The 71,503-nt window shown below is 40.6% G+C and overlaps 7 protein-coding genes across 8 annotated transcripts in view; 4 read left to right on the forward strand and 3 right to left on the reverse strand.

Moving 5' to 3' along the window:
* thbs3a (thrombospondin 3a) overlaps positions 1-6,076 on the forward strand; it is a 15,006-nt gene extending 8,930 nt beyond the window's left edge. The window contains exons 14-23 of the mRNA XM_080858205.1: positions 1-107; positions 205-323; positions 1,194-1,246; positions 2,076-2,269; positions 2,459-2,637; positions 2,889-2,937; positions 3,037-3,233; positions 3,566-3,738; positions 5,034-5,173; positions 5,322-6,076. The exon at positions 1-107 is cut by the window's left edge and continues 53 nt beyond it. Coding sequence (XP_080714331.1) covers positions 1-107; positions 205-323; positions 1,194-1,246; positions 2,076-2,269; positions 2,459-2,637; positions 2,889-2,937; positions 3,037-3,233; positions 3,566-3,738; positions 5,034-5,173; positions 5,322-5,383 — 1,273 coding nt within the window. The 3' untranslated portion in view covers positions 5,384-6,076. The remainder of the gene's footprint in view (positions 108-204; positions 324-1,193; positions 1,247-2,075; positions 2,270-2,458; positions 2,638-2,888; positions 2,938-3,036; positions 3,234-3,565; positions 3,739-5,033; positions 5,174-5,321) is intronic.
* Positions 6,077-8,730: 2,654 nt separating this feature from the next.
* Positions 8,731-14,486, forward strand: hjv (hemojuvelin BMP co-receptor). Of its 2 annotated transcripts, none has more exons than XM_080857615.1 (4): positions 8,731-8,861; positions 11,661-11,815; positions 12,018-12,517; positions 12,896-14,486. In XM_080857615.1, the coding sequence occupies exons 2-4, from the start codon at positions 11,722-11,724 to the stop codon at positions 13,514-13,516; spliced, it is 1,215 nt and encodes a 404-aa protein (XP_080713741.1). In that variant the 5' UTR covers positions 8,731-8,861; positions 11,661-11,721; the 3' UTR covers positions 13,517-14,486. The 2 variants fall into 2 exon arrangements, with proteins under 2 accessions (XP_080713741.1, XP_080713742.1); XM_080857616.1 differs by lacking the exon at positions 8,731-8,861 and adding an exon at positions 8,919-9,797.
* Positions 14,487-17,116: 2,630 nt separating this feature from the next.
* On the forward strand, positions 17,117-19,659 carry txnipb (thioredoxin interacting protein b). Its single transcript, XM_080857671.1, has 6 exons — positions 17,117-17,580; positions 17,684-17,759; positions 17,864-18,011; positions 18,164-18,523; positions 18,641-18,925; positions 19,048-19,659. The coding sequence occupies exons 1-6, from the start codon at positions 17,325-17,327 to the stop codon at positions 19,093-19,095; spliced, it is 1,173 nt and encodes a 390-aa protein (XP_080713797.1). The 5' UTR covers positions 17,117-17,324; the 3' UTR covers positions 19,096-19,659.
* Positions 19,660-29,814: 10,155 nt separating this feature from the next.
* On the reverse strand, positions 29,815-36,036 carry polr3glb (RNA polymerase III subunit GL b). Its single transcript, XM_080857707.1, has 8 exons — positions 35,902-36,036; positions 35,166-35,350; positions 34,657-34,786; positions 32,874-32,942; positions 32,358-32,414; positions 31,594-31,664; positions 30,643-30,759; positions 29,815-30,541 (listed from the first exon to the last, which is right to left on the reverse strand). The coding sequence occupies exons 2-8, from the start codon at positions 35,283-35,285 to the stop codon at positions 30,455-30,457; spliced, it is 651 nt and encodes a 216-aa protein (XP_080713833.1). The 5' UTR covers positions 35,286-35,350; positions 35,902-36,036; the 3' UTR covers positions 29,815-30,454.
* Positions 36,037-50,002: 13,966 nt separating this feature from the next.
* ankrd34a (ankyrin repeat domain 34A) lies at positions 50,003-51,583 on the forward strand (the record flags this gene model as incomplete). The annotated part of the gene is made up of 1 exon (XM_080858492.1): positions 50,003-51,583. The coding sequence occupies one exon, from the start codon at positions 50,003-50,005 to the stop codon at positions 51,581-51,583; it is 1,581 nt and encodes a 526-aa protein (XP_080714618.1).
* A 5,759-nt stretch (positions 51,584-57,342) lies between these two features.
* LOC308380600 (membrane-spanning 4-domains subfamily A member 4A-like) lies at positions 57,343-65,649 on the reverse strand (the record flags this gene model as incomplete). Its single annotated transcript, XM_080858009.1, has 7 exons — positions 57,343-57,465; positions 61,559-61,636; positions 61,770-61,883; positions 62,000-62,158; positions 64,945-65,001; positions 65,225-65,335; positions 65,476-65,649. The coding sequence occupies 7 exons, from the start codon at positions 65,647-65,649 to the stop codon at positions 57,343-57,345; spliced, it is 816 nt and encodes a 271-aa protein (XP_080714135.1).
* Positions 65,650-69,455: 3,806 nt separating this feature from the next.
* The window catches only part of LOC308381101 (membrane-spanning 4-domains subfamily A member 4A-like), a gene marked incomplete at both ends in the record, with an annotated part of 3,554 nt that continues 1,506 nt past the window's right edge, over positions 69,456-71,503 (reverse strand). Inside the window, 4 exons of the mRNA XM_080858611.1 lie at positions 69,456-69,569; positions 69,677-69,754; positions 69,881-69,994; positions 70,110-70,268. Coding sequence (XP_080714737.1) covers positions 69,456-69,569; positions 69,677-69,754; positions 69,881-69,994; positions 70,110-70,268 — 465 coding nt within the window. The remainder of the gene's footprint in view (positions 69,570-69,676; positions 69,755-69,880; positions 69,995-70,109; positions 70,269-71,503) is intronic.

Raw genomic sequence — 71,503 nt, forward strand, 5'->3', positions numbered from 1 at the left:
TTTCGGTGATGCTTGTGACAACTGTCCCAACGTCCCCAACAGTGATCAGAAGGACACCGATGGCAATGGAGAAGGGGATGCATGTGACAATGACATTGATGGAGATGGTAACACTATTTCTTCCAAACAAACCAGTACTTTGTATTAGATTCCTCTCCTTTGTGTCTGTATGAGACCAAATTGTGATCATCTCTCTTGTCACAGGTATCCCAAATGTACTAGACAACTGTCCAAAAGTGCCCAATCCCATGCAGACAGATCGAGATAGGGATGGTGTTGGAGATGCTTGTGATAGCTGTCCTGAAGTCAGTAATCCCATGCAGGTAAGAGCAATACTGCAGTGCATGTATAATGTCATTTCATTTTTCTGTGGGATCACATTTTGGTAACCCTCAGCTGAGAAAAGCTTGGCCCAGTGGATTTGCCCTGAGGCCAGTCAGCAAACTTGGCAGAGTGGCTCAGATGAGAAGTCTCACAGAGCCCTGGCAAGACGCCTCCATTGGAACACCATCAGAAGTCATGGGGATCAAGCCGCTGAAAACGTACTGCAGCCTCATGTAGGAAAGGGTATTGTGGCTCTCCTCTAGTTTGTTTCATAACGTTTTGCCACTAGTAATGCCAAGGTCATAGGCTTGATTCCCATGAGGTACCTTTATTGATGGCTGGCATCATTTAAAGATACTGTCTACGATTCTGGCAAAGGGTTGTTGATATTTGAGACAGCCAATCAAAGTACAACCCCTCCCTTCCTTGCACCTTAAGCAACGTGTTGATTGGCTGGAATTCTGTATGACACTTGTTTTTCTTTAGGGGACTGTGGGGAGCAATTTGCTAAATTTGACATGAAGTGTATTGGATTTGATTTACAGACTATTCTTTTAAATGATTAAAATGTAAATGTCCTACAGCAGTGTGTGATTCTGTTTGTCCACTCTGATGCCCATAAGTATAAGAACCACTCTGGATGTGTATTTCTGTGCTACCTCTTTAGTATTCTTGATAGCCTTTGAATTAAATTAGTCTCCCTTGAAATGTCTTTTTTATTTCTGTTATGTACCAGAGAACTATGAGTGGTAATCAATTTACAAAAGAAATCTAATGAATGAACAGATGTTTGTTTACGTATTTTAGTTTTGTATGATAGCAAAGTATGTACCACCTGTGATTGATCTCTCGATTCTCTCTCCTTGCAGACTGACATTGACAATGACCTGGTGGGAGATGTATGTGACACCAATCAGGACAGGTTAGTGTTTACAGGACCTTTTAAGTGCTGTTTAATCGAAGTCTAGTTTGTCTGCGTCCGATCTGTTCATAATACAGATAGCCCTATCATTTAGACGAACCCTCTCTATCCGCACACGGTATCCGCAACGATCCGAATCGGGGGTAGAAAGTGAGTAGATTTGAATCGGTACGGGGGCTGGTGTTCGTATGCACGGATTCACGCAACCTGATGACGTCATCGTCCTACGTGATCCACACGCGATCTCCAACCAATATATATAACACTTGTTGTCGCTTTACATCTCAGTCATCACTACAGAAACAACACACAAATGCAGCTGTCGAGAGCCACAACGATCCACTTCTTCACACACACACATTGACTAAATGTTGTGTCTGGATATTGTACTTCTCTGTAATGCAATTCTAAACATTCCTGAACTATCAGAAACTGCTAAAGGAATCTATAATTTAAACTATGAAAATATAGTATGTAATTGACTTAATTAAAGTGCCTTCATTTAGAATAATCTGGCGCCACCTATTGGATGGAGATGTTATGGTAGTGTTTGAAGTGGTGTAAATAGATTGTTTGTAATGGTAATGTTGGTTATGGCCTCTGATGTTGATGTATGACAAACAGAAAGATCCAGCCTTTAGTTTCCTTTTTCCTGAATTATATCCGAAGGTTTTCTTCAGAGAAAAGATTTCACAGCTGAGAACTCCATATGTTTTTTTTTAATTAACCCATCTTAAGATAATTCTAAGAAGCCCTGAAATTGAGGATACAGAACAACCCTAATCAATGCTAATGCCCTTATCTTGTTTCAACTGTGTTGTTGTTATAGCGATGGAGATGGCCACCAGGACACCCGGGACAACTGTCCAGACATTCCAAACAGCTCTCAGTTAGACTCTGACAATGACGGTCTTGGAGATGACTGTGATGATGATGACGATAATGATGGCATTCCTGATGAGAGTCATTACGGCGGAGATAACTGTCGTCTGATAGCTAACCCCAACCAGAAAGACTCTGATGGTAATAGTTTATTTTATTTTATAATAAACGAGTTCATTTTAGAACACATACCCATTTCTCATTGTACTGTTCCATACACATAGAGTTGTGTTTGTCATAGGAGCAAAAATACCAGTGACCTGTGTGTTATAAAAAGAGTATTCTGACAAATGAACATTCCATTTCCATTTCCATGATGTATTTTCACAGGTAATGGTGTTGGTGATGTATGTGAAAATGACTTTGACAATGACTCTGTGTTGGATCTGGTGGACGTTTGCCCAGAAAGTGCTGAGGTCACCCTGACAGACTTCAGAGCTTATCAGACAGTCATTTTAGACCCAGAGGGTGATACTCAAATTGACCCCAACTGGGTTGTGCTTAACCAGGTAAATTGTATTCTGAATGTGAAACATTGAGCTTTCAGTCAATCACTGTTTGCTTTTTCTACATTCCAATGTAGATTTTTTTTAAAAAGCTAAAATATCTTGCACACAATTCTAAAATAAATGCTACAGTTCTGCTTGTCATATTGTGTGTATTTTTAAGTTAGTATATTATATAATCATTTATATACCTTAAAATGTAAATAGACTTTATGTCAGATATAGGAACTGTTCTTTGTTCACAATTTAACTAGGGTATGGAGATTGTCCAGACAATGAATAGTGACCCAGGATTGGCTGTGGGTAAGTTTACTTTTAAAGAAAAAAAGCTGAATATAAATGTAGACAAAAAACTATTTCTTAACTCTGACCATAATTCTCCTCATGTATATCCATTCACAGGGTACACGGCTTTCAACGGGGTGGAGTTTGAAGGCACATTCCATGTCAACACAGTGACTGATGATGACTATGCAGGCTTCATCTTCGGATATCAGGATTCATCCAGCTTCTACGTGGTGATGTGGAAACAGACGGAACAAACTTACTGGCAGTCAGCTCCGTTCAGGGCCAAGGCGGAGCCTGGACTGCAGCTGAAAGTAGGTGGACCATCATATATAGTGTATGCCACATTAGGATGTGGCGTCATAGTGCCATCCAGTATACATACTGTATGCTATATAGAAAATAAACATAAATAAATTAAATAAATATACTCAGTAAATAGATATACAGTATGTGCAAGATATCATACTTGGCAGAGGTTCTGGAGCTGTATAGTAACTTTTTAAGTTCAAGAAGCAGTAGAGTATAAATGTCGAACAACATGGGATGGAATGATAGTAGTCTTTCTGTCCTTCCTGTGAAATAAAATATATTGGACAGGCCATCTATCATTTAAACTGTGTGATCTTGCTTTGTTTTCTGACAGGCGGTGAAGTCTCGCACCGGTCCTGGCGAGTACCTGAGAAATTCTTTGTGGCACGCAGGTGACACTGAAGGGGAAGTTAAGCTGTTGTGGCAGGACCCACGCAACGTGGGGTGGAGTGACAAGACCTCCTACCGCTGGCACCTCAGTCACAGGCCCCAGGTGGGCTACATCAGGTGAGCCCAGGGTACCTCCATTATTCACTCCTGTCTGGTTTTTGGATCTGTTAGATGGTCTGTTAGATTTACAGTATCCCTATATTAGACCTCTCTGTGTTACGTTTTATTAGACCCTTTATTAGACCTCACCATTAGTGCCACCTTTGAGATGCTGTCACCATTATTTTTGTAAAAACAAATGTATTTAGTTAGGAGAATTGGGCATTTTTGGGTATATCACTTTAAAGAGTGAATGTACAGAGAACAAACTTCAAAAGCCTTCAAAAGAATGTCTGGTGGGTGTTCCCAGGGTTTGAGCTTTGAATGCTAGAAGACCACCTCTTAATTCAGGTTTTTGTGTTTTCAAAATAGCAAAGGGAGAGGAAAAGGACATTGTATGTGGTGTGTGTGTAGAGGGGGGGCGGCAAGGTTCGTTATCATTATAGTTTCTGTAAAGGAAAAGAAAACTCTGAATCTCTGTGACTTTACAGAGAGAGTGGGCCCCCCTAGCCTTTCATTGTTCTGGTTGCCATGCCAATGAAATCCTTGGCAAGAATTTGCTGGACGCCTGTTGATATGCAGATCCAAAGGAGAGTATAGAGCGGCTGTCTGGGAGGGAGGAAGAGAGATTGAAAGAAATACAGTGAGGGTGATGAAGAAAACACAAATAATTAAGTTTAAAAAGTATTTATTTCAAATTGTTACATCTTCAAAACAATTATGATAACACATGTCTGGACAGAGCACCACTACTGTGTTTTATTCAGACAGTTGACCACATTCCATGTTATTGTAAGAGGATTTAAACAATTACAAAAAAATACTTTATTAGCTTTTACACAAATTACAGTTTGTCTGTTGGAAAAGGGTATTGGAGCCTCTCTCCATGGGGAGAGCCAGGTCTTTGTTTGGCTAGGAGGCCCATTGAAACACCAACTGAGAGACACCTGCTTTGTATTCTGGGCAGACTGGTGAATAGACGACTCACTGCACTTGAGCTTGGGTTCCTTTCTCCCATTGCGTCATCGCCCAGTGAATACAGTAGGCATGCCCCTTTGCTTCTGCAGTCCCCAACTTACCCCCTACCCCCCATTTCAGAGTTAAAAACTTTGTTACTTACTTGATGTCACTTGAAATCACAGGATGAGTATCATAACAGTCTATAAAGTAAAGTACAAATTCAATGAGGGATGTGCAATGACTGAACAGCAGTCAATTGTAAAATTATGTAGAAGGTGATGCATTGCATGTATTCCTTTTATTAGCGCTACAGGTGAAAGCTGCTGTTTGACCGTTTTATTGCTGTATTTTAGAGTGAGACTCTATGAGGGGACTGAGATGGTGGCCGATTCAAATGTGGTGGTTGATACTACTATGCGGGGTGGTAGACTGGGTGTCTTCTGCTTCTCCCAAGAGAACATCATTTGGTCGAACCTACGTTATCGCTGTAATGGTATGGCTAACTTAAATGCTACATTCCCAAACCTCATTCTGTGCATGATACAAATTCACTTAACTATTGTGATCTGTAAAGATTCGATGTCTTAGATGTTTTATTCTTTACAAATGAATCATCCATCTTTGTTTATGTGTTTCACCAGACACTATTCCAGAAGACTTCACCCGCCACCGTGAGAGCACTATGGTGCACATACATGTATGAGCATAGGGATGATGATGGGTTGCCAGCGTATGAGTGAGTGAGGGGAGTTAAGATGGCCACTGTGCCCAGCACTGACACCAGCACACATGGCCTGCACAGCATCAACAGTGCAAGGGTGAGGGCATTGCTTTCTTTAAGAGAGGGTGGACTTTCAAAGATCAGCCACTACCAACAGACTCCATCACACTGGACTGAAAAACACAACAAAACGGCACCATCATAGGGCGATGGTGAGGAAAAATAAAGAAAAAATTATAGAACAGCGATGGATCAACATCACCATGAAGATGAGGTTATTGTGCCCAGGTGGAAATGTCACTATCCTTGCTCAGTGGATGATGATCAAGATAACTACTCCGTAACATTTTTGGGGAGTTTTATGTACAGGCATTACAAGAATAAAGGGATTACTGGTGGGTATATGCTATTTTGGAGATGTCTTTTAAACCTTTCATCCAAAAAGAAACCTACAAGAAGTAGTTTTATAAGCTAATAAGTAAGACAAATTGCATTGTAACATGTAGGCCTACAATACCTGCTTATTATATATAAGAGGAAATTCAGTGCTGTCTAACACATTCAGCATGCTTTGAAAGATAATTTCAAACCATGCAAATTATGTAGCCTAACAATTATTTGATACACTCCGTGATAAAATGATTGAGTTCTTCAAGTGAACAGGTATCAATACTCAATAAATGACTCACTTTAAAAATACAACAGAACATTAATATAGCATTTGTTATGACTGAAAACATCTATGGAGATGACACCATTGCTCTGATCAGACTTCACCGCGTCACCACGTCATGAAAATGCAGTAAATTGGACTGAGCATTGGCTCTTGAAATCCTGCATCAACAGTTCGGCTATAGAGCTACACAATATGGCCAATGGTAAGAATCCAGCTTTTATAAAATATGTTCTCATATTAGGTCTATTTCAGGATAAGAGTTTCCAGAATTTTTGAAGTTATTTATTAATGTCTATGTTTTTCCACATAAAATCTCTCAGCATCGACAAGACAAATATACTTAGGCTAGATAAACACACAGATTTTGATCAGACATAAAATCAGCAGTAGACCCCATCCGGTGTTTGTCCAGAACGACAATAGATGATCAGAAGAGTCCAGTTTCCAAGTGAATTGCTTGGCTTTTGAACAAGATAGGCCTGCCTAGTGGTTTACTAACAGCATGAACGAAGTGCCGACCCTTTGTCCTACAGAAATAAAATCTAGGTTTAATTATTTATTCTTCGACCACCTGCTCCAATTATCAGCAAAAAGCAATTACCCTTACAAAAGTGACGCTATTCCACTGAGTCTGGGAGGCCGGGACGAGTGCAATATTGGGAGGAGATTGTACAACAGTGCACCACATCCCACACCTGCCTGACCCAGGGAGATGGGACAAAGTGTCGAAAATGATTACACTCTCACATGGTCCATAGCAAAGCAAGTTTCTAGTCAAAAAAGACCCTGTCTTAATGTAAACACATAATGGTATTCATTATACAAGATATTTTTGAATGAATGGTAGGCTACTGCAAGGGGACTTTACGAATCTTAGGATAGTTGCCCAACACCTGCTAAACTTGCTGGTTGGTGAACGGTACACGTTGACAAGCATACACGGGTTGTAATTCTGCACGTTTTCAAACGGACCTGGTTATGACTCAGTTAATGTTCGTAGGCTATATGTGATTAATAAAATACATCAACTCATTGGTTTCTTATCTAGACCTACTAGCCATGTTAGTGTCCTTTGTTTTGGAAGTTTGCTAGCCATGCAGACTAAACACAGCTTGCTAACTTTGTTTCCTTGACTACAGGTCGCTTAGCACACTAATCCGTTAAACAGGTGAAAAGACTTCATGCAATAAAACAGCCTTACACTTTCATATATCTGAAGCCTTATGTGCGGCAAAGGCTATTATAAATATTGGAGATAACACGACGGTCTAGATAGATACAATTACCCAACTTACTCTATAAAATGACTAAAATGCATTTGTTAACATTGACGCGCGCGCATGGTCAATGAAGGGGACAAGCAGTTAGCGAGAAGGTTGCTAGCCTACTAAAGCGAATAGAACAGAACATTTTAAAATATCACACTTACCAAAATGTTAAAATGTTCAATCCACAGTGACAACTGTAACTATGTACCTGTTTCCTTTGTGTTCTTAACCCAACTCACAGTAGGCTACCATCTATCAAGATTTCAAATGTACAAAAAAAATACTGTTGGCTATACTTAGTTAACTAGGTGAATTCTAAGATGTTTTACCGAAAGCGGTCAATATAAACATCGCACCAGGTGTGAGCTGTACCATCAAGTAGCATTGCGTGCACAGCGCCTTCCCTAAAAATTTCTCTCACAACTCAGTTGAGGTTTGCGCTTGGTGGTGTGCCCCGCCCCCACTGCCAGAGTCAACAAAAGCCACTGTGCAAAGCTCACTGAAGCATGTGCCAGCTTAAAGGACAATCAGATGGCTACCTATCATTCAACTTTGTACAAATGTTGGGATAGGAAAGTGCCTATACGACAAAAAATATGGTATTTTTCTTATTTGGGTGTGTAGCCTACGATCTAAGCTAAGAGATGCTTTCCTTCAAACTTATTTAATGTTTCAAGTCTTGCTAATCTTTGAGTGTAGGCCTACAGCTGGCCAGGTAGCCTAAACTTTAGTGAATGAATGCGGGTGCAGTAAATATCCATTGATAGGCCTATGCCAGCAATAAAGGTAGCCTAGCCAAAGATAGGCCTACATATTGTAAAAAAAAAAGCTAAAGGCATTCAAAATGTGGCCAAATATAGATGAAAAAGATCAAGTGTAAATTAGATCGGTAAACAACCAAAAGTAACACCAAGCTGATGACTCCCTAATCCACAGATGGGATACACAGCCTATTATATGTGTGAAAAGGCCAGTATCGCTTGCGTATTCATGGCGATTGCTAGGCTATCCGACTAAAAAAATATATAAAACAAATTATTTCACCACATAAAATCACTGTTTTATCATATCCTTTTTTTGTGTGTCAAATGAAATACATATATATATATATATATATATATATATATATATATATATATATATATAAAAAAAAAACATGGGCGAATAATTGATGGTAAATATGCCTTGTTCAGACGTAAGAATAACATGCATTCACGCACCCTATTAGAGAAAAGCAACAGGTTCCAAACAGAAACGCGAGTGACGTTTTAAAATAGCCTCTCTTTGGGACAGTTGTTGCGCAGACAGCAGGTGTTCGCTGCGGGTGATTTATGCTTCTCGTAGAGGAACTCTGTCAGAAATCTCACTCATCCTAAAGTTTGTATGGGGGAAGGAAAAGCGGGTGGCAACGGGCAGTTGACTCAGTCACTAGTGCTGGATTGACCCATCCCTTGTGAGTGTATGAGCATGCTAGTTGAGAGCAGCCAGGACTTTTTGGAAGGCGACGTTAAAAGAGGTAAGCAGCAGACAATTTGTCTTCTAATTTTAGGTGTCATATCCTGTTTTTATATCTGCCGTCTTCGTTAGAATATTTCCCTCGATATCATTAAAATACAATGCTGTGGCATTAATCGTATCAGTCCGTTTCCTTAGTGTAAGGTAAATATGTTGTTAAGTTCCAGACCTGTCGCCATAACACAGTTTACTTACTCATTATGTCATTATGATACACCTTATTAATTAATGGTATGTTTGATTGCTTTACCGACTGTGTTCTGGTAAGATTTCAAAACATTTAAAAACACTATTAAATAGTGCCATCAGGGTCCAGGGGTGTCACAATATAGAAGAGAGTTTATTGGAGCTGATATAGCCTACTGTTATTGCCTAGTTACAAACTACTATTGTTGTTTCATTTTGAGTTGGCAATCTTTGAGAACATCAATGTACTAATCTAACAGATTCCTTAGCTCATCTCCTACAAATTAATAGCAAAGCACAGTCATTGTTGTTATGTCATATCATATCTAAATTGAATCAGCAAGAATGGGATATTTCAAGAACTGCTCAATGGAATCAATCAGTCTTCAGAGCACATCAGTATTCTTAGTGGACCAACATAACATAAGTATGGCGTGGCCACTTAAGCCAACCCCCCACCCATCCACCCCCACTCACGTGTGTTTGTCATCATGCTTACGTTTGGAAGTATCACTGAAGTTTTTGGGTGGTTACAGTGTGATGGACCTCATGTGTGTCACCAAATCTGCTAACTGCCTTTACTGGGAGTAAAACACAATTCTCTACATTAAAATGTATTTTTTATTGTCAGTGCTTTTCTGCAATGAGTCCTGCTGAGTTGACCTGACGTGTGGGCTTTGCCTATACGCACCCACTCAAAAAAGTGCAGCTGCATCAGAATCGCCCGCATTCCAAATCACTACACACACTGGTGAGCACAATGGTGGTTGCACCACAAAAGGAGCCAAATCCTGGGTATACAGAGAGCAGAACACCAGGAGAAAAAAAATCACACACACTTTTTCAGCTGGGGCTGCTCTCAGCAAACGGATCAGACCTCCATGACACTGCTGTAGAAATGCTGCAATGAAACTTGAGGTGTCAAGTCAACGATAGTGTATATCTGCGAATGCTGGAACTTCCACTGTATTTCTGACACCTGCCTTCCTGTCCCAGCCCTTTGGTGGAGGCTATTTCAGCTGGGGACACATGGTTGGGGAAGGGGTTGGGTGGAGACGGGCATGGAGGGTATATTTAGACCTCTCTATTTCTGCCCTGCAACTCCAGTAACTTGCCCCGTTTAGTGGAGCTCACAGGTCCCATAAACTAGAAGAAAGGTCAGGCAATGGTGTTTTAGCTGAATGGACCACACTGCTTTTTTTCAATAACCTCACAAGAGAAACATTATGGCACTGCCATCTGTTGGGATCAACATGAGTTAGGAGTCAAACACAAGACTGTATGTCTGTCATTGTGGTGTTTGTACACATGGACACAGCCACTCATCAGCGTACAACCTTGTTATTTTACCATCTACCTTAATCTGGAACCTACACTCTACTAAAATGATATAAACTAATAAAAGAAATATGTATTATTGAGCCACTCAAATTGATTGACATGTACAGAACCCAGAAAAACATGGGGACTTTTCAGAAACCATGACACTTTCCCCACTGTTTGCATTGGGCTGTCTGTCAACAAAAAGAGAATGAGTCCAAATTGCAACACAGTGTTGGTGTAGATCCAGCATCCCTTGGGAATTCAATGGGGCTCAAGGTGGAGCAGAAACATGAACGGTCAAGCAATGGAGTCTAATCACCTATTGTTGTCATAAAAACAAAATGTACCATATGAACTGTAATTTGTTTCAATTGTCCCCAGATGCTGATTGTATTATTTGACTCTCATCCAAAAATGATTTCAGTAGCATTTTTTCTATCTCCAGGTTTAGCAAGATTGTGAAATACAGAAAGAGGCTAAAACCATGTTGGAATCCACATGATATAGATCGCTGTGGATGTCAAAGACAGTGGATTCAATGTTTCGGGTGCTAAGCAGTGTATCGTTCAAAAACGTTGTTTTTTGTAATTTAAACTCAGGAACATTGATAGCTTTTTTCTGAATCTGAAATGATAAAATATTACAAACAGGCACAGGTGAAGGTGCTGGATTATCATGAGGTGCATGACTTTGGATTGTTGTGTTGTGTCTGTCCTGTTAGCTCTGAAAGGGCCAACTGCAATCCCTTGGTTAATGTGTGCCTCGTTTTTCTGTACTGTTTACCTTTTATCCATTAACAGAAGCATATCTTCACGATTAATACTACAGACAAAATCAATTCCTAATTGCCCTCTTCAACGTACTGCATTATATGACTGTATTGTGTTGGTCACTATGGTAAACCATTAAGATCAGCAGGGACGTGCACTGGAATTTTGAAGGGCAGCTGCTCTGCCCTGGAAAAAAAGGGGCAATACATTATCTTTTTGTCACAGCCGCTGCCACGCCCCCGTCATCTGATCGCAAATTGTGCCAATATCATTTTAAATTCTCAGTTACCGCCGCTGCCACGCCCCTGTCATCTGATTGCAAATATATATATTTCCTTCGGAGGGGCAACTTCAGTTGAGGAGGGCAAATGGGCAGTTGCCCGAGCAACCTTAGCCCACTCTCGTGCACGTCCCTGAAGATCAGTCAAGGCTATACGTGGTACAACGGATGTTTATCTCTGAAGAAACAGCACTTTTCTGTACATTTGAAGTTATAAGACGTCTCTTTTTTTCTTTTACAGTGTTTTGATCCTGTGCGGTTATCACTGGCAGCCCAGTGAGGCTGTTTCTGTATGGAAGGGAATGGGAAAACAGGCCTGCAGTAGCTACACTGAGCTCCCATGGAAGCACAGTATTTTTGTAGCCTTGCTGCTGTCTCACCTGTGTTGCTTACAAGGTTAGTTGTGTGTGCACATAACCATACGTAACACAGTTAGTTTAGCCAGATGTAATTATGTGTAATCATTTAAATGGACCAAAAACGAATTTGTAAATATGAAAGGTTTATGCTTTAATGTGTGTATTTTTGTTTACCTGAAAAAGCGGCTTCATTTACATGCGCTCTGTATTCTTCTTCTCTTTCTGTCCTTTGACCTCAGTATGGGCACAATGCAAAATACTGAAGTGTAACTCTGAGTTTGTAGCTGCCACCTTGGACCTTGGTAGTGGGGTTGGCAGGGAGGGTGGGAACGCTGGTTACTGCAGTGCCTTGCGCTCTTATGCCCACTGCACCCGCCGGACGGCTCGGGCCTGCAGGGGGGACCTGGCATACCACTCTGCCGTCCAGGGCATCGAGGACCTCCTCATGCAACACAGCTGCCCCAAAACAGGGCCCACTGCTCAGCCACGACCCCAGCCCCAGCCCCCTGTCTCCAGAGATGTCTGTTTCTATGAGAAGAGCTACCTGCAGCGTGAGGGACAGGCCCCAGAGTACCTCCACTGCGGTGTGTTTGGGGACCCCCATGTGCGCACCTTCCATGACGAGTTCCAAACCTGCGCTGTGCAGGGAGCATGGCCTCTCATTGATAATGAGTACCTGTATGTGCAGGCAACCAGTGCAGCCATGCCAGGAGGGGTGTCTGCTTCAGCCCTCACTAAGGTAGGGGACAAGTGGGGCATTTTTTGATACATTTCACTGAACAGTCTTGCTTTTGTGTAGAGTAGAAGTAGAAAACAATGACCTCTTCTATCTGGCCTATTTTCGACATATCCAGTACATCAAGTGTCTGTAATTATATGTGTCAATTCATTTTGTTCACCTTCAGACCTTCACACCAGCTTCTAATATATATATTTTTTCATCTCTCTCCATTGCATCTTCCCTAATTCACCTTGAGCTCTTTGAATAATCGTTTAAAAGATGAATTCTTAACCATATAATATTCAGGCACTTGATTGACATCTACAGACCTCAGCTGAGCTGGGTACATTTTAAATAGTGTTTTCCATTACCATCCTTCTTCACCCCAATCCTCAGATAACTATCATCTTTAAGAATTGGCGTGAGTGCATCGAGCAGCAGATCTACCATGCTGAGCTGGACAACGTGCCCCCAGCCTTTGTCGATGGCTCCATCACCAGCGGTGAGAGGCGCGGCCATCACAGTCTGCAGGTGAGCACTGAGGCCCCCGGGCGGCACGCGCAGATCAATGCCACCCACATCGGCACTACGCTGGTGTTGCGCCAAAGTGGCCGCTCGCTGAGCCTCTCGGTGCGTGCCCCCCGCGCCATTGTGGACACCTTCAGCCCTGAGCAGGACTTGCAGCTCTGCAAGTGGGGCTGCCCGGCCTCCCAGCGGCTGGAACACCCGCAGGCACAGCCGGGCACGACGGCCTATGAGCACTGCGCCTCCCTGCTCCCCGCCAAGGACATGTACTTCCAGGCCTGCCTGTTTGACGTCTTGACCACGGGGGACGTTAACTTCAGTGCCTCGGCGGTGGCGGCACTGCAGGATGCGCGCAGCATGATCCCAGATGCTGGGAGAGTGCAGTTGCTGTCAGCAGCAGTGACCAGTCACCCGTCATGTGCTATGCTTACGCTTCTGATGATGGCTCTCACAAACGTCATTCTCACATTTCTTGTAGAGCAATGCGTATGATGTTGGGACTTCCTGTTGTCATGGTGGACATAAAAGCCAAAGAACCTTTTTAACTTATTGTGAAGTTATCTGTTAGTTATTAGTTCTTTCGATCAAAATTACTAATTTATTAGGGAACACTGTGCTACTGTATATTTAATTGCTGTTGGGAAATTATGAATTTGTAGGTTACATTTTCTTGTAATTTGTGGTGTGACATACATTTCTGATAGTTCATTGTGAAGAACAAAGCTAAATGTATTACAAGCCACTAAAATCCTAGATTATATTATTATCCCATTGTGGGGCTAAAAATGAGCTGGTAGTGCTTTGTTTAAATTATTTAGCAAGTAACTGGATATTTCTCCTGTGATGCCTCTTACACCCACTGCAGGGGTTCAGGGAGGCATATTTTGCACCTAATATGAAATAAGCTTTAGTATTTATAAACTCGTTTAGTTCAACTTTCATGCCATTAATTTAAACTGCTCATATATGTGAATATAGTGACTTAAGAGTATGAACATAGTGTCGTGTCACTGATAAAGGCATATTTTACAAAACCATAAGTTATTGCTATTTTTTAAATCTTTGTAAAGCCAGTGGAAAAGTGTCACTGTCATGAAGAAAACGTTACATACACATAATAATGTAAATGAATAGGACACAGTCTGGAACTGTACCTCTGTCAAATAATATATGTTGCTTGTGTGATATGTTGTTTGTGTTTTAGGTGTAGTGATTACTAACTGCCTCCCATGACAGTGGGAGTGATACAAAATATATGCAGGTTAAATGAAAATAGCTTTATATTTATTGGGCATAAATCTTGGGACTGGAAGCCACTTTGGTATATATTCCCATAGTATTACCGTAACATTGTTACATGAGATGTTAGCGGCTGTTTATAGTGTTGCAAAGTCTGTACGTAAATAATATATTGTTTTGTGTTTTAAGCTAATAAAAAGAGAATGACTATCCCAAACACAAATGTCTTGTGTGCTATTCATTAATTTCTACCTGGACCATTGGGCCACTAAATTGACACTTGGTATTGACAAATAACCGAGATAACTGTCAGTAGAATACATGCATATGTTGTCCTTCAGTTCTGTAGAACATCAACCATTGTGGAGAGCACATAGCAGAGTTCACAACCTAAAACGAACTGCCTCCCCTTTGTACCTTCACTACTGCTTTAAATGCTCACAAGCTAAAATAATCTATATCCTGATATTAGTAAAGTGCACATCATATCCACTCAAAACAATGTAATCTTCTAAAATGACTTTAACTTCTCTAAGACACTGAATTACATTTGGCAATGTAATCTAATCGCATGTGAATAAAAATGATGGTCCATAACAAATTAGTACTTCTAATCACCTGTTGTTTGTGAATGGATAAAGCTAGGTGGGTGATCATGCAAGGTTTTGAATGTTCTATCACCCAAATCAGGTCTGAGATGCATGTGCACAATCAATTAGGAAATAATTCAAAATACACTTGTATACAGCTGTAATGTGCTATCAAACTTCTTGTATGTATGAGTATCCTCTGCCAATAATAGGGCCATCTGTTGTTGAGTTGTCAACTGGTCTGAGTGGCAGCTGTTGTTAGTGACTGGCCACCCATGTAGATTTTTTTTTTAAGAGACCAGATCCACATCCATTGGTGTTAGGTAGACTGATGATTTTAAGCAATTAGCCTCAATGAAAATATATCTAATATACATAAAAAGGCTAGTAAAGACAAACCATGTTAGAAGGTGATGATCTGCTATTCAACTAAACAGGAGCAGCCAGGTGGCTGAGATGGGTGGTCTCTGCCCCACTGCTTTCAGGCAACACCTATTCTGGGCAGAGGGTGGCGTGTTCTAGCCCTTGGAATGGCACGCTTGCAGGGTGAGCTCTATTTTGCATATTGTTGCAGTTTGCAGGGAGCAGATGCACTAGGCTATAGAATTCAAACATTCTATGGGATCTACTGTCTGAAGAAGTTCTTTGACTTCATTTGTTGCATCATAATGTGTCTGCTTACTGATCATACTGACTAAGGACCACCCAGATATAAATATAGCCATAAGGGTCGATGGCATGTAAAATCCACCCAGCGATGATGATTTGAAAATAGGTGTTGAATCAAATATTATTTAAATGATGATGGAATAAGAAAAGGTGCTTCATCTAAGGAATAGTTAAGTAACTTTACTGTGCTATCCTAATATCTGCAATATTTTTTTGTGATCATTCCTATGATTTCCCCCATCATTTCAATACGTGATATTGTGATGCAAAACTATTTTAATCAAAAAGCTAAATATAGATATATAAACATAGGTAAAGAGGGGCTCTAGCATTATTATTGCCATGTATATTTAGTTGTATTAATTGGCTATGTTTGGACATGACCTTCAAGCTCCTGAGTTGATATTACATCAGTAATTCTGGCATAAGCAGAAACCAAACTTTGAAGAATATGCATTTATTTGTTCCCTACTGGAAAAGTCTAAATACTGTACACCATACCACTTCATTATACATTAGCATAGTGATATGATTTAAAATGTTTCTCTGACTTTAACCTCATTGAAGTTAATTATGTGCACTAATTGTTTTTTTTATTGCAGCTAGAATAGACCTGTAACATTTAGGGTCAATCTGCATGACCCCAGATCCCCCTGTAGATGGCAGAGCAATCACAGCTAAACCCCACATTATCATACTAACCTGCAGGCCAGTCTGGTACAACCATAGACGGTAAGGTTACAATTGAGGCACAATACTTTATGACAATGCTGTTTAGGTATTTTTCCATGCTTCAGTTAAAAACGGTTGCTTTTGCATGCATTACTTTTCATTTTATTCATTTATCGATTGACTGATTTAATTTTTGCATTTTCATTTTATTCATTTATCGATTGACTGATTTAATTTTCGCTTGATTAAGTGGCTGATTCGTCCTGCCCTTTTCTCTACAGCATTGATTCAGCGGAGGAACAAGCATGTCTAGATCCCTTGTGTGCTCCTTTCTATCATGTTCAGGTTCAGGTATAATCACTACTGACTGCAGACACATTAGTCCACTTTTAGTTATCCACCCAGATGACTACATCATGATGTGTAGGCAGGATATCTGCACAATGAAATACTCATAAATGTGCACATGGACAGGTTAAAAGGATACAAATTTGATATATATCAGGTATAATGAATAATGCCTTCTGACGTGGTCTTATGTGTTACCTATAGCAAATAAAAAAAGATTGCATGGATCAAGTGGTGTAAATAATACAGGGTTTTGCCCAGGCGAAGTAAAGGGCTGTTTTGAATCACAGGGTCACACATAGGTCTCTGAGTCAACAGAGACATCCATGCGCTGACTGATAGGTTAGCCATGTACGGGGGCTAGCCCCCCAGCCCAAAGCCTTGCCCCAGTACCAGACCTCCAATGCTCCTGTCCACGAGGTGTACACGCGTTATACCCACACTTTGATTGGTTATAGGCAAATTAAACGCTGTGTTTCACCAATCAGACACGTGTCCACGCGGTAGCTAATTTTGAGTTGTCCACATGTTGACAAGCAGGCGCAGCGATGCCATGCCTATACAGCAAGCCAAAGTGGTGCCACGGTTGGGTATATAATGGACTAGCTGCTCCTCAGTGTTATGACTTCTTTCACAGAAACACAGACTAGACACACTAGCCACATAACCAACTTTTCTTTATCGTTTTAACGGTACAGTAGACTAAATTCCAAGACTCACAGTGGGTAGCTTATTCTACGAGCAGTGAATTACACACTCACAGGGTACGCTTTTCAATAGAAATGGTTATCCAGTCCAAGAAGCCGAAGACCTTCGAGGTTTTGTTCAATGACCCGAGCAAGACGTATTACTCTGGAGGAGACAAGGTAGCTGGACAGATTATAGTGGAGGTCTCGGAGGTGATGAAAGTTTCATCTATGAAAGTTTTCGGAATCGGCAACGCAAGAGTGGAATATCCGAAAGGGAAACAGAGATGTCGCGATGAAATTGACTACTTAAAATATGAGGACGTCGTTCACCTGGATCATGAACTAACAGGTAACATGTAAACCAAAACACTAGATACAAACATACATCGCACGAAACTTAAATATAAATATAAAAAGTTTTATTTAAGTGTTATTTTCTTTTCTTTTTCCAGATTTAGAGGGTTATGTCACTCTCGTGCCTGGAAATAGATATGAGTACATGTTTGGATTTGAACTCCCCCAACCAGGGTAAATCTTTTAAAACTTGGATGTTTTCTGAACACAATTGCTTATTCTTTGGTCAAAGTTAAATTCGTTCCAGTTTCTGAATTGTATTCAATTACTTATTTCAGGCAGCTGGTGTCATCCTATGATGGGAAGTTTGGCCATGTTAACTATTACGTGAAGGCTGTGATGGAGAGGTCTTCTCAGCATACAGTGGAGTGCAAGAGATATTTTGAAGTTCTAGAGCCTGTTGATGTTAACACACCAGACTTGGTGGTAAGTCATCAAATGAAGTTAACAATCAGAACTATACAGGGTAGTCATACTGCTGGTAAATGGAATTCATTTTAATGTTAGGCTATTTGGTAAACATTGTTATGAAATGTCAGCATCAATCCAACTGTGTATTTTGTGGCCTTGTCTTGCAGTCTCCTATTTGTGGGATGAAAGAGAAGAAGGTGACATGCATGTTCATTCCTGATGGCAGCGTCTCCATCAAAGGCAAAATCAGTCGCAAAGGCTACTGTGAGGGAGAAGACATCTGCATTGATGCCAAGTTTGAGAACACCTGCTCACGCATTGTAATCCCCAAAGCGGCCATCATCGCCAAACATACCTATCAGGCCAACGGCAGAACCAAAGTCATCAAGGAGAAACTGTGTGCTGTCCGGGGCAACCATATCATATCTGGCATGTGTGACATCTGGCAGGGGAAGTCCATTCGTGTACCCAAAATCAAGCCCACCATCTTGGGCTGCAACATCATTCATGTGGACTACTCCTTGATGGTGCGCAACACACTCAGAACCTACTACAGGGCATGGAGTCTCACCTTATTTTCACATAACTCCATAGAATGTAAGTACTGTGGAATTATATCAGATTTTCTGCTTTTTGTTTTTCAGATCTATGTCCACATTCCTGGCAGTGATAAGCTGATTCTAGAACTGCCCCTTGTCATTGGGACCATCCCCTACAACAGCTTTGGCAGTCGCACCAACAGCATGTGTAGCCAACAGAGCACCACCATGTCCAGTAGCTGGGTCTCCACAGGCATGCCCTCCCCTCCCCCTAGCTACAGTGAGATCCCACAAGACATGTTGCTGGACAGCCCCCTCACCCCTCTCCTAAACGACTACGATGAAGACGATGGTCCCTTGTTCATGCAACCTCCCCCTGCATATTCTGAGGTGAGTGCAGTAGATGGGGAGATGTCACCGATGCCTTCTAAGACAGAGCCATAGTGTAGAAAAATGATGAAGGGAGATTTGTCTTGACAGCCTTTCTTTTTTTTATTTTCTGCTTTTCTCAGGTTGATGATGGCCTCCAGTTTAAAATGGATGGGAAGGAAGCCTGCTAAGGGCAGAGTGAAGTCAGAAGACTCTTGAAGGTGTGAAGAGGGGATCAGCATAGCGTTAAAAATGAAAACACAGGAGACCTATGTATAGAATGCAGATAAAGTTGGCTGTTGAAAATTAGGCATTCGCTGATTGCCTTAGGGAGATACTACTATACTGAAGGTGAGCTCCATCTCAGTAAAGAACCTACCTTCCAGTGTTTCAAAGCCATCCTATGTAGATCTATGTAGCCATTCCATAACAGGTTTTGTCAAGAGTTGAATAACCACTTTTTGTTTAAGAGGTCCTCCAGACAGAATGCACATTTTATTGAACAAAATTGCCATGCAATGTTTTCAGTTCTTTGTATCAAACACGTTTTCATTGATATTGTGTAAAAACGTAACTGAATGTGTTATAATAGAATTATTTATTTGAAAATTAGGTTTATGATCTATCGTTTCTCAACATCAGCAAACTTAATATTCATCTGTTTGTACTTTTGTAATTTACCTGTGTTTTTTGATTTTCATAAGCCCTATGGGCTGACTACTATTTTGATAAAAATAAAATATTGATCACATAAATGTAGCCTCTCTCTCATTGTAAACCACACCCAAACTGATCAAGCTTAAAAAGAGAAAAGAAATAAAAAATTAAAGACAAAACTATTTTCCAAGGGAAAACACAGTTAATTGAGTGGGGCATGTGTTTGTGTGCATGTGTGTTGAAGGTCAACACATGACGTACTTTCAGTAGATCTATTTACAATGTTCACTGTCGGGAAACAATTTGGCAGCACAATTGTCCCTGTGAGCTTTGTGTGGCATGTCACCCATGTGAATAGCAGCACAATTTTTGCTCAAACTCCAACTCAATCAGTTACTTCGTGTTTCAGCACACCATTTCACTATTTTTAAGCTGCTATGGAACGTAGTAATAATTAAATTGTCTACAGCTCCCCCTCCCCCCCCCCCCCCCCCCCCATGTAAGCTACATCTGGCAGTGACTTCATGGATGAGTTAAAATGTTAAATAGTATCTGTTAAAGAACTAGAAAGAAACATACATGTAATCTAACTTTAAAACTCATTTAAACATGCCTATTGTAGTTCACACTTGTCATGTTATTGTCATTCTAATGCCAAATATGGTTGGGCTCTTATTGTTTCACTGTTGTATGAGGTTTTGTAATAGATTCAGCCGTAAAAAGTTCACCTCTCAGTGATTGAAGGGTTACTAAGGATAAATTACATAAGAGACAGCATGGCAAAGGAACCAATCAATGTAAAATTGTGACTTCATTATACAAGACCCCAAAATATCCACATGCGTACAGTTGAGCATGCACCCAGCTCGGGGAAGGGAAGTGGAGTGAGTTTGCCAAGGACGTGTTTCACAAGTGGGCAGCCATCTCATTAGAAACCTGATGCTGTTGTTTACTGGCCCTGCAGCTGTCCAAGAGGGGAGACCTTCTCTCAAAAAGGTAGCAGCATCTGTGCCCTACCCTTCCTCTACTTTTGCATTGCTGTACTTTTCCAGATGGTGTGATAATGTAGCTTGCTCCTTGATTCCAACTTTAGACTGGCACTGCCTTCCAAGTCTCAGTCACCTCACCTCTACCATACATTCACCGCTGTGGTAGTATGTGTAATCACAAAGGAGCAAAAACATTCCCATTCCCATTCAAAGGTCTACAGTGTGCCCTGACAATACTGCTCCAGCCTGCAGAAGGAGGTTATGTCATACTGCACAGATTTCTTTATTTATAAATCTTCTGAAAAAGGGACATATACCTCATGGTACAACAGAATGTCATCTCACAAAGATAGATATGTCATCTTGAAGCATGTATCCATGTGTGTGTGTGTATCTGTATGAACTGTATGTGTGATGCAAACCTGGGTGTGTGTGTGTGTGTGTGTGTGTGTGAATATACACATGAATGTGCAAATAAATGTGTATGTAATAGCAAGTGGATGTGATCGCTCTCAACGTGTCTTTGAAGACAAACTGTGGGTTTGCTTTTGAATTACAAAATCAGTGCGCACATCTCATGAGACTCTCTTCAAACAGGCTTGCGTGTCTCCGTCAGGCTTCCTGTAAACCTTTGCTGTCACAGCCATCTATCATTAAGAGGGGGGTGTGTTTGCTGAGCCATTCCAAATCAAAATGTCAGACTCGCCCAGGCCCTGCACTCAGAATGACAGAGAAGGATCAGATAATGATTTCAGCCGTGTTGCAGATCATATTTCACTTTAATACCATATCCCAAAATACAATTGAAAATACCACCCAGATTACTTATTTTGTGACTAATTTCTATTATATACTTATTTTACTATGCATAATAAATGATCTGGGTGTTCCGTATAGGTGTTTTTTATTCAAAGGTTGTTGCTCTGAACATATTGCATTCCCTCTTTGCAGAGTCATTACCTAATATCATTTTACATTGGCATGGACAAGTTCTTTTTTTTCTGATTGGCTGACACAAGCCATAGGTTCTGTAGCGAACAACCCAGAGGTGATTGGTTGAGTCCTGCTTGCACTTGCTTGCAGCGTGATCTGTCCTAAATAACCAAGATACCACCATAGATTTCCTTAGCCAGAAAGAAGATAGATACGCATTTACAAAAACACTTTGCACCATTTACACTTTGGGTAAGGAGACACATCTTATTGAAAACCTTATATGAACAGCTTTACATCGTATCACACAAGTGCTCCTGTCTGTAACAGAATAAAAAGGTGTGGGGCAAAATTAGTCATTGTAAAGAGGTCAAAGATTCACATTACCAAGATGTCACTAATCCTTAAACCCAACTACACATGTAATCAATGCTAAAGCCAGCCTTTGCAACTAGAAAATACCCAGCTATAAGTTTTGACCTTACAGGAACTTTGCAGGCTCTCCAGGTCTTTGTGAATAGTGGAATGGTTTGCATAGCATTTGAGCGTTGGTTACTCACTGTGTGTTCAGGGCTGAGTGGGCATGAAAAACATACATCACAACTGACAGCTGGTATGTGATATTCTCATATCCCATACTGACACCAATGCAGCACACAATCCCACCAACCACTCATATACACATGATTACATAACTGATTTCTAATGGCCTGGCTCTGTGTGTGTGTCAGTATGTGTGAATATAACACATGAACGCATAAATCCCTAAATGAGTTGGAGGAGCAGACTTTACACCTATGCTGAATCACTGCTTATGGACAACCCCATATCTGCATCTTTATCCTGGGACCTCAGAAATAATGATACCCACATTCATGTCTATTTCCAGTCTTCCCTTTTGAATGCCTTGTGGTGATCCAAATGTTTTGAATTTTAGTGTTCATGAGTATGTTATGAGTTTCACCTTATGTGTGTCACCAATATGTTTTGTTTGTTTTTAAAGCCGTCTCCCCATAAGGAATGATGACACTTGAACTGCCGACAGCCGGTGCTTTTTGCTGTGTCATGGGGCAGTCTTCAGAGCTTACATCAATGTCCAGTTCCCTTTTCCTCGTCTCTTAAGAGATCATAGATCATTTTACTGATTTGAGGAAACAGGAAATCTGTCTGAAGTCAAGCCTCAGAAACACTCCAGATACACGTGAAGTATTACTGGCACTGTACACTGCACATGTCAATAGAGAATAAGAGCAACAGGACATCATTGTTCTTGTGAGGATCACAGTCATCACAAAAAAGCTTTATGTTATAGCATTATGATACTGTATGACATCATCAGAGACTTTCCAAATTTACAAGAATGGCTATATCACCTATCTACACAGACTATTTTGTTGATTGTGAAGACCTGAACTTTAAAATGATGTCTTCTTCTAAATTAAATAAGATTTGATTTCATGAAATCTAGGGTTAGGGTTACAGCACATGTACAGTACACAGCACACTTACACAGCACATGTACACAGCACATTTCATACCTATAGTGTGTTCCTTTGACTCCCGTCTCGTAAGGCACCCCCACAGATGCCTTAACCTACTTCTGTCTCTCAAAGTCTGTCTTGACCTAGTTAGCCCACATGCTCTATGACCTATGCCTAATCCAAATATGGGTCAGCCCTGTTTCAGGGTAGATGCACATGTCCCAGCTGCTGTCTGGTGCAACAGAACCTTACAAGGGCCAAAGTGGACCATCAACTGGGGAAGTAGGTCTGAATCAACCTTAATGTGAATTGGTCTGTCAGCAGGCCTTTAGCCCAGAGTAATGTGGCAAAATATAAATGGCTGCACTGCATCACCTAACATGTTGATACTGTTATTATTAATGTGATTATGCTTATCGATATCATAACGTTATTCTCCAGTGGATTAAAGAACCATTTGCAGTAAATGTAGATGCTGTGTTTGACCTTATTTCACCCTGACTGTGCTTGCCTTACCCCTCTGGTGTCTCTCGATATATTTTATTGTGGCTGCCATGGCGGTGTCCTTTCTACCGACAGCAAAGAGTTTGAACTCTATTGTGGTACATGTTGCCAGGGGGGAAGTGCTGCCCTTTGAGTGTTAAGGTCCACGATGTCAGGAGAGAGAAATAGCAGGGAGCCCTTGGACGTCAGATACATGTGAACTTTGAAATTCACTTCTTTGCTGCAGGGTTGGTTCCGCAGACTGCCTGAAAGGCTCTCTGATTATTGGGGCACTGCACTCCTGGGAGCAGGGAGGGAGGCAAGTCAGATTACAGCTTGCTCTCTCTCTCTCTCTGTCTCTCTCTCTCTCTCACAGAGAGGCACTGCATCCTCAATGACCAGGGGCACAGAGCTTCAGATAAAGCATGAAGGTGACCTTTATAAGAAAGAATCAAAGAATGCTCAAGCTCCTTAGCAGACAGGAAAATAATTTAAGCATTGTGTTAGATGCTGAAATGCATGTGACATCGTACCTGTATGTTTGCAGATGGGGTTCAGTCTGAACCATTTAAGGATTTGAGATGAATGAAGCAGAATGTTCTTTCAGCCTTTTAACTTGTTGGGATAAGTTTGTAATGGTCTGCTAATCAGTTTCAAACGTAAAGCTGTCAGAATGCAGAAGATAGTTAAATCACCTTGTAAATGTGTTTTTCTGCAGGTAATCCTGACAGGAATAAAAAGACACAGAATAGCACCAAAGAGGCTGAAAGATGTAAAAGCCTTTCCCCAAGAAGCTGTGATAATTGCCCTCAAGCCTTGGAATATTCAGCACTGTAAGTCCTACATTACACTTGCCACCAGAGTGCCTTGATGATGAATTTGTCCTCTGGACAGAATGTTCTCTCGCCAAGCACGATACAGCACCTCAACCCCGCTCAAGAGCGTGGAGAGTGGATAGGCGCCTGCCTTGAGGTACCTTAAGGTGTCCTTTAGTGGTTTTGTTTTTCTGTGAACATGGGCACTTTACTTCACTCGAATGATCAAGTGCAGCATGCTAATTAAATGGGATGAAAGTTGTAGGCTGGGGATTTATTTGCCTGCTCCTGTAATTAAATGTGGTCTTTATTTATGTTTGTGTGTGTGTGTGTCCTTTCAATTCAAGTGGATCCTTTGAACCTGAGGGGTCACTGAAGTTCAGTAACATTTCTTTGTCACCCACAACCAACCAGTTACTGCTCTGCAACTGTGATCAGTTACATCGGAATGTATTTTCATACATTGAAAATATCCTTTCTCTTAAAAGGTGCTGACGTTTACTTACAATGGTTTAGTCCTTGAGCCTCTGGACTGCACTGCATTTATGTAATGTTTGAAAGGCAGAAAGGGGTTTATTTCCACCATCAATCAGCATACCTGTATTTCTTTGAATAACACCATAGCCCACACACCACGTCATGTGCAAATGATTCAGTAAACAGACCGATATCACTTCATTTGTTGCTTTGAGAATACTTATCCTTGCTTTTAGTTAGCTACTACCTTCACCCAGAATCACTTATCAATGTCCCTTTCACAGGTGCACTTTTTACTTAAAAACTAAACAATATACAGTAGGAAAAATAAGTATTTGACCCCCTGTAGATTTTGCAAGTTTGGCCACTTGCAAAGAAATGCGTGATTTATAATTGTAATGGTAGGTCTATTTTAACAGTGAGAGACAGAATATCAACAAAACATCCAGAAAACTGCATTTTATAACAGTTATGAATTGATTTGCATTTGATCGCGGAAAATATTTATTTGTTCCCCCCACCAAACAGGCGTGTAGTAAAACGTTCACACCTTCAACCTCACAACCTTTGGCAAGACCAAAGAGTTGTCCAAGGACGTCAGAGACAAGATTGTAGACCTGCACAAGGCTGAAATGGGCTACAAAAGCAGCTTGGTGAGAAGCAGACAACTGTTGGTGCAATAACTCGCAAATGAAAGCAACACCAAACAACTGTCAATCACTCTCGGTCTGGGGCTCCATGCAAGATATCCTCTCATGCAGAATCGGTGATCATCTGAAAGATGCGGAATAACCCCAGAACTACACAGGGGGAGCTTGCGAATGATCTCCAGGCAACTGGGACCACAGTCAAGAAAACTATTGACAACACACTACGCCGCAATGGTTTGAAGTACTGCAGCACTCGCAAGGTCTCCCTGCTCAAGAAAGCACATGTACAGGGCCGTCTGAAGTTTGCCAATGGACTATTGAATGATTCTAAGGAGTATTGGGAGAACATAATGTGGTCAGATGAGACCAAAATCAAGCTCTTTGGCATCAACTCGACTCGCCGCATGGGAAGAATGCTGAGTGGAAACATTATGCTTTGGGGCTTTTTCTCTGCCAAGGGTACAGGACGACTCAACCGCATCGAGGGCACTATGGATGGGGCCATGTACCGTGGAATCTTGGGCGAGAACCTACTTGCCTCAGCCAGGATAATGAAAACGCAACCTTAAGGATTTGGAGAGGATCTGAAAAGAGGAGTGGACCAAAATCTCTCCTGAGATATTGGTAAACCTGGTGACCAACTACAAGAAACGTCTGTGCTTGCCAACAAGGGTTATTCCACCAATTACTAAGTCATGTTTTGCTAGGGGTTCAAATACTAATTTTCCACAATCAAATGCAAATCAATTCATAAATGATAAAAAACAAGTTTTCTGGATGTTTTTGTTGATATTCTGTCTCTCACTCAATAGACCTACCATTACAATTATACACAATTCTTTGCAAGTGGCCAAACCTAAATCAAATCGGCATGGGGTCAAATACTTATTTTCCCCACTGTATAAGCATTTCATGAATGTTTAGTGTACTAAAGAGACTTCTTCCTCCTAATATCACAAGAGCAGCACCTCTTTGACTTTGACGCATTACCCCAAATTTTGCTGTGTTAGTGAGAGGCAACCTAAAATGCTTTGTCATAATTGTCTCACCAGCAAAACACTTAGGGCCTGATTTACTAACAGGATTGCGCCCATTTCTGGCGTAAAATAGCGGTCGTAAACATAAAACGGTATTTACTAAGGGGCCGCATATGAGTAGAGTCGCATATTAACGCTTTGGGGGTGTGAACGTGGGAGGGAACGGAAACGTGGGTGGAACGTGGGCGTAAAGCGCTATTTAATGGGAGGAGAGAAGGTAAGTGCGCCTAATGATGTATTGCGTGGTATTTACTAAAACTGCCTGGAGAGCGCACGTCTCTGATTTGTGGGCTAATTCTCCGCCTCATAAAACACGTCTTAACCAGGAAGCGCATTTCCATTGAGTCTGAAAACGTTGATATGGCAGCAGTTATAAGAGCAAGGCGAAGAAAGAAGACAGAGACGGCGCACAGAAAGATTTTTTTTCAACTTGTATAACACTTTTTCAGTTAAGCGATCCACAAATCATTAGACCGTACAGGTTAACCAGCCACGCAATACTTCAATTACTGGACCAGATCAGAGAGGACATCGAACCCTCCACCCGGCGATCACATTCCATTCCATCAGTTGATAAACTCCTGGCAACATTTGCAAATATTGGCCTCCGGATAATTTCAAACAGTTATAGCATCTGCAGTTGTTGTCTCAGCCTTCACTCAGCCAACTATTCACCCAGGTACTCAACGCATTGCTACGGCGCACTGGTCAATATACATTTCCCCACTACGGTGGCTGAAACGTAACTGGAGCCATTGATTGCACCCACATGCAAACAGTCCCACCTTCAATCCACGAACACATTTACCGAAACAGAAAGCACACATATTCAATGAATGTCCAGGTCATATGTGATGCCAACATGACCATTACTAACGTGGTAGCCAAATACCTTCACTTATATATTGTAGTGAACCCATGTCACTTGTAGAATTTATTAATCTCGCCATGTACACATCTATATTGTTATAATAGACAGTTTATGCATTAATGCCACCAATAGCATATTCTTTATAATCGTGTTCTTTTAAACATCTCGCTGTAGGTGATGGCGGGCAGAACAACAACATAACATTGAATCAGGTTCAGTGATTGAGCGAACGTGAACCAATATATCCATCTCCTCCAATATATCTATGCGGTCGCAATCTTAGTAAATCAGGCCCTTAATGATCAATTATATAATGCTGATCTGCTATTATGACCCTGCTCATCTCTAAAAGACATGATTAATCTTGTTCATCGATGAATACAAGATTTAAAGCTGAAGATTATGAATAATAATTTTAGAATTAATGACAACAAACACTCTTTTATATTTTTCATTTAATTTTCCATGCGACCTGCTCTCTGATACTTGATTTCATAGCTGTCAGATTGTGGTAATCTTCCAGGCTGAATGACCTCACCTCCATGAATAACGTGCACTTAAACAACCCAGCCAACCCTAGCCCTGGCATATGCCCCCTAACAAGAACCAGAACCATGGCCCATTTTTCGTTCTACTTTTTTCCAAATGTTTTCCTGCTATAAAACCTGCCCTGAGCTGATTTGACTACCTTACCCTCCTTTTATATCTGAAGGCATTCTACTTCTGCATACCCCCTTTCCCAGTAGGCTACAAGGTTTCGAAGAAGAACACACCGGGATCTATTTTAAGACACCGTGAGCACCACACTGTCAAAGTGGAGTGTCATTCTTCCAGTAATGTTTCTGTTCCACAATTAAGCTGCTGTGTTAGTTTAGTTTGACAGAGCTTCACCTGGTGTTTCAGTTCTTTACTAGACAGAGTGGGCAGTGTCCTCGGGCAGACTGCGGGAACGTACACATGAGAACAGAGCAAGTAGCATTGGCAGAGGGGAAATATCAAAGGCAGGACAGTAGGGCACAGACAACGTGCCAGGGGACACCCGAGAGAGGGCTACCATCCTGTGTTGCCAAGAGTTCTTAGAACAGCTAGTTGACATACTGGGAGGACCTTAAAAGTTAAAAATAATGAATAAAGAATTAAATGATGGATCTCTTCCTGAGCTTGACCTAATAGGGAGGATTCAGCCTGCAGCAGTCATGGCAGCCTGTGTGTTATCTGTTCTTGAATAAAACTAGGGCTAGGAAAGACACACTGTGATTTGACAATTAAATGAAAAGATAATTGATATTGTTTTTGATTCATATTCAATGAATCAGCACATAATATATAAAAATTTCAGTTACATTTCTTACAGAGAATAATCACATCCCAGAGGGAGGTTTCTCCTACAAAAGCACTTGAGAAAGATCTGGCACTTTCTACACAGCATGGTACACCTAAGACTGCACTGAGCTAAATGCAACCTTAGCAACAGCTAAGTAAGCACAAGCCATAGCAACAGTGGAATTGAACTCCCCATTCCCACCTCATATCCACCCACACATACAGACACAAACACGCTCTCCCCCCAAACATACACAAGCCCACAGAGTCAAACACGCATACACACTTCAGTGCCAGCTTCAAGAAGTATTGTGTGGTGCCACAACCCAAACACTGGAGTTTAATTTAGCCCAGTCAGTATTCATGGCACGTTTCCCGTATTTGTTTCAGTAGAGAGGGAACCTCGTGTTCTCCTCTGCACTCACAGAAACTGACTGACCAAACTTCAAGCTAAACTATTTTACTACACTGTTGAATGCCTTGTCACATATTTCAAATACTCACCAAGTATGCTGGGCAATATATGAATTTTCACAATCATTGCCAAGAGTTTCTGGCAACTACTACTTGCACTACTGCTACCACTACTACTACATGTGAATAATGTACGGGTATAAATTCACCAGTCAAAAATGTGCTAGAATAAACACAGAGCTATTCAACATTATGGATATATAGTATCTCATTATTTGTATTCAATTATAAGAACATTTTGCAATGTAACACTCTGTTGTGTAAGCAAATACAGTACATAACAGCAAGTAAGGTACTTCCAAATCTGGAGGTCCAATAAGCTAATTATCACCTTCATTGAGTGTATTACTATTTTAATTGCAGCTCTGAGATAATAACCGTGGTGTAAAGGCACTATTTTTAAAAGGCGCTGACAACTGTCTCGTTTTCCTCCATTAATAGCACACAATCTACCTGTCCTTTTAAGAAATTACATTTCAGCTGACTGCACATCCAGTAGGTTTTTTTTATCAGATTATCCCATCATTCAGGAAAGGTTTGACACAGAGAGATCTCCACTTGGCATCATTCACCCCTTACAAAAATATATAAGATTAAATCGCTTTTCCAAAAAACAAAATATGTTGAGAAATAGAGAAGACAGAACACAAATAAATATTTCAGTGCATATTCAATATTCTTTTAATATCCTTATTATTGCAGTTATTATTCTGCCAGACAAACAGGATAGACACACTATATTCTGTACAAACAAGAAGGGAACATCTAAACTCTTCTTTCACAGACATATTTCCCTCAAATTCTGACATTTTCTGAGCCATTACACAAAAACATTCAGAGTAATTGGCCGAACGTTAAAAAGGTCAAAACACTAAAACTTTCTATAAACCTATTCGCGTATAAAAAATTGCATATAAAAGCGTTAAACTATTCAATTTGTAAAACAATGAAAAAACAGGTCACATCATTTACCATCAGTAACATTTGAAAACCAAGTCCACAAAGACGTTCGCAAAGAGCACTAATGCACACTGAAAGTGAAGTAATTTAGTCCAATATACAAAAGGAAGCTCTTAAGAAGGAGCTCGGCAGCAAATAAGAGTTTCCAAAAAAAGCTGGAGTGCTGCATGATGGTTGAGATGGTTGAGTGTGCGGTCTCAGCCCATCCTCTCCAGGATATTCAATGTACACAGAGGAATGAGTGCTCCTCTTCTTCATATGCTTGTCAAATTTGTCGTCCGACTGGACCACCTAATACAGTACAATTCTGGATGCTGACCAATACATAGCCGGCCTATGAAGAGGACATGGATGTGCTTATTCTCATGTTGTCTCCAACTCTTGTCATCAGTAATCACTATCAGTAAACGGCCTCGTCAATGTTGTCATCGCTCTCTCCTCCAAACTCATCTCCGTTGTCAAAGTAAGACATGATGTAGTCTGTCTCCTGTAGGTGAGAGACACAAAGAGATGGGCACATATCCACAAGTAGTTGGTCGAGGGGGATAAAACATAACACGAGATGAACTCAAGGAGAAGACGACTTGCCTCTTCAAATTCTTCCTCATTATACTCCTCTTCACTCGCCGGTTCCTCTTCCTCTTGTTTTTTCTTCTCTCCGTCTTCCTCGTCTGAGCTGTGAGCTTCCTCTTTCTTTTCCAGAGTCTGTGCGATCACCCCAAAAAGCAAGCACAGTTAAGACTGTAGAATCCATCTTAAGCATCTTTAGCTCCTATCTTGCCGATTGAGGAGACACTCCCCAAAACGATGGGTGTGTCAGTCCTAACTTTGGGATTCTTTTTTTTTTTTTACTAAGTGTAATTCACAAAGTCCTGTAGCGCTTAATAGTAGTAATTCTGGGACTAAAAAGAGGTCAAGAGGACTACTCACTCACTAAGACGAAATCTCAAACAAACCGAAAACAGCAGTTTCTGCCATGCCACGTTAAAATGTTTTTGCATGCAGATGCATAATTACATATTTACAAGACATCATCTCAATTGCGAGAAACTAACTATAGAGCTAGTAAGGGATGCAGTAGGCTACATCACCAACCAACCGAAACAACCAGTGTCTAAATACTTATGAATGTACCACTAACGTGTTATTGTACAAATAAACTACCTCCTGTCTACACAAACAATGTCGGCCATTGCAACGCGTCTTTGTTTTATCTTTGGAGTTTTCTCTTTTCCTTAAAGTTGGTTTCAGCAGCCTTGTCAATAGGATTTAGGAGAAAACTTTTAGTATCTTAGGAGTACTCTTAGTGCTAGGATAAAATGCCTTGTGAATACGGGATCTAGTGTGCAAGCTGAACTGCACTGCAGCAAAATTGTATCTTTAATGTGTAAAACTGAGGAATAAAGTAGTAAAAAAATGAATTTGTACACAATATGAAATTATTTGGCTTTTTTGTCATAATATACCATGTGCAATATGGGAGCTTTGTGTCATAAAACAGTTTTGTAATGACGGAAGCTGGATTTGTCATAGTCCTACCTCTAATGTCCGGATAATCTCCTCTTTGTTTATTCGGGGTTGGGTGGTTTGTTTGGATATGGTGGTGCTTTCTGAAATGAGACAGATCTTTGACTTTAGTAGTGAGGGTAGAAGAACATTCATCCAAAGGCGTCTGCCAGCTTTCCAAGCACATGACTGAACAAAAAACTCATCCAAATCAGTAAGAGGATAAAAACAGAAGAAAATCTGAAAATCCCACTTCTCATACAGTCTTAAGCATTTTGATGAAATACCTCCAGATTTATCATGGGCACCCAAATGCATACAAAAATGAAAGAGGACAGGCATGAGAAAGAGAAACAGAGATCAAAGCAGGCGAGAAAGGTGAGGTGAGAAAATACAAAAGGATTGATAAGTGAGCGATACGGTGCAAGCAAACAAGAGACAGAGAGCTTGGACAGGGAGAGAGAGCAAGGGGAAGAGAAATGAGAGATATATTGAAGGGCTACAAAGCCAGACAAACTGCAAAGTGCTATCTCATTGATTTCCCAAAGGAGAGGGATGAGTCAGAGAGGCGGTGCATCACCTATGGCTCAGAATGCTACCTAACCCTTCTACTGTTCATCAACCACAGAGGAGTATATCATTACAAGGTGCACATATGATAACCTAAAGAACTGCTTAATGATGTTTGTCCTAAAGTTTTACACACATAATCAAGGGTTTTGCGTAACACAAAATACATGAAATGCTACTGTGCTTTGATGATGCTTTCAAAAAACATAAAAGGTTGTTTGCTTTACTCTCTTTCTGGAGTCTTTTCGTTCGGATGCGTAGCTCTTTCGGCAGCCTCTTCCAGTCTGCAAGAGAAGGAAAAAATAAGACCAAAAAAAATCTCCCAGGAAACAGCTGCTTCTCAGTCTGCTGATGCTGCGGCTGATTTCACGGCACAAGCTGGGGGAAGTTCAGTGCTGAGCTTCTCCAGAGCTTCTCTCCCTTTTAGCCCACAGTCCTCTAACATAAGCAGACATGACAGGCAGTGTAATTGTGAGCATTTGACACGGTTTAAGACACATGACATTTTTAATTAGTTTCCCGAAACTTTTTAGAGGAGCTAATTATCATATCAATAACCACTTCACAGCAATTTGTTATTTAATTAATGCAGTCATTTCATGCTTGGCGTGCAATCTCGACAGTCTTTTGAAATTGATTCCACTCAGACTTCCTGCGTGGAATGTGTAATTATGCACTTATTTACCGCACCAATCTGGTTCTTTATGCGTTTATGGAAAGAACTGTTTAAATGTGTGTCTCACCTGGATCCCATTCGGAGGGGTTTTCGTTTGTTTCGCTGCTCTGGTACTTGTCAGAGTAGCGCTCCACATCTATAGGTCAGAGGAAAAATGGTAAATATGGTTATTACACTACAGCAGTTATGTCAACCTATACACAGGAAGTATTTGGTAAGATCTAAAAGAGGCCTGTATGATTTGCACTGATTTTGGTCAGCTCCTGACAAAAGGATGCCACACTGACACATCTTCAGTGACACATTAATAAAACAAATGTCTTTCTGGCCCACATAAACTAAATGTTTTATACTTGACCTATGAACAACCTTCCTCTGGTCCTCTGAAGAACTATTTTGGTTGGGTTCAGCTTTGACCAAAAGGTTGTTACATTTTCAAAAGATTAGCGTGAGAACGAGTGCAACCCAAGCATACAGCTAATCAGCCAGAGAATACTGAAAGTAAGTGCCACAAAGCAATGGACATGAAAAGGCTGTAGGCACCAAAACAGTTAGTAAGTGTTTAAAACAGAATTTAAGTGCACTAGACATGAATGGATTTGGGTCACTCACCTTGCTACATGGGCACAAAAGTGAAGAGTTTAGATTAAGACTTCATGCCAAACAGTGATAGTAACACCAGATGGCATATGTTCACATGCCCATAGTGAGGTAGATGGAGCAAAAACAGGATGGATAAGGTAGGTGCAACACTAAACAATTGCAGTGGTAACTAAGACAGTGAGTGTTCAAATCCATAGCTCATAATGTAACAATGGTGGTTGGTCAATGATGTTTTCGGGAAATAGTAGGTACTATGCTAAGCTTAAAAGCATCAAGGTATTCAACTTTATGTCGACAGCAACTGGGAGCCAATAAAGAGGCATACAACATAGTGTGCTGTGCATCCTTTTTGACTGACTCAAGGCCAGGCTCAAAACAAGGGCAGAGAATAAAAAGCTTGCTGTTTTGATTAATCAGCTGAAGGCAAATCTTTATCAATTAGATTAAACATCATGAACAAAATTATGACTGCTGTTTAAGTCAATGGACGAATGTGCTTATGTCAGGTTACATCCTATGCCTAAAATATACTTGTTGAGATCGAGCAAATAGATAATTGAGAGAAAAGCTTTCCCTCACACATTTAATAAAGGGAGGAAAAACTGAAAGCAGTGTGGAATGGGTTACAAGGCCTGTGCTTGCACTAATATGTTGGTAAACAAATCTGTTGGGAGAGATTACTTCAAGAGGCGAGATTGGGTGGAACTAACTCATGATTGACTGCCACATTGTCAGTAAAAAAGTTGTTAAAATTGTTGGTGTTGAAGAGGGTTAATAGTGATGGGTACATGCTAAACAGTCGAAAATGACTGCAGCAAAGATGAAAACCGTGTCATGGTAACGCGCAGTTTGGGCTGTTGTAATGCTGCAAGATAGTACAAAGGACTAAGACTCAGTATTTAACAGCCCTTTCTCAGCTGCTCTGAGTTTTATCAAGTTACTGAATAACATTATGGCATGAGTGGGTCAGGGGGAAAGAGGGCAGATTCTGCCTGGACTAAGGTTCATATAGAGCAGCAACTAGGCTACATAGAGCATTAAATATGTCATTTGAGGACAACTTAGGAAAGGGTAGTGTAATGGAAGACGAAGGAGTGGTAGTAAGATGTCAATGGTCTCAAAAACAAAAAAGGGAGAGAGACGGTAAACGGAATGAAGAAAAGAGCAGATCTGTGCAAAGGCGCGAGAAAAGGGACGCTATGGTCTGTGGCAAAGCTGTATGTCAAAACGTGCATGAACAAACTCACCTTTCTTTGGTGCGGCAGGTTTGATGTAGAAGGGCAAGGTCTTCATGGCCCCCCTAAACTCCTGCTTCAGAGCCAGCATGTACTCTGCTTCCTCACTCACAACCAAGGGCACAGGCTTGTGCTCCATGGGCTACCAAAGGTGCAGAGAGTATAATTAGTGTTCAGTGAAACATGCTAAGGTGCAGAGAGAAAGCATCATTTGTGCACAGTGAAATTTTAAAGGCGCCAAGAGAAACTGCAGCAGTGGTTCTGTTAAGACAGAAGTAACACTGAAATTTGAGATGTGTGGTTCTGTTAAGACAGAAGTAACACTGAAATTTGAGATGTATAGCTTGACACCTGTGTATTTCATCTTTTAGTGGGAAAGCTAAAAACACAGCTAAGTAAGTTACAATGAGCAAAACCAAGCTATTTATGCTCTCTACTGTATAATTGGTAATTTTAATGTATAAACAGATACAACAAGGACTATGTCATGTAATGACAACTGATTCAAGACAAAAACCCACAGGAAATAGTGGAGTCGGCTGGAGTGTGGACGGGGGCAGATTATCTCCTTTTCCAATTCCGACCACTTCCATGTTGAAACTCAATTGACCCCGCCCTCTACCACGCCCTCGCCCGGTCATGGTGAGGTTTGGGCAGCAACAACAAAACTGTACTCAGACAACCACAGTACTCAGCTCCCGGGTTCCTACGAAAACGAGATGCTTAAAGTTAAAAGTGAACGTTTGTTTCTCATAGACACGTGATTCATACCAATGCTGTTTATCAACCAATATGGCATAACTTATCAATTTCACTGGTGCGCCCAAATAGATAACTTCATGTAACACACACAAATGTTTACACAGTTAACCTTAGCTAACAGGAAAGCTCCTTCTAGACTTCTACAGAGCCTGAAACAAAAACCTCAAGTGGAAGACATAGTACACGACAATGTGCAGAGTTCAGGGCAGTCGCAGCATTTGCAGATTTGCAAAGCATTAGTTTAAAATAGGTTGTCTGCTTGCTGGCTAGCAAGCTATTGCCAAAACTAGAAGTGTGTATCAAATGAACTGAAACACACTTAGCAAACGCGAAATGCCTTGCACTTTATTATTAGTCCACATAGCAACATTTCATTGATGTCCACCAGCGCACTTGACTGTACATTGCATTTTAAGTTAACATTAGCTAGCTTGCTAGTTTAACATAAAGGGTAAGCAAACTGCTAGCTAATTTTATCTTGCGTTAATAGCTTACTTGCTGTTTCTGGATCGCTAACGACGTGTGATTAACCTGACGAATGTATCACCATGCCATTGTTACACTTTATTTAAGAATTTTCCCACAAGTCTTGGGCAACAGTTCGATATTCATTCCTGCGTAACATTAAGCTAGATAGCATAGCTGGCATCGGAGGGAAAAGTTTAGGTCCCATTCAAAAAACAAACCCCCCTGAAATGGATGTTGAAACATTAGTTCCGTTATCACTCTTTGCAGAAGTTGGGTTGCTGCGGAAAGAAAACTACTCTCACTGGCTGCGACAGATGCAACACAAGAATAAAAGGCAAAATGTAAATATATGCTCTCAGTATTGTTGTAATAGCCAGGCTATAAAGTTTACTAATACGATCCATTGTCTGAGAGACCGTCATCACAGGGCCTGAAAAAAAGGAAGCCTATACTATTCTGAGCAACTGAAAAGCGCATACAATGTTGGCTACAGACAGAGATGGGCAAAAATACATCATAATGTATTTTGATACAAAATACAAAATACCCTTTAAATAAATGTATCAAAATAAAATACAAAATACTGTTGCCAGAAAATGTAACAAAATACAATACATGTATTTTGTATTTTTAAAATACAGGAAATACTTTTTCTGAAATTTCAGTTTTCTCATAATTTGGTATATTTGGCTATTCAGTGGCGTAAAGTAGTTACCACGGGCCCAGGTGCAGGCTCTTATGACGGGCCCTTGTCAATGGTGTAAGGCAGTGGTTCCCAAACATTTGAGTCCCGTATCCTTTTTTTCATGTTTGTTCCGCCGCCACCACGCCCCTCCCCCCTCACACATATTCCGCCTATTACACCTGTCAGTGTAATTTCTTCGGCGAATATAGGTATACATCAGTATTTTTGGCAATGTGACTTGGCTATTCAGACTATTTAGATCGACATAAATATGTCTATAGGCCCTGGCTACGGGGCTATATCATGTACACAAAGCTCTGGTGAACCCAGTAAAAAAGGAAGAACAGTCACAGAATGTCAGTGTAACTAAGCAAAGCTATTAAAAGACAACAACTTGATTGATTTTGTATATATATATTTTTTTGCAGGCAGCAGCTGTGTGACTTTCATGTTTTCACAAAACAGGGCTCTCATTGCAATCTCTATGGATTCCGGGAGGGCTATCCCCACCGTGCTTTCGTCATACGTAATTGCGTATAGGACATCATACGGCTTTGATCAAGTCACATTCTGTCAAGATGGCAAACGTTCAGTGCAACAACTCGATTCGCTCTTTGAAATAATCTCCTTTTAGTCGGTGTACTAATGAAGATACATTGACAAGGATCAAGACAGCTATCTAAGTTTTCGACCACAGCCCTGTTTTGTGAAAAAAATGGATTTAACATGAGAGTCAATGAGAGATCTGGGGTGATTTCCTTTTCGCCCCAACAAGGGGCGGCCCTTAAGAAGCACCACTTTTGGCAAATTGACTGATGCCTGATTCGACAATGAAATTCAGAGGCAGATCAGATGGTCTAGTGGTAGAATCAGACAGAAAAAAAATCTCTTTCTGCCTAAACACTGGAGAAAGTATTTTGAGTATTTTAAATACAAAATTACTCCACTCTAAAGTAGTTTGTTACGAATGACATCCGATTTTTTATCGGCCCTATATCAAATACAAATGACAAAATACTCAAAAGTAAATTAACTAGTATTTCAAATACAAGTAATTGAAATACTGCCCATCTCTGGCTACAAATAGGCTACATCGTAAAATTCAGGCGATAGTGATTTCATAATTATATCCTTAGTAATAATAGTTTCCTAAATATATCATAATAGCCTATCACTTATTTTCCTACCAGTTATCAAACTACTATAGCTAATGCCACCGTGTAGTTAATCCTTGAAACGTTTAATTGACTACTGACCATTTAAACTAGCTTAAAATTAAAAAGTGTTTGGTGGTTCATTTAGGTTCGATTATGTCAAAAATGTCAGATAAGGAGTCAGCATTTTAGACGAACACCCCAAAGCCAATGAAAGGCGCCTCTAGTCTTATTAATTCTGAAAGAAAGCGCCTCATTCTTCCCTTAAAAACGCACGAAAACAAAGAAACAAAGAAAACAAGGCTACAATCATTGTTATTACTTTGCCTCCTAATGTGCTCTTGGGTATTCTTCTAATTACAAGGACTATACAACTATAAGTGATCTTGGTGGGCAATAGGGGACAACTGATTCCTTGAGGTAATTTGGAGCTAAGCCGATAAGGCTTTGTATGTAAAAGGGGAGTACTTTGAAATCAATTCTACTTTTGACAGGGAGCCAGTGCAGAGTGGCAAGTACAGGTGAGATATGTTCATATTTTTTAGTCCTAGTGAGTGTGAGCAGCAGCGTTCTGTATAAGTAAGAAGCTCTTCATCTGGACAGGAGAGCCTTTGGGGGTTGGGCACGGTGGCTCAGGTGCTTGCCTCACAGCAAGAAGGTCATAGATTTGATTCCCGCATGGGGCGCTGTTGGCTCGGGGGGGCAGGTCCTCCCCAGACCTTCAGTGCTCAGGTGGGCTATCTTCCAGGCCTTTCTGTGTGGAGTTTGCATGGTCTCCCCATGTTCACAAAGGGGTTCCCTTCACTAAGAACCCCAACAGAAAAACAAAAAGAACAGAACACTCCGGTCAGTCCCTGACCGAGACGGATGGTTCACTTGGTCCCCAGGCGCTGAGAAGCTGCCCACTGCTCCTTGGGTGTCCTGGAGGAGGGATGTCCCGGGATGGGAAAAAGACAGAGCAAGAATTCACGGCGACCTCAGGCCTGTGTGTGTGTGTGTAGTGTGTCCTGTGTCGCCTCCATAAACAGTATACCACGTCACGTGTGTGTTGCAGTGAGTAGTTTGTGCAATAAAAAACTGACTGCAGTAAGCCTTGTTTGTTAGCTGTACAATTTCATGAGGTTCCATGGATAGGTAAAGATGGGTGTCATCAGCATAGTAATGGAAGTGAATGCCATGATTTCTTATGACAGCACCTTAAGGTAGCATGTACAAGGAGAAGAGCAAGGGTCCAAGCACAGAGCCTTGGGGAACACCCTAACTTACACTGGTGTGATAGAATGACTTATCATGGACATGAAGAAATTGATGATGGTCAGAAAGGTAAGACCTAAGCCAGGATAGGGCACAGTAGGTCTAGAAGAACCAGTATTGTAATGCACCCATAATCAAATGCGATTTGTTTTTTATGTAGAAAGGACGTAAGTTGCTTTGCTATTTCTTTTTCAAGTATTTTTGACAAGAAAGTGAGGTTGGATATAGGCCTATAGTTAGCCAGATTATCAGCATAAAGATTAGGGGCCTGATTTACTAACATGCCATCGCTGCTTAATCTGCGGTCACACATTAACGCACGGTGTTTTTGCGCATTTTCCGTGCTATTTATCAAACCAAATCCGCGCTGGCCACTCTGTGCTTACTCTGCCCTTTAAAGAGCCTGATTTACTAACATTGATTTGCGACCGCAGCTTAATCTGCGCCTTTGCCAGGCGCACATTAACGCACGGTGTTTCCCCGCATTTTCCGTGATATTTATCAAGCCAGATCCGCGCTGGGCAATCATTATTTAGCGCACCGTTAAAAGACTGGAGAAATTGCTTGCAAGTTATTGCCACCATGGAGATTCGAGGAAGAAAAAACTAAGGTTCAGCGAAGAGGAGAAAGATATATTGGTTCACGTTCGCTCAATCACTGAACCTGATTCAATGGGTTATATTGTTGTTTTGCCCGCCATCACCTACAGCGAGATGTTTAAAAGAACACGATTATAAATAATATGCTATTGGTGGCATTAATGCATAAACTGTCTATTATAACAATATAGATGTTGCGAGATTAATACGTTCTACAAGGGACATGGGTTCACTACAATATATCCCCACTGAAACAAATACATTTACCAAGTAGCCAGGCCTCTCCAAAATCACCGTAGCACAATCATGGATAGATGGCACTATTCCGGAAGATAAAACTGTCATGGACAGACCACTACCACATAAGTAATGGTCATGTTGGCATCACATATGACCTGGACATTCATTGAATATGTGTGCTTTCTGTTTCGGTAAATGTGTTCGTGGATTGAAGGTGGGACTGTTTGCATGTGGGTCAATTGCTCCAATTATGTTCGGAAAGTTTAATTTCAGCTATCGTAGTGGGGAAATATATATTGACCAGTGCGCCGTAGCAATGCGTCGAGCACCTGGGTGAATATTTGGCTGAGTGAAGGCTGAGATATACCAACTGCAGATGCTATAACTGTTTGAAATTATCCGGAGGCCAATATTAGCAAATGTTGCCAGGAGTTTAACAACTGATGGAATGGAATGTGATCGCCGGGTGGGGGGTTCAATGTCGTCTCTGATCTGGTCCAGTAATTGAAGTATTGCGTGGCAGGTTAACCTGTACCGTCTTATGATTTATGGTTCGCTTAACTGAAAATGTGTTATACGAGTTGAAAAAATTATTTCTGTGCGCTGTCTCTGTCTTCTTTCTTCGCCTTGCTCTTATAACGTTTTCAGACTCAATGGAAATGCGCTTCCTGGTTAAGACGTGCTTTTATGAGGCGGAGAATTAGCCCGCAAATCAGAGACGTGCGCTCGCCAGGCAGTTTAGTAAATACCACGCAATACATCATTAGGCGCACTCCTCCCATTAAATAGCGCTTCACGCCCACGTTGCCACCCACGTTTCCGTGCCATCCCACCTGTTGGCAGGTACACACCCTTAAAGCGTTAATATGCGACTCTACTCAAATGCGCCCCCTTAGTAAATACCGTTTTATGTTTACGACCGCTATTTTACGCCAGAAATGGGCGCAATCCTGTTAGTAAATCAGGCCCTAGGTTTCTTGAATTCTATTTTGCTTCTATTTTGAATGATTGTGGAACCTATCCTGAAATGAGTGAATTGTTCATTACTTTTGATTACAATTACATATAGTTATTTAGCACACGCTTTTATCCAAAGCGATGTACAATGGAGAGAACAATCAAGCTAGGAGCAAAAGAGACCTAGTGTAACAATTAATACTACTTTACATAAGAAATATAAAAAGTGCAGGAATGTAACCATGATTTAGATGAAAAGATCGCTGAATGAATTCAGGGAGGTCAATGGGTGAATGATTCTAGGAGTGCAACAGGTTGTGGGTGTTACAGAGGTAGTCATAGTTTATCCTGGAAGGGCTATTGGGTCATGGAGGGGGAGGAGATGGCGAATGTCTTCTCTTATTGTTAAAATGTTATTGAAAAGGTCATGAAATCGTTACTGCTACAGGTTATAGGAACAGATTGTTCTATTGTATTGTGTTTTTTTATTGGTCGAGAAATGGTGTTTTTTATTTTCAGTCAATGATTAATAGTAAGCTGATTTTGCATCCTTAAATGCTCTTTCATAGCTTACAAGACTATCCTTCCACACCAGGTGGAATACCTCAAGTTTGGTGAAGTACCATTTTTTTCTAGTTTCCGTCTAATTTGTTTTAAGTGCATGAATCTGGTCAGCGAACCATTGGGTGAGTTTTTTCTGTTTTCTTATTCTTTTTTTTTTTTCAGTGGTGCAACAGTGTCGAGGGTTGAGTGAAGCACACAAATGACGCCTTCTGTTAGCAGGTTGATATGAGGTGGGAATGTTTTTATGCCACTTTCAGTGCCAGGAGTGAGAGCTGAGGCAAGTGCAGCTGGTAGTTTTTACATGAATTCTGCTGTAGTCTTGTCTACGGCTGTAGAAAGTGGGTCAATACCGGTGTTGTGCAGAGTTCTAATTGCAAGTTGAATGTTATTAGGTGATGATCTGGAAGGACAGTATTTTGAGGTAGAACTATAGGGTGGTCAATTTCTAAACCATATGTTGTTACAAATTCAGTGATGTGGTTGTGGTAATGAGTTGGCGTGTTAACATGTTCGGGAAAACTCTATTAGTGATTGGAAGTTATTGTAAGGCTATTATTTTTCATTGTCCATGTGGATTTTAAAGTCCCCCACTATGAGGACTATCATCAGAGTTTAGAACCAGGTGGATAGGAAGTCTGAGAACTCGGATACAAATTCAGTGTAGGGGCCAGGTGGCCTATATAGTGTCACAAGAGTTACTTAATGGTTTTCCAGTTTTTGGGGAAATAACTAAGTTGGCATGGGAAATTGCTGCTATTTCACCTTCACGTCCTGTACTGCAGGGCATGTGGCAGGTAACATGACTTGGAGGCGTAGACTCAGTTAAGGCTAGGAATTCCAGTTAGCCAGTTTTAAGTTGGAAAAAGTAGTTCAATATGGTTGTCTGTTATCTACTCATTTACATTAGCAGCTTCTCTTGTTAAAAAGGTCCAACTTTAGGTTTTTACTGGTAGCGTTTTGCACAGATATCCTTTTTTTCATCCTTATCAGATAAACCCTTATCAGTGTGATTAACAGTGTGCTTAGATGTTCTGTGTAAAAATACAGTTTGTATGCGATTAAATATTGGCAATGATTCTATTGGGGCAGCAGAGGTTATAGGGTAGTAGTTCTGCCTCCTAGTGTAACATAGCTAACTATCTGACCTTGTTGTAAATAGGATTGTATGGACAGGATGATAATGTGTGGGTGAATTATGGTGCAATGTATGTGTAGGTGATCTTATAATATAAACTTTAGCCTGCTACAAACACGTTTGGCCATTGACAACAGTTCTAGTATTATTCAGTTTGAGATATTTCTGGAGTTAACTGGAAATAGCAAAAGCTAGGAGTTTAATGTTTGTGTACATGCATCCCTCTGATACAAACATAACTCTCACGCCAAATCTTATACTTTTTAATCATGTATAATAAACAGACATTTAGAGATATAATGGGTCTTAAGTAATACATTTGCATTTTATTGTACAGATTCGAATGCAGGGTCTCTCAAGCAGTTATTTAACTACCACAAAAAAATATTTGACCATTTCCCAAAACCCCATTCAATCTCGCATAGGGATTTTTGTTTAAAACAGGTACTTGTGAAAATTGCATACAAAATGATGATAGTCATTCCCTCACTCTATTGTCAAGAAGTATCTTACTGTATTGGCTGAAAGTGCTACACTGGGTGTTGTATTGAAAAAGGTATAGGCCCAGTCGAATTAACAAGTCATGCCGCAATCTGGCCCAGTGCAGCACAAAAGCGACCAGTTGAATACGGCAGAACTATATGGTCCCCCCTACATGTGCATGTCCATGTCACTGTGGGAACGCTTATGCAGGAATCTAGTGAATCAGTTGCCATAGGAACTGTGCTCCGTAATAGCAACAGTCACTGAATTAGTCTAGTATTTATGGACTGCACCCCCCCCCCCCCCCCCCCCCCCCCCCCCCCCCCCCACCTGCCCACACGCTTTAGCGCCTGATTTGAGCTTACCTTCAATTTTCAAAGTATACTTTTTATCTGGTATGAAGAATGTGTCAGGGTTTGTGCATGTTTATAACTATTTTACAAATTCATCATCAATGATCTATTGCAGGCTTCGTGTCCACTCAGAGTTTATTATTTTGGTACATGGGGGTGACAGTTGTAGTGATGGCCAAGATTGACATGGACCAAAGGAAGACTGTTGTGCTTTAGACTTGAAAATAAGCCCAATTTATCTGGTTTTAAGCTTGTCAAGCTCATTGCACACAGAAATGGTCAAGATATCGGCTACGGGTTTAATTCAACACTTATTGCAATGTAATACCACCATATATTAATAATTGTATATATACTACAGGCTACAATTTACAGTTAGATGCAGCTGACATTTGTCATCTTTAGTCAGTTTCCATACTTTGCATCTTAAATTCCATTATACAAATACTGTGAGGGTAGGCCTAGCCTAATAAACAGACTTAGATTACACCAATCATGCAGATAGCCTGAATGTCCCTATACAAACATCTGGTTGTTGCAAACCCAAGTAGGCTATTCTTTTGAGTCGTGACAAGAATTACCAACTGCTTGCAAGTTAGTCATAATGACTTATAAGAGGGCTTAAGTTATTAAACTAGGCTAGATATATTTATTTGTAAATTGGTATACGTGCTATGGGTTATGGGTTGCATTACATTTTTTGTGCACTTCTTAACACATACAAACAGTTTGACTAACTGGGGGTTGGTAATATTCTGCCCATTCTCTGGAGTTCTTTAATTTAATATGAACCAGGCATGTCCCTGACAACCTGTTTTGGCTCTGCTTTTCCGTCAGTGAGCTCTAACGCATGCAAACATCAATGCGCCACCGGACAGCGTCTATCTCCATGATTATTCTTGGAGCAGAGTGGGAGCGCATCACCTCTCACTCCCACGATGCTGCTGCCCACTCTCCACCCCCGCCAAGACGCCCGTCTCCTAAACTCGTAGTCGCGGGAGACTTGGGGGGAGGGGATTCAAAATTAATACAGAGCAGTTCCAGTTTGGAATACCTGCGTAGCATTTAAACCAATAAATCTGGACAGAGGTAGATCAAAACTGCTGGCCAATGGAATACAGAAAAGCGCACAAAAGGCAAGGTAAGAACATATATTGAAATAGACTACTATTGGAATGCTGAAGGCGAAGCCTATGTTGCTTCAAGAATCTGGATTACACTTAGTGTCAATTTTGGACTGTCCTTGTTTCATAGCTTAATACAATTGATATGTCGGACGAAAGCCTACACGTTGGAAATTAGCTCTTGTAGTCAAGCAATTTGTAATTCGGATTATTCCAATGAAGGGGAGTATTTATTCGAAGTGAACTTTGCTTTCGCTCTCTGGCATTCATGATCACAACTAATATGTTGTTGGTGTATCCAACCACTTTTGGTCTTTGGCCTCGATCATCATGTACTTGAGTGCAAATTAATGTTCAAATATGTGTACGTTAAAATGTATATTTATACAAGCATTTCTTCTAACATCTTTGTTCAAAGGCAGATCTTGCAACAATTGAGCTCTGAATGCTGCTTGTTTGTCCGTTCGTAGAGGTTTCACTAATATGGTACGTCGGCATTTTTTAAGACTTCTAATACTGCGGGTGTCAAGGAATCGTTTTCAGAGAATCTATGTTTAGGCATTTTGATTCTATGGTCGAATCCTCACATGAGCTAAGGAAGTCAAAGCAGTAAAAAACCCTAACCCTCGTTTGATCACTGCAGTCACTGAGAATCATTGCAGTCTCGAGGATGCGTGGATTGCAATGGAATGTTTCGAAGACGTGGCTCGTTTTCGTAAAAATAGATAGATGGCTGAGATGCTGTTGCCTACAGGCTACTGAAAAAAGTAACCGCATAGAACCTATTACTGGCAGCTGATGCGATGAATTTTACACCAGCATTGTAGACAATGTAAGCTGTGAGATCATAGTCAAAAAAATGTGACCATAAAAAAGGAGACATTTTATTGACTTGTGGTTTATTACTAGAAATAAAAATTGAAAATCACACGCCAGCGACTAACTGACAGTGACTTCTGCTACTGACTGCAACCTTTCAGTAGTAGCTTCACACCTAAGTCTCATTGTGTCAGCTACCATTAAGCAACCATTCAGGCCAATGAGGATATTTTAAACACTGTCCTATTGGTTCGTATACAAGAACAATTTCAGCACCATGGACAGCAGCCGGCGAACTAATACTCGGCACTACCATTGACATCACAGCACCCAATTCAGTGTATGATTCTATTGGGGTCATTCAACACAACCGTAGCCTTGTACTAAATGCGCCATGTCACTGATTTATGTCTTTGACAAGCAGCCTATTTAATAATGCTACATATCATAAATAAACAGACAGAGAGGCGAATCTAAAAAAAGTAAACAAAATGTAATACCAGTAGGCTTAGCACATGATATAAAATGCTGATTGTGTTATTCTTGCAATGAGACAAGGCAAGATTTCAGTATTTTGACAGCAGCAGATCATTTTTGACAGTTTTGATTTAACAATGGCGTGTGAAAGTGCGTGACTAACTCCTAATTAGAATGGGTAGACATATCCGCATGATAAAGTACTTGACAGTGACAAATCCCGGCCTCTCCTGCAGAACCACCAACTGTTGAAAAGGCTAATGCCATTATGGAAACAGCCACTAGCTCTCTCTCTCTCTCTCTCTCTCTGCGACAAAGGGAGCCAAAGCCCCAGTTGGTATAATCTAATGTGTCACCATTCATTCAGCTACAGCAGTAAGAAGGGATTGCAAGTTACTGATAAAATGGTGGTGGTTGTGAGACAGTGAGGGGGGTCACTTTTGGCCAGAGTGAAACAACACATAGGCTTACCACTGACACTTCCAACACGGTCTCTGCTGGAATAGCAAGCGCCTGTGAGTCAGGGCTCCATCCCTGTCTGATATAATCGGTTGAGTACAGAGCAGCGTCAGCCTTGAGAAGGTTTTTCCAGCTCTCGAGGATAACTGTTAATTTGTTACAATGCCTCCGTCCGCTCACTTTAACCTCCCATCCCCCGCTGGAAGCCTGGATAAATTACATCAGTTTCGGGAGTCACACGTGTCCCCTGTTGCGTAACAGCTGAATGCACTGGAGATAGGCAGGCAGGCAGCGATGGCGGAGGCTGAGGCACTTGCAGGTGATGGTGATGATGTTGTCGCTGGGGTGCCACCGTGTGCAAATTCCAATCATTGGTTTCATGGTTCCCAGTAATGGCGGGGATTGGGAAGTATTGATTTGACTTTTTCAGCCTGATGGAGCATTTGATAAAAGGGGTTGGGGGAAGGAGACAATCTATAGTTGCCATGAAATCAACCATGTTCTTGAGCAAATGCCTTCTTCAGAGCAAATGCCTTCTTCAGAGCTTGCATGTTTACAATGCTGTCAGAGATAATGTGACATTGTAAATGTAGTGGACGGTGTACCTGATTTCCATCCAACAGGGCATTTACACATCAAAGTGCCTCAGTAAGGATCTTACTACCATGGCTATAGACTCCCTTGATTGATGACAACCAGCCCACTGTCCTCGCCTGATGCACATAGAGGGATAGGTCAAGCTGGGATGCAGAATGAATAGACACCACGCCACAGGAGACTGCGATCATCAGAGTGCTCTGTGAAATCCACAGACACAGCTATTAGTTCAGCATCACTGAGCGGCTGTGGTTAAACAGGACTGTGTCACTATAGACTGCCAGGTATACATGGGATAGCATAGATATATGGGAAACCCCAGTTCCTGTGCATACATTTTATCGTACACACCCAGGAAAATGATTGCATCAGTGTAGTCCATTACTGTCTGAGGAAAAACCTTACACACTCCATTCAGAATAAATGAGAAGATTGTGTAGTGTGCACTGAAAAAGGAGGAGAGAATTGAAAAAAATAAGGAGAATTTTGGAAGTCAGAGAGAAAATGTAAAATAAATATAACCATATGGATTATGGCAAAGTGCTTTGCTTTGACAGTTATCTTCTGCCTTTCCTGGCGATGACTCATGCTCTTAAGCAGATGTCTCCATCCACAGACGAAGAGGAAGTTCTCTCAGACATCTCTGTGGTGCAGAGAGAGGGAGACAGGTGGGGGTGGGGGGGTGGGTATACCGACTGCCACACTCTGATGGGCAGTGCAGCCATCAACCATCCACACCCATGCTAAAATTCCATGGTGCTTTATCTCTTAGCATTCGAAGGCATCAGTATGCACAAAATGTGTACCCTGCACACTGAGGTTGAGCACGCCATAATGCAGAATCACAGTGAATAGTTAATGAGGCAGCCTTGGAATGAGACAGCTCCCAAGTCTGATCCTGCCTTGCTCAGTGGATGAAAAGTGTTAGACATGAAATGCCTCGTGCAGGAGTGCTGCTGTTACAAATGCCACACAGCAATGAGATCAAAATCCCTTGCACACTGCTCCTGTCCATGACACCTCTCAGCAAAAGATGCTAAATATAACATTTTTACTATGGATAATATGTGTTTATGAAAATCCCTGAAAAAAAAAATATTTTGAAGACCTCTGTAGATGGATTATGACAACATTTTGAAAAGCGTAGCATGGACACGGATAACATACCATCAACCCTGTTTCGGTATGAGAATAAAATCCTCCAAACACTCTTAAGGGATAGTAATACTATGATAGTGTTGTATTGGGAAAGCTGCTCATACCTTGACACTGACTGACAGGTTCCAAACCACATGGCTCTGTATGACAGGGTTTTATGATACACAAGAATATCTGCATGTGGGTGATTGGTGGATGCCTATGATGAACGTGGGCCAGTCTGGAATTTCCCTGTTGAGAATTTAAATAAAACATGCCATGTATAAAATATATCAGAGTGTCCCTGGCAGTCTGAGTCAGTCTACATGCAAAAGAAGCATTAAATATTGAAACTGTGCTCAGCTACCTTGTATAAACACCATGTTGATGCTCCTCTTATGTGCTTAAGGTGACTGACTGCTCCTTTTATGTGTGACTGTCCATTTTTTCCCGCTGGTAGATTCCATGCCACAATATCAACACCTCAGTAGGGAGTTGTCGTTAAATAGAATTGTTCTTTTCATTGTTATTAATAGTGGGATTACAAAAGCAAGCAATGTTTGAAATAGATGTTCAAAATGAACATTTGAAAATATCAATTGAATTAAAAAAAACATTTCTTAGTGCAGTCCCCTGCCGCAGAAGTGAAAGAAATGCCAAATAATAATAATTAAAAGGAGAGCATGACATTAGATGAATGTGGAGAGGCGCGTGATTTAGCAAGAAGCTTTAATGGCCTCCCATCAATTTTGGTTTACAGAAGAGGAAGCAAAAACAAGAGGCCCATCCTGACAGGCTATCCGATGGCGTAATCAGAGAAGAATTACCACAGCAGCCCTGTTGATCCACACACAGTAGCCACATGTGTGATTGCCCAACCTCGGCAGACTGCAAACCTTCAAACTGATGGACAACATCATCAGCATTCTCCTGAGGACAGTACCAGACCCCTTGACTGTCAGAGCAGATATGAGATGCCTAAAGTCTGCAGCATACTTATGCAGGTGAAACAAGTCCAATGTGTGATGTGTTGCCATGTTTGTCAATTAAAGGATAGGCTAAGACTGGAGAGGGTGTCAAGGGTGTCAAGGGTGAGAGACAGCCATTTGGAACTCTGAAATATTGTATCTTTTATATTCTCATCACTGACCCATCCATACATTCATTATACACTGTCATATATTGGGGACGTAGTATTTTGTTGGAATCCACAGCCAACTTAAACAAGCATGATGTGTTTGCAGATGGTACTGTTTGATTTAGATAGTTTTAAAAAAAAAAGTTGTTTATGCTTCAGTATGTGTGCAAAGAAGGCTACTTATTAGAAAGGTCTTCTCTACATTTCCTGCATTGGGCTGTGAATCATCAGATGCTCTATGTAAAGAGATCACCGTAAACCAATCTCACAAAGTACAGCAGTACAAAGTATTCTATTATAAATCATTGGTAGATTTACAAATCACAAATATTATATATAATATGCTTTTTTAATGCTGTTGTATTTATTAATGTTATGATTGTTTAAATCTAAACCCCCTACTGTATTTTTCTCTCCTATCCTTCCACACAATGGTGTCAACATATCAGCTTTACTCCATGGGGTGGGGTCTCCCTCTAACCTCAGCTGCTAGGAAGGTGCTGGGTAAATTACAGGCCAGAGCATTGATCAGATTGGTTGCATATCAGCACCTGTGGGGATATGCATGAACAAGCCTGTAACTATAAGGTGCCCTCATTTCCCACCCTGTTCTTCACGGCACGAAAAACCTGATTGTTATTCAGGGAGGCGACTCAGAGACTTCTGATCCTCTCCTTGGTTTGGCGGAGGCAATACATAATAGGAGCGATTGTGCACTGTTAAGGAGGCGCAAAGTGGATAGATAACATAGACTCGCTTTATGATTATATCCAGTAACACTCAAAGAATGTCCATGTAAGCATGACTTGTATGGCTGTATTATCAGTGCTGTCATTTTGTCTTTTCTGTTCAGGTCATCTAGTATCTCGCTCAGAATGCCAAACAAGTGTTGAAGGACCTTCCAGGTTATAAGAAGCCACTGAGAACAGAGAGGGAGAGACAGGGGAGGCACAATGGGTGACGGAGGATCTTTGCATATAGAGGGTAATGCCTTGCTCAAGGCTGTGTTCCAAGGCAAAATGAGATTGACTCGTCTACTGCTGGAGGGTGGAGCCTACATCAACGAGGGTAACGAGCGAGGAGAGACACCGATCGTCGCTTCCTGCTTGGCCAGCTATGACGATTCTCAGACTCGGCAAAAGATGGTCCGCTATCTCCTCGAGAAGGGGGCTGACCCAAACATCCCAGACAAATGCGGTCGGACTGCTCTGATGCACGCGTGTGCAGGGCAGGCAGGTAAGGAGGTGGTTTCCTTGCTCTTGGAGAACGGAGCGGACCCAAGCCTCAAAGACTATGCGGGTTCTTCCGCTTTGGTTCATGCCATCAACAAAGGTGACAGAGACACCCTACAGATTTTGCTTGATGTGTGCAAGGCCAAAGGCAAAGAGGTAATTATTATCACTACTGACACCTCGCCCTCAGGCACCAAGAAAACAAAACAGTACCTCAACTCGCCCCCTTCGCCGGGAGTCGTGGACAACCACTCCCCTGTCCCCTGCTTGTCTCCGTCTGAGGTGGAGATCCGCACTGCAAGCTCACCCTCGGTGGGGGAGCAGGAAGGTATCTTCAGCTTTGCACTAACCTCAGCTTTGCCACTGCCTTCCAATCGCCCCCCCGGTGAAAAGAGACCACCTCCGCGCAAACTTCTGAAGAGACTCAACTCAGAGCCCTGGGGGCTGGTGGCTCCCTCCGTGCTCAGTGGTGCCCCCCAGGAGAAAGTCGAGGGGGAGCTACTTGAGGAGGAAAAGGTGATCACAGCGATGAATGGTCTGTCAATCTCTGGTCCAGGTAGACCCCTTTTGTCTCGGAGACACAGTGTTGAAACTCACGATCTCTGCTTGACAAAGCTGATCGATCGCTCTTGCTCGGAAGACTGCGCCACCCTCTGCGGCTCGTCCTGGGCAGATAAGGTCCAGCAGCACCAGATACTGTACCGGAGGAACACTGCCCCAGAGTCCCAGGAGGCTGCGCTTTCTGTCCCAGTGGCCCTTCGTGGGCTGACACACCCTAAACTCATGCGCATGGATCACTATGACTCTGAAACGCATTTGTGTCCAGAGTCCATCCCGGGTTCGCCCGACTCCGGGCGAATGTCCGTGGAACGGCGCAAGTACAACGCCTCGCCACTGTCCCTGTTGGCTACTTCCTCCAGGGAGTCACTGGAGAGCATTCCTAACTCTGTGTCCCCGATAACCATGCGACGCCGCCACCCAGGGCTCCTGGAGCGCAGGGGCTCTGGCACCCACCTCCTGGATCACATATCCCAGACCCGGCCTGGCTTTCTGCCCCCTCTAAATGTGAATCCCCAGCGCCCCATTCCTGACATCCGCACAAATGGCAAAGCCACCTCCCCAGTCCACTCAGGTAGCAAGATCCTGTTGCCTGTGGCGCCATCCTCACCTAAACGAGGCCATGAATTTAAGGTAAAGAAGAAGCTGATGAGAAGGCACTCCATGCAGACTGAACAAATGAAACAGCTCTCGACCTTCCAAGAGATTCTGGCAGAGAAGGTGACTGAGTTTAGTGGGGACTAACACATACATCATGAGCAGTTTCTGGAAGTAGAGTGGAGATAAGATCATCATATTTTTTTTTTATATTTTACTTAACAACAACCACAAGCACTCTGTGTAAACTCTCTTAATCACAGAGCAGAATGTTTACAAAAGATGTATGTGCAATCCAAAGTGATACTTTGTATGTAAAAATTGGTCAAGGACAGCATGTTTACTGAGAGTCACCAGCTCTCTTCAGCCCCAGATTCCCAATCCCCTCACCGGCACCAGTGGAGAAGACAGGGAATATGTCTCCTTTGTTGACTTGGTGTTTACATGTTATTTAACAACCTGGGCAAAAGTCAAAGTCACATCAGTGTCAAAAACGGGTTTACTTATCAGTTTAAAAAACGACCAACCACACACCTGAGAAGTAGATCCATGAAATCAATCTATTGCATAGATTTACAGATTTACAGTGTCAAACCGAAAATTGAAGTGCAATTTTTAAAAAGAAAAACTAAACTAATTCCAAAGAAATCCTGTCATCTCTGTTTACAAGAAAGGATCAAATATAGGAGAGTACACCCCCCCCCCCCCAACCCGAAAAAAACCCAATGCACAGTGATGCAGTACCTTTCAACAAAAGAGCTTATAGCACATAGATACTGTAAATATTGTACAGAATAGCAAATTGTTTTGTGTTTTAAAAATTAACATGTTCGTGCAATATGCTGTACTGAAGAGTCAATGATTTCATAACTAGTAGATGTTCAGTGATCATTTCAAACTTGCGGTGAAAAAGCAATCTGAGGTTTCATATAGCCAGACAAGTTTTGTATTTGTAAACTTAGGCAAGCAAAAGAAGTCATAGAAGTCACAAACCCCCCAGGTTTTATTAGTCACAAAATGTTCAATATTAAAAAGTAACCATAAGATCAGAGTGGCTGATAATAAATTGTGCACTGTCTGCACGCATGGATGGATGGATGACTGTATTAATGTTTGAATGTATGTATGCATGTCTGTGCGTGCATGTATGTGTGTGCATAAACGCACAGTCTGTATGTGTGTATTACATGAGCTAAGAAGTTTGCCTTAGTGTCAGCCAATTCATGATTTTTAATAAGTCAAGGGAATTTGAGGTTACCTTAATTTTGATGGCCATTTTAGATCATTTACTGTCAAATCACCTAATTAATGAACTATACAGTGCATTTAGAACCCCTCACTTCTTTCACAGTTTGTTATGTTGCAGCCCTATGCTAAAGTCGTTTTTATTCATTTTTTATATTGATACTTCCTTTTTTTTTTTTTAAATACATTTGCACAAATGTCTAAAGTCCTGTTTTTGCTTTGTCCTTATGGTGTATTGAGTGTAGATTGATGAGGTACAACATGAATTTAAATGATTTTAGCGTAAGGCTGCAACAGAACAGTGAAAAGTGAAGGGGTCTGTATACTTTCTGAATGCACTGTATTTGCTTAATGCCTGCCACCTAGCCCTACATCTCAACGGCCTGCCATCTAACCATTCAGGCCCTAAGGCCAGCCCGCTCCTCACACAAACCTTATCCTTTATCTTATATATCTAGCACCTTAACCTAACTCTAAGCTAAGCTTCATAATCACTGAAATGTTTGTAGATGTAAAACAAGCTATCCAAATAAAGTGGAAACGAGATTTATTCAAGACCATCTTTCACTTACTGGTTATTAATGACTTCTATTAATGACTTTTAGAACAATCATAATAAAATGGCACTATAAAGCTTGAAATATTTTTCATACACAGACACATTTGGAGCCGATTTAAAACAGAATCTCTGAGCTTACAGTATGGTTGATCTTCTTGCTGTTGTCACTTCTGTGGAAATACTTCTACCTATGTGAGTAATTAAAGAATATTTTCAACATAATCTCTGTCTGCTGTATTTATAAAGAGCTAGCAATTACTCCATGAACTAAAATGGATTGTTGTCCTGTACTTAAATCGAACAGAAAACCCATTGACTCCAAACGTTTAAGCTAGTCAGCTAGCCATTACTGAGTACAAATATTTAAAATCAGAGACTCTATGATAATGTTTCGAAATGAAATGGCCTTTACACATATTTTGTGTATGATGAAAGAGACCATCACCATCCAAAGTTGTTCCTAGACCATTGTTTAATCTAATGTAAGAAAAAAAGAAAGTTAATTAGGACTGTGAAGTTTTGGTATCCATGCAACATTGTGTTAGAACACTCAATCCAGGTCCTTTGGTGTATAATATATGAGGTGAAGTTATCTTTGTAAATGCAAAATGTGGACAGAGGGCATATTGTCATACTGATCTAAGTGATTACTGGTAAAGCTGTTGGGGAGGACTAGGTGGCTTTTGGGGAGGTGCTTTTCTGCTCAGAATTTTGCATAATCATAAGATCGCGCAGGTAACAAGAATGAGGAATAGGATGGCTATGATGTGGGAGCACGCCTTTACAGCCTACTTACCCATGTTTCAGGAAAAGGGTGATTAATATGGGTTTGACACAAACTCCACAAACAGAATATAGCAGTTCACAAAACAAAGGTAAGATATTGCCCCCTGGTGGATTGTAATGAAAAGAAGCAGAATCACTTCACGTAGAAAACATGTCTTCTTTGAAATAAGGAATTATAAAGCCAAAGATCTTCCGTCATGAATACTTCAGAGTACAGAGAAAGTATTTTGTACACACATATGTCTCATATTTGTTGTTGTTAATGTTCATTCACACCGTTGTGTACATGATTCGATTCTCTTCTAATTGTGTGGAGACAAGGAGGAGGCGCCCTAACTGATTTATGTTGCAGGTCCTATGTGTCCTGTGCTATTAATACAAATGTGATGTGGACGTTCCAACCTCAAACTCTAGAAAATGTAATAGCCTCTAATGACATTCAACAAAATCACACAGTTTACCCAGCCTTGCTGTAATGATGGCAAAGCTCGTAATCACATTTGTTAGAAAATACAAGATAAGGCATGTAAACATTGTCAATTGTTCCACTCAGCTCCAGCGACCTTAAAAGAACAACATGCTTACTACATTTGCATATGACCATGTAGGGCAAGTGTCGATGGCACCTCGATGGCTTATAAATTCGAAATCCCAACCACCTCACACTGCAACAATTATTATGAATGATGTACACTGCTCTGCAACACCATTATCTTATGTGTAATGTAGTACGGGAAACCCTGTCCAATTGTAAGTTATTGTATTATCATTCAAATCAAAAGTAATCCAGTTATGCTCAGGCACACGTATATGGTTTCCTTTGGTAATCAGAAAGGGTTTCATGATTTAGGGATATTTCTGTTCCAAGTTATACACATAATAGCTTCAACTGTAAACTAATCCTGATAGTTAAGCAGTTAAACATAGGGATGAAAACACTTTCAATAAGGGCTGATTGTTTGTTTCATTTGGTAAAACTAGTGTTACCAACAAAACAATATTGAAATCTAATAAATTATGTATTTTAGGCAAAAATATTTTTTGGATAAGGTACAGTTTTGTGTATGTAGTTGAGGGGAAATGGTTTCTAAAAATATCAACGGAGATCTATATTGATTTGGTGGCAGGGGTCTTCACAAGAGACTGAAAATCAATTATGTGATGTAAAGGTATGTGCTTCAACTAGCAGTGACTAGGTCTTCACATTGAGTTTCTATGCAAGTATGCACCAAGGAAACAGTTTTTCTTTTTGTAGAGTCAAACGTTGCTTTGTAACGCAGGGAGGCTGAAAGAGAGTTAAGACACACATAGGCTAATGATGAAAATGTCTGTGCTGTAAGTTGCTTTGTATAACAGTCTGCTAAATCAATACATTTAAATACAATTGAATAATTTGCAGACTATATTATATATATTTGCAGCATAATATGTAATATTTTGTTTGACAAAGCTTAAATAATATGGGTCTGTATATGTATAAGTATATTTAAAGATAAAACACAATACTTTTCATGAGAGAAAAGTAAACATAAATCTTCATCAGTGCTGCACTCTCTTAATTGTGTATTGATGACACCTGCTGGTGACTTTCTAAATTGTAGTTTCACATCGTCTAATGAAAAACAAATGAATCAGAGCATGCCAGTTAGCTACAAGTTCAGTTAAATAGATACACTTTATAGTATCAGTATGGAATCTCTCTTACCCACATTCATGCGCACTCTTACTAATGGTTCATGTTAAACATACCACTTAAAAGATAGATTAAGGTGCAAGGTTACAATTTGCTTAAGAAATGTTATATATGGGCCATTCTACCGAATTTGTGTAATATGCAGTCCCTCAACAATAAAAACTATTTACAAAACAATTAGGTATTTAGGCATAGATATTTACTAAGAAAATGTTATGGTCTATATAAACCCAATGCATTAAATGAGATAGTGATAAGCTAAATATATACAAAGTCATCATTTATAGGGTACTTTCTATTGGGAAGTAGCTGTCCCCAACCCTGACATCTAAATTTCAATGCCTGTAAATAACACTTTTCATTTTTTTTAGATTTTTTTCAATGATTTAATTTCAAAGATCTTTATGATTGGGTTGAGACAGAACTTGGAATATTTAGATTTATTGTGGGTTTAATTTTTAAATCAATTAACTATACTCAAAAAATCATGTCCCTAGTTTTCATGTCACTACCGAAACACAAGAGTTTTAGTCCATTGGCTGAGCCTGTGTTTTAGCCACGACCCTGCATTTTTTACCATGCAGTGACACTGCATCCCTGTCCCTCATGGTTGAAAGGTAAGTAGCTAAATCCCATAGTTTTTATATAAATGTGTTCCAAAGTCTGAAAATCGACGTGTAACCTTAAGAATTGTCACTACCGAAACCCATGTTTTCTTCAATTAAGTAAACCTTTTGGGGTTTCATGCAAAATCTTATGTTTGTATGTATGTACACCTCTTCAAATATTTGTTTGCAAGCCGTGTGCTTGCTAGAATTCTTTATTTATGCTTAAAGTTAACTAGAATTGTCACTACCGAAACAGTCACTACCGAAACATATGGTAGTGACCTGATGATTTCGGTAGTGACAAAATGAAATGGTAAGTAGCTCAATCCCATAATTTTTAAATATAATGTGTTGTGTGGACATAAGGGCGGCCCAGAGCACCTTTTGGAAGATTTTGGGAGAGAAATGAACATCCATCCAACAGTGCAGTCACTACCGAAACACTGGATGTCATTACCGAAACAGTGCAGCACTACCGAAACACAGGATGTTTTGTACAAAATTAAGTATATTGAGTAATCAACTAAAATGTTATGATACTGATTGGATTAATGTATGTTCACTTTCATCAATCAACAACTCTGGAATCAATATGATCAGTATTTTGCATTTTACAAAGAAATATTGCACTTAGATTTTGATGAATTGTATAAATTGAACTTGAAAATTTGGTAAAAAATTCATTTTTATGGATTTCATTGTGAAAACCTTCAAGAAATATTTGTAAAAATACTCTTCAGAGAAGGGAAGGAAACACAATCCGAACAGGTCAATAATAATACTTTTTTACTATAGTAAATGTGATGGTAGTGACAATTTTTGGAAGAGGAAAAACATTCCAACACATTCTGAAAATACAATATTAAAATTGACTGTTCTTTTACTAGATATGTGTACTTTAGATATGGTACAATATATATACGGACAAAGTTTTGGGAATAAAACATAAAAAAAATCATAATATTTCCGACCTGACTTTGCACCAATTCGGTAGAATGGCCCATATTGTGTATTGTCACATGACTCCTTCTTGGGCAGTGCTGTATTCTGGTGGCAGATCTTCAGGTTGGCCACTCCTCCAACCATCAGCACTGCTGCGATGAACAGGAGGAGCCACACTGGTTGTGAAGAGAGGCATCTGGAAAAGCACCACATGAACTGAAGGACCCACACCCATCTCTTTACAATGATTTCAGTCATAATGCTCTTTTCCATTGAAATGTTCATTAATCTGTACCTCAGAGGGGTTCAGTGGGGATGCAGACATATGGGAGGTGGGAAAAGAAGGTGGCACCTGGCTTGAACCATGCACCTTCAAAATCAAATACAAAACCTGTAATCATATGCAATGTGGATTCAGATAGTGGTGGGCTGTAAAATCCCTGCAGTTATATGATCACCTCAGTGTTAGAGGAGCAAGGGGCTTTGCAAACAAATGCAGAAGCATATATGTAGACAATAAACTCAGCAACGACAACACCAGCATCCCTCCAGTGACCCCCCATACGTAATTGACTGGGGAGGGCTGCTTTCTGGTCTGGACGACGTGAGATGGCTGTTGGCATTCTTGGATGGGACAACTCGCAGTGCAATCACTAGCTGCACTCTTTTCCTCATTGCTGGCACTGCTCTGCTTCAAAAGGCTGCTGGACAGAGTGGGTGCATTTCTGTGTAGGCGGCCAACTGGGTGGCGAATCTCAAAATCTTGAAGAGTCTCCAGCCACCGAGCCATCTGCCTCTCCGGCTCTTTGAAGTTCAGCAGCCAGGTAAGTGTAGTGTGATCAGCCACAGCAGTACAGTCTCCTGGAGAGGTAGGCTTGGACATGGCAGACGCCCAGGCCCAGCTTTCGTCGAGTAGTTTCGACACGGTAGTTTGTCACAGTGTCACTCTCTGAAGTCCGTAAACTCAAAAGCAACTGCCTTCCCCATGGTGCTAGGATCTCCATATCCCCATATTATAATATCACAGTAATACTTCACAGTATAGTTTTAAATATATTGAGATTTGTATGTATTTGTATGTGTTGTATAGGCTAGTGATCTGGATTAGCCCACATGATCACAGGGTGGACATGCAATTTGATTACAGTCTCAGCAGAATACAAGCCATCACAGCTAGACCTTGACCCCTCTCATTTCCTCCATAACTATTTATACTTCAGACTAGAAGTTCAAGGTTTTCTATTAATTTGTAGCCTGCTTTTGTGTAGGTCAGACTAGCTGAAGAAATGTGTCGAGTTATACTTCCATTTAAAACATGAATGTTTACATGTTTGCCTTTTGTTCATCTGATACCAAAACTCTGCTAAGGGAAGTGTTTTTTTTTTTTTACTTTGACTGTAATATAGCATTTTGCATACAAGGACTTTAAATGTATTTACATGCAACATTTCCTGTCTTTTGATTACGTTTCCTTGTGTTCCTCATAAACCTTTGCATGAGCCACTTTTTTTATTTCTGCAGTAAGCCTACTTCCTTGAATTTGAGTTGTGGGGAATTTCCAATTGCTGCTGTTAAACAATTAAACAAATGACCTTCAAAAAATATCAGCTCAATTCTACAGAGACTCATATCATTTAAAATTAAAGAAATGTAAAGATGGAAAATATGAAGCAGGGTTGTTTCTACCACTGAATTACCAGAGTGATACAAATATGTGTGTCTAAGGAACAGCAAACATTATATAAGTAAGGAACAAACATCTGTTTCACAGGAAGGTAACAGAACTATTTATCCAAATTAATTTCCATAATCAAGTCTCTTTCACAACTGCAAGGCAGAATAACATAATCTTATAAACTTAAATAACCTAAAGTAATAAATGGCATTACTAGTGCTGGGAAAAATATTCTAAGCGCTTTTTGACAGTTGCAATTATGGTTATGTAGTCAATTTCTTATTTTATCACAGAGATACATTTGATACATGCCGGTCTGTGTTGTCAAGGAGTTTTCAAATGCAGGGAAATTCCATTGTGTGTGATGACATGTAGTCAAGTCAAGTCAAGTCATATTTATTTATATAGCACATTAAAAAACAGCTCACACTGACCAAAGTGCTTTACAAGTAAAACAAAACAAAAAGAAAGCAGTAACAAAACAATAAGATAAAAAAAAAAAAAAAAAAAAATTGTAAAAAAAAAAAAATCAAATAGGAACACAGAAGCAACACACTCAACTAAGCATCTGTATACACATTAAAAGAACAGAAACACCTCTAACAGAAAGCAAATACAAATGATCAACTAAAATCAGGGGGATCCAAAAGCTAAGGAATAAAAGTTGGTTTTGAGCCTGGACTTGAAGGTGTCATTAGACGGGGCTGATCTTATAGAGAGGTGGATGCTGTTCCACAGTCCAGGGGCTGCAACAGCAAAAGCGCGGTCATCCCTGGATTTAAGCTTAGATTGGGGGACTGCCAGGAGCCCTAATTAGACGACCTGAGGGGCTGTCACAGAACTGACGAACTCCACGTTGTGGTTTCGGGAAACAGAGTTTTATTGCAGATGGATAAAGCCAGCGATACACAGCACAGCAACATGCAGATAGGCACGTCAGGGAATGTTCGTCCTGAGTGGACTGCTCAGCCCAGGAGGGTCGCAGGCTCGAGGCACTGCCTAAACTAAATAGGGGTTCACAAGAACTCGGAAAACAAAGAGTAGAGGCAACCGCTGTGAAAATAAAACTATAAAACGCTGTTGCGGCAAACAAAACACGAGTCAGACTCGGAAAGAGAAACACGACACACAAACAGTAGTAAACAAACTGAAACTTAAGTGCTGTTTATACGAAGCCTAGGGTCACCGAATCGGATTCATTTTTCACACAAATCGAATCTTTTAATTTCGTAAGGACGGAGCCTGGTAACGAGAGACTTGCGTAAACACGGAGGCACCAGATTGTGTTGAACGGGCTGTAGTACATACCCCACGCCTGTGGGTGGCGCTTTAGCGCTGCTACAGACAACTGAAAAACCTGAAAAACGTAGAAGAAAAGACTAAACAGCACACGGTAAAGGAGCACAGCACACGGATAAACACAAGACATTCAAGCTCCAATTAGCAACATTTCATTACGGTGGTTAATAAAATCAGTGGTCAGACTAAAGGTTATGCGAAAATGAATTATATTTTCTATTGATAATAAGAGTTTGGAACAGTCAACATGACATGTCTGTCATCCCATTTCCCATGAGGCTTTGCTCCGACCATTTTACATCAATTTATGAATAAAAAAAGCAAATTAAATCGCTGGCTAATTTATATTTGTGGTCATGAAAGTTATTAAACGTCTGAATAAAAAGAATAAGATCAAGATAAGAGGCTAATAAAAAAAATCAGTGGGACAATGACGTCATCAGGTTGCGTGAATCCGTACATACGAACACCAGCCCCCGTACCGATTCAAATCTACTCACTTTCTACCCCCGATTCAGATCGTTGAGGATACCGTGTGCGGATAGAGAGTGTTCGTCTAAATGATAGGGCTATCTGTATTATGAACTTTACGGACGCAGACAAACTAGACTTCGTATAAACAGCACATAAGACTACTGACCAAAACAGAGACTGAGTGGTGTGTGATCCTTGGAAGTGTGTGACACCAAACAATACCTGACACCGAGTGCAGGGAGTCTGGGGTATATGAAAGGGCTGTGACAGGTGTGGGTGATTAGTAATTACGTGAGTGCAAACGCAGTGCAGGTGATTGAGGAAGCAGGTGTGAATGATTAGTCCTAACGTGACTGAACGTGGTCCAGGTGAGTGAGGCAAGAGAGTGGGACAGGTGTATGTGTTTGTGTGAAGGACGCCTGCAACAGATTCTGATTATGACAAAGATTTGGGAGTGACAAAGTAGCTTACACAGAAAGGACTAGAAATAGGTGCCATTCTACTTTGAGTACATTAGAAAGTAAAACATTGCAGGGTTTCAAAGAACAGAGGTGAAAACTTATATTTGAATGTAAATATTTTAATAAAAGTGAGCACACATGTGAAATAAAATTGCAATGATTTGATGCTGCAGACAATAGAGCCACATTATCAGTCATTTTCATATTCAGATTTGCCACTACTGCAACCATCAGCACTGCAGTTTTGAAGAGGAGGAACCACACCGATTGGGAAGAAAGGCATCTGGAAAAGCAATACATGAAAAAGGTTACACACCCACCTATTTATCACAAGGTGATTAGTAATGATCTTTTCCAATTAAATGTTCATGACTATGTACCTGTGTCCTCTGTGGAGGTGCAGACGGTTGGGAGGTGGGAAAAGAGGGGGGCACCTGGCTTGAAACGTATACCACCTGCTACAAAATCAAATACAAAAACATGTCATGAAACATGTAAAGAGGGACAACCTATTCAGTGTGGAGTCTAATAACTGACTGCATTGGGCAGCAAAAGTGCTGCTGGACTGTAAAGATGTATTGTAGTTTTCACCTCAGTGTAAGAAAGGCAGGTGGCTTTGCAGGGAAACGCAGATACCCATATGGAGACAATTAACTCCAGCAGTGACAACACCAGCATCACTCCAGCAATCCCCTGTGTCCTGCTCTGTTGTAGTGGAAAGAAATATTAGACAAACCGACTGTGAGACAGATCAAGATTATTGTCATGTATGTTATAGTATAATAAAGTATATTGTTTACACTTTATTATGGTATACCTACCCATAATAATGCATTGTTCCTTCGGCATTGATAGTCGTAGCTTTCACCATAACAGGCGTTATAAGTGTATATTAAGACGGTTAAATCCAAGCTATGGAAAATGATGGCAATCCCTGCAGTTATTGTGCTGAAGATATTCATCCCCAGTGATGCTTTTACCTACATGAAAGAAAGTAAAATCACACCACAATAACCATAATATCAATTTCAGTCCAATATATTTGAAGTTAGCCCATTTTCTGGTTATATACAGTAAAAGATGTTCAATTCTGGTTGCTTTTGGTTTGGGACTTCCCACGGCGGCCAATCCTCTCATTGTCACCTGCAAGTGCTCATACGCAGTAATCTAACCAATATAACAACTGCCCAACCATAGGAAACAACAACAATGCAAAGCACTGCTTGTTGTACCTATCTATAGAGGCCCTCCTTCACAGTAGTCCAGGCAAAATAGCCCATTTTGGAGCCAAAAATGGAATTAATTGTAATAGAATTTTTTTCAGCATAGATAATTTCTATGAGGTGTCCAGAACAACATACTAAAAGTCCTAAGAAATCCAAGTTGAGGAAATATGTTTAATTCTCATCAATCTGAGATGTGTGCTAATAATGCATGGCAAAAATACACCTCAAAATGCAAATGAGCTATACACTAATCGAATACGCCCAAAATACACCCAATGGGCTTAATTTTTTCCTTTACTCCTACCACAGTAAAACTTTACATAGTAAAAGTATACATAAAAAGTAACTTTTTTTGTATTACAAGTTTCTTTTGAAATGAATTTGAATATGCACATGAGCGTCACACTTATTGAATATGTCCTGATTGCATAGTCAGAAACACCATACCCCTGGCAGGTACTACCAAGCCAGGCAGTTTTCAGGTTAGAGGCCAGTCTAAAAGCAACATTGCCATCTCCCATTGGCAGTAGGATGATAGGATGAAGATTTGGCCGATGTATTTGTCATACATATGAATGGTGTTTCTGCCTATGGACATATTCAATAAGTGTGGAGCTCATGTGCATATTCAAATTAATTTCAAAAGAAACTTGTAATACAAAAAATGTTACTTTTCATGGGTACTTTCATTGTGTAAAGTTTAATTTTGATAGGAGTAAAGGAAAAAATTTAAATTTTGAGGCATATTTTTACCATGCATTATTAGCACACATCTCAGATTGATGAGAATTAAACATATTTCCTCAACTTGGATTTCTTAGGACTTTTAGTATGTTGTTCTGGACACCTCATAGAAATGATCTATGCTCAAAAAAATTCTATTACAATTAGTCTGTCGTAAAACGCTATTTTGCCTGGACTACAGTACAACATGCGCTGTCTATAGCCCACAAAACATGACTGCCCAACCATACAACCTGTGCAGCAGGATACAACAACAAACAACAAACAAACAACAAAGCTTCATCCTTCCTATGTTCCCAGCCTTTGGAATGCTCTGCCAGAAGACCTAAGAATGGCTGAAACGGTGGAAACCTTTAAATGTGCTCTTAAGACTCTGTTCTCTGTAATATTTATCTGAACTCTGTCTCATTCCAGTGTTTGACCCCCCCCCCACCATCCATTTCCTTGGGCGCACATTTTTTAACCTCCTGTTATAAAGTATGATGAGGATGATGCAATAAATTGATTTATATGGTTATATACCAACTGGCCTGTAGGTGGCACGACACAGTTTTCTTCGAATATCCCGAGAACCGTAGGGCCTTGGAGGGCCAAATTGTTCTTGTATGTTTGTGTTAAGGGGCCATGTCAACCCATACCATAACCAGTCATTACATGTATAGCGCCACCTAGTTAAAAATTAAAAAGCAAAAATTAGGTGTTTTAATCGCATATATGTCAAAGTGCTAGAAAAATTACCAAATTTGCCAGGGACATCAAGCCTGTAACCGTCCACTTTCGGTAGAGTTTTTGTCCATGGATGGAGCAAAATGGCTCTGTAGTGCCCCCTAGAACATTGCAAAAAACCCTGCGCATTGGGATTATTTTGGCGTAGCTTGACGGAATTCGGTACACGTCTTCATCATGCTTGGACGCACCAAAAAGTCTCTTGACGCCATGGTGGCAGGTCCACAGGAAGTCGACCATTTTGAGTGGAAGATGCGTTTTGACAGCGTTTGCACACCTCGCATCTGATCGAACTCCTCCGACAAATTTAATGGTAACGCCTTGAAATGTGGTCGGGTTACTCTTCAGCCATGGGCTACTAAAAGTTATAGAAGATGTTCTCATTAGTCGGAAGGTGTGGGCGTGGCAGACCCTCAAACTTTGCCAACTTGCCAGTGCTTGCCACAAAACACAAAGTCTCTTATAACTCTCGCGTACATTGTTTGATCCAGAGAAAATGTCTTAGGGTGGACGCTGGATCCGGCCCGAACCCGTACATATGCCTGACTGATATCACCTATTACGCCACCTGTTGGTGGTTGGAAACTTCACTTTGTTTCCACACCTCTTTATGTGACCTGTTTTAACAAACTACATTGCAAAAGAAAAATATACCAAAACAATCCACAAAAAAGTAGTACACAAAACATTACATAACCAAATCATCAAAATCTATCACAAATAATTCCTTTAATACATAAAAATGAAACACAAACCAATTTACACACACAAAACACATAAAACACACAAACACACTGACAACCATGACTCATTCTGTGCCAAAACCTACTTAACAGTTCGGCGGTCATATTTTGTAACGCTTTGCGTTACGTCTAGTTTATAAATACTCAGTGTAACAAACCAACAAAACCTAAGATGTTAAGATAGTTTAATTGAAAATGAACGAAAGGTCCTGAGCACACTGTTAAAACATGCAAACTGAAAGGTAGTGTGAATGTAATGTATTACAGATGTTGCCTTAAGGCACAGGCCTGTAGACAGTGTTGAATGTTCTATCATCAAATACTCACCAAACATGGATTGAGCTTCTTATTGGCTGTAACAGTGAGAGAACCAGCAGTGATGTACTGAAAGAAAGAGTGGTTTCACACATTAAAAGTGCATATGACATTAGGAGAGCCATTGGTAATATGATGACAGAAAATATGAAATATATATGATGACACAAGAAATATAGTATATTAAGAGGCAGAATAATTATAACCAGAAATTTTACAGATGGCAATCATTTAAACAAACTACTTTAGTGTATACATTTTTAAAGGAGAAAAAATTATGAATACATCTCACAATCATGGCTCCCCAGAACATGATGCCAGAGAAAGTGGAGATTGTATATGCATAAAATGCAGTCACGATACCGAAGAGGAAGACAACCACACCAATCATAATTTGAACTGTCTGTGGAAAATAAAGGAAAACAAATGGACTTCCATGGAAGATGATTGCAAAAATACAAGTTCCAACCATACTCAGTCTATAATATTTTATTTATTACTGTATATAGTTATATTAAAGATCGATCGTTATCATAGACTCACCCCCAGAGCTGCTGGTTCTCCTTTAAGGAATTTCCCAAGCATAGAGGATGCTGGTGGAGAGGAGACTGGTGGAACAACTCCGCTCTGGGGTGAAGTGGCACTTTGGGCACCTTGTTGTGGGTACACATGAGTGACAACCACAAAGCCACCGGCAGGGGGAACAGAGTCAGCCATGGTTGCTGCTGGAAGTCGCAAAAACCTGAAATGACCAGCAGGTCAGTGAAAGAACAGTTTTCAGAGCACATTTTTTTTTTTTAAATACTATTTTTCCAAAGAAAGTGAACTCAAGAAGAGAAACTGACTCTTTCCTGTTTTTGGCTCATGGCCACAGTAACGTTTTATGAAATCCTCTTTGTCAGTAACTGTGACAAAGCCACACAATTACATTAAAGGGACGGGAGAAGTTTGGAGAATAGGAAGACGTTCAGAGGAAAGCACAGAAGCAAGGGTGGGAAAAGGCTTTTTTAGGGAAAAGGCATATTTTGAGTGTGATAATGGAAGTTGTTAGTCCAGACATCGCCCAAGATGGGCCATTCTTCAGTCCCAACCACTTCTCTCTTGTTTGTTTTCTCATCATCCCTCTCTGTCTCACTATTGCCTCTCCGTCCTAATTCTCATCACCCCTATACTCAAATCAGATTAGCTTAATTACCATTGGGTGAAAAGGACTCAAGTTTATAAATTAGTCTAATTAGGATAAAAACTTGAGTCCTTGTCAAAGAGTCAACATTTGGATTGAAAAAGACCTAAAAAAAGGGCCCAGATTGAAAAGTCTTTCATTTTAGGCAGATTAGAAACATACACATTTAGTAGGCTTATACATAAATATGCACTGCATGCCAGACAGTTTTGACTGACAGATTTATCAACATTTTCACCTTTTGGCTTTTGAATATCTTTGCTGCACAGAATTCGCAATATGGCAGTGTAATCAACTGCTACCACTCCTAGAAATATGTTAATCACGTTATTATGTTATTCAGGGGAGACATCTCACTCAGTATAGTTAACCGCTCTCAAGTCGAGCCAAAAAATCAACCACGGACCTACCTTTGACGAATTCTAATTAAAATTGAAATACGTTTCCGTGAGGAAACAGACTACACATAAATGGCGATACCTTCCGAAATTGTTCTCCCCAAGTTCTGAGTCTCAATTTAAGGTTACTGCCTTCTTGTGTCACTGACAGCCGCACTAGTAGCAAGAGCTTGCGATGTTCCTCAGTGGTCTTGACAAAAATGTTGCACACTGACGGAGGCACATGTCAGAATCAGAATCAGCTTTTATTGGCCAAGTTAATTTGCACAAACAAGGAATTTGTCTTGGTGCAGTGGCTCTCAGTGTGCTTACACATATTACACAAATATACATCACAACACAAAACAATACAACAGTGCAAAACAATACAGCAGTGCAAAACAATACAATACAACAGTGCAATGGTCAACAAGTCTTAAAAAATATATACAAACAATAGTGCAAAGTGGAGAGTCCAGGAAGAGCAGGAATAAATAAATACTATATGGTATGAGTATGACGGTTATACAGGAAGGGTGGAATAAATAGATATGGTTGCAGGGGTAATTGTACAATGAGTTATTTTTTACAGTGCCACAGAGGGTTAACTGTTCAGGAGAGAGACAGCAAGAGGGAAGAAACTGTTTTTGTTTCTGGAGGTTTTGGCGAACAGAGATCTGTAGCGCCTACCAGAGGGGAGGAGTTGGAACATCTTGTGTCCAGGGTGAGAGGGGTCTGCAGTTCTTTTTCCTGCCCGCTTCTTGACTCATGATGTGAACAGGTCTTGGATGGTGGGCAGGTTGGCACCAATGATCCTTTCTGCAGTCCTGACAGTCCGTTGAAGTCTGTTCTTGTCCAGTTTGGTTGCAGATCCAAACCATACAGTGATGGATGTGCAAAGAACAGACTCAATGACCGCTGTGTAGAAAACATGTTGCTCCAATACTGTGCGTATCACACACAGACGTTGAAGATATTGAAATGTAAACAGCCTTACGTAAGATGATCTTCCTCCCCCAGCTACTTTATATTTTTCAAAACTTGCCTATATACCTTACAAAATCTTTTTTTGGGGAAACTGGACTCTATTATTCTTCCCTTTATATGGAACTACAAGTCTCATTGAATAAAAAAGGACCATCCAACACAAAACCAATGGGGGGCTGGCGCTGCCTAATTTTATTCTATACTACTGGGCCACCAGAATACGCTCTATTGCACACTGGTTGGATGACACTCCATCACCCTTTGATGGGCTAGAGATGGAACAGGAGGATTGCCTACCATTCTCTATTAGAGCAGTTATGCTATCACCTGTACCAGTCAAAAGAACCTGTTTTAAACATAATCCTATCATTCATGACACAATTAGGATATAGAAACAACTAAAAAAACATTTCAAACTTAATGCAGTGTCTTTTTTGCTTCCTATAGCAGCAAACCCCACCTTCACTCCCTCTGTTCTGGATGGCACCTTCAATACCTGGAAGCAAATAGGAATTTGTAATGTTGGCAACCTGTACAAGGGACTTTTGCTTCTTTCCAACAACTCCAAGAGAAATATAATTTGCCAAAGAAACAGTTTTTCAGATACCTTCAGATTAGAGACTATGTCAGAAAACATCTTCCTAACTTTGAGAAGGCAGTGGCAGACAAGTTAGAGAGTTGTATTAAACTGTTTGCCAACTCTCGTTTCATAATTTCACAAATGTATGACACACTACAAAGCATGTGCCTTCCCAAAATGGACAAAATAAAAGAGGAGTGGGAAAAAGAGATTGGGGCCGTTATAGATCCTAATGTGTGGGAGGAGAGTTTGGAATACGTCCACGACTGTTCCATTAATGCACAGGCTACACTTTTCAAAGACAAAATTACATACATTTTTTCCAGGAGTCTCACCTTTGTGTGATAAATGTGAGTCCATTGAGGCTACCTTATCACATAGTTATGCTCTTTGCCCCAAACTTCAAGATTATTGGGGTAAAATATTTCAGTTTCTTTCTGTGATCTTGAAGGTTCAGATAGAGTCAGACCCTATTTTAATAATTTTGGGTATATCTGAAGAGCTAAGGAAATTAAATATAGAACAACAGCGTCTTCTGGCATATGGTCTAATAGCTGCTAAAAATATGATCTTACTTCTCTGGAAAAAGAAAGAGGTGCCCTCCTTAAAACACTGGCTGACTGACTTGACAGATACTCTACATTTGGAGAGAATTAGATTCATTCTGAAAGACAAGCTGAGGGAAAATTTGGCAACCTTTGATCTCTCATCTTGATAGAGAATCCAATTGACGCACAAGTAAAATGCACTCCTAGGGAGGGATGGTCGGGTTATGGTAAGGGAAGGGAGGGGGGTTGTGGTGGGAGGGAGTCTGTTTTTTGTAGTTTTATTATTTTTTATTTAATTTTCTGTATGGTGTGTGATGTTTGTTTACATTTGTCTTCTCTGTTGTTTTTGTTTGTGAATGAAAAAGGAAACATGTTGCTGTCAACTGCCAATTTCACTGCTGTATGATGTGTTTCCCAATAAACATATTTGAAACATATTCATATTGGCAAAGTGTAATTAATGTGGGCCTACATAATACATTCAAAGTCGACAATCACATATTCAATGCATAGAGATTACAGAAAGAAACAACAACTTTCATTTATTATGCTTTCCTCTATGTGTTTGCTCATATCATTCCTATAGGTAAAGGTGACTTAGGATGCATTATCATTGCTTTACAATAGTTGTATTGATTGATTGTGACCCTGGAATGTAAAGCAAGTCATTTGGAGCTTGCTAGTAAGCTAGAGTGTCAATTAAATAGATACATTTGATAGTGAGTGTATATAAATTGCTTTACTTGCATACATTCACACACTTACTCTTCAAGAATGTATTGTAGACAGAAATTATTCAAAAGATAGCCACAAGGTCTCCTCTGTAAATCTAAATGTAGTCACATGAGTCATTCTTGGGTTGTGGTGTATTCTGGAGGCAGATCTTCAGATTTGCCACTTCTGCAACCATCAGCACTGTAGGTATGAAGAGGAGGAACCACACTGGTTGGGGAGAAAGGCATCTGGAAAAGCAACACATGAACAAGGTAGCTGAAGGATCCACACCCACCTATTTATTACAAGTTGATTAGTAATGATCTTTTCCAATTCAAAGTTCATGGCCCTGTACCTGTGTACTCTGTGGAGGTGCAGACGGTTGGGAGGTGGGGAAAGAGGGGGGCACCTGTCTTGAAACATATACCACCTGCTACAAAACCAAATACAAAACATGTGGAGAGGGCCAGCCTAGTCAGTGTGGAGTCTTATAACTGAATGCATTGGGTAGCAAAAGTGCTGCTGGACTGGACAGATTTATTGTTATAGTTTTACTCACCTCAGTGTTACACGAGCAGGTGGCTTTGCAGGCAAACGCAGATACACATATTGAGACTATGAACTCCAGCAATGACAACACCAGCATCACTCCAGCAATCCCCTGTGTCCTGCTCTGTTGTAGTGGAAAAAAATATTACACATACCGACTGTGAGACAGATCTAGATTATTGTCATGTATGTTATGAACAGTATAGTATGTTGTATACAATTTATAATGGTATACCTACCCATAATAATGCATTGTTCCATCGGCAGTGATAATCGTAGCTTTGACCATAACAGGCGTTATAAGGGTATATTGAGATGGTTAAATCCAAGCTATGGAGTATTATGGCAATCCCTGCAGTTATTGTGCTGAAGATATTCATCCCCAGTGATGCTTTTACCTACATGAAAAAAGCAAAATCACGCCACAATAACCATAATAGCAATTTCAGTCCAATATATTGAAGATAGCCCATTTTTTTTGGTTATACACAGTAAAAGATGTTACATTTCTTTAGCTATTGGTTTGGGACTTCCCATGGTGGCCAATCCTCTCACTGTCAATTGCAAGTGCTCATACGTCCAATATAACAACTGCCCAACCATAGGATATAGCAACAACGCAAAGAACCACATGTTGTTCCTGGGATCTGTAGGAAAACTATGTCCAGTTCGGTGTTGGTCAGGAGTAGAGCAGAGACTCACACGGTCGAGTAAAAGGTAAAAGCAAAAAGAGTTTACTGAGAGATACAAGTACACAATACAATAGTAAAGTAGGAGAAGGTGCGTTCTGAAGAGAGAGCGGTTAGGCGGCCCTCCTTATACTGTTGTGTAAGTCACGTATCGAAAGTTGTTTTCCACTTGCTCCTGATTGGTCCTCTTTCAGTTGCTGGAACTCCATCCTTGCCACCTGGTCCGCCCGTGTCACGTGTCCAACGTTAAGACAGTTGTTGACAAAAACTTTCTGCTTGACAGTTTTCGATTTGGAAACTATGCAACTTCTGGAAAGGTCACAACCGTCTCTGCACTTCCTATGCACCTTGCATCCTGGTCACAACTGCCTCTGCACTTCCTATGCACACTAAAACTTGCTAGTCTTAAAGATCTGTAAAGGCCATCCTTCACAGTACACCATGCACTGTCTATAGACCACAAAACATGATTGCCCAACCATACAACCTGTGCAGCAGGACACAATAAATCTGCCTGGGTGAGCATTTCACTGGGGTTTTCAAACAGGCACCTTCCTTCAGTGTTTCATTGAATTAGGCCCATGACACCTCCAGAAGGCTCAACAGTGGTGTCTGGCATCCCAGATTCATACTATGAACACAGTTCCAAATTGATAATTAAGTATGTTTTATGGGACTGGTCGTTTTATTTTTAACACTATGGAAGGCACCACACTTTGTGTGTTGAAAGGTTGATATCTATCCAATCAGATGAGATCACCTTATTTATTGGTGCTGTTGTCAGGACAGTACCAACATTATCTTGGTGGCCCCCGTGCAGAGAGAATGGCGGTTTATGCCCAATTGCGACCACATTTATTTTGTCGCCGTTCACAAGGTTAGGTACGGGCATTATTCTGGTGCCTGTGTGAGGCAGCTGGTACCTATTGTACCAACACCACTAC

Source organism: Sprattus sprattus (genome assembly GCF_963457725.1).
Source record: "Sprattus sprattus genome assembly, chromosome: 19".
Lineage (NCBI taxonomy): Eukaryota > Metazoa > Chordata > Actinopteri > Clupeiformes > Clupeidae > Sprattus > Sprattus sprattus.

Bases quoted from the DNA above. Each gene is read 5' to 3' on its own strand.
- hjv (XM_080857615.1), top strand. From the start codon at position 11,722: ATGGGAAAACAGGCCTGCAGTAGCTACACTGAGCTCCCATGGAAGCAC. The intron at 11,816-12,017 runs GTTAGTTGTGTG...CTTTGACCTCAG, and splicing joins TCACCTGTGTTGCTTACAAG to TATGGGCACAATGCAAAATA. The intron at 12,518-12,895 runs GTAGGGGACAAG...CCCAATCCTCAG, and splicing joins CTGCTTCAGCCCTCACTAAG to ATAACTATCATCTTTAAGAA.
- txnipb (XM_080857671.1), top strand. From the start codon at position 17,325: ATGGTTATCCAGTCCAAGAAGCCGAAGACCTTCGAGGTTTTGTTCAAT. The intron at 17,581-17,683 runs GTAACATGTAAA...TTCTTTTTCCAG, and splicing joins CCTGGATCATGAACTAACAG to ATTTAGAGGGTTATGTCACT. The intron at 17,760-17,863 runs GTAAATCTTTTA...TACTTATTTCAG, and splicing joins TTTGAACTCCCCCAACCAGG to GCAGCTGGTGTCATCCTATG.
- polr3glb (XM_080857707.1), bottom strand. From the start codon at position 35,285: ATGACCGGGCGAGGGCGTGGTAGAGGGCGGGGTCAATTGAGTTTCAAC. The intron at 32,943-34,656 runs GTGAGTTTGTTC...TCTGACCTATAG, and splicing joins ACCTGCCGCACCAAAGAAAG to ATGTGGAGCGCTACTCTGAC. The intron at 30,760-31,593 runs GTAGGACTATGA...GTGATCGCACAG, and splicing joins AGATTATCCGGACATTAGAG to ACTCTGGAAAAGAAAGAGGA.